This window comes from Nematolebias whitei, chromosome 12 (genome assembly GCF_014905685.2).
Source record: "Nematolebias whitei isolate Nwh7 chromosome 12, NemWhi1, whole genome shotgun sequence".
Classification (NCBI taxonomy): Eukaryota; Metazoa; Chordata; class Actinopteri; order Cyprinodontiformes; family Rivulidae; genus Nematolebias; species Nematolebias whitei.
Window position 1 is genome coordinate 24,665,619 of NC_056509.1, and position 65,931 is coordinate 24,731,549.

At 42.0% G+C, this 65,931-nt stretch overlaps 4 protein-coding genes across 5 annotated transcripts in view; 3 read left to right on the forward strand and 1 right to left on the reverse strand.

Moving 5' to 3' along the window:
- Positions 1–19,836, forward strand: part of LOC119417851 (GDNF-inducible zinc finger protein 1-like) — a 22,548-nt gene extending 2,712 nt beyond the window's left edge. The window contains exons 2-9 of the mRNA XM_037685105.1: positions 3,009–3,866; positions 14,132–14,327; positions 14,425–14,591; positions 18,554–18,648; positions 18,808–18,975; positions 19,061–19,218; positions 19,588–19,661; positions 19,767–19,836. Coding sequence (XP_037541033.1) covers positions 3,013–3,866; positions 14,132–14,327; positions 14,425–14,591; positions 18,554–18,648; positions 18,808–18,975; positions 19,061–19,218; positions 19,588–19,661; positions 19,767–19,836 — 1,782 coding nt within the window. The 5' untranslated portion in view covers positions 3,009–3,012. The remainder of the gene's footprint in view (positions 1–3,008; positions 3,867–14,131; positions 14,328–14,424; positions 14,592–18,553; positions 18,649–18,807; positions 18,976–19,060; positions 19,219–19,587; positions 19,662–19,766) is intronic.
- On the forward strand, positions 6,854–9,826 carry LOC119418468. 2 transcript variants are annotated; one of them, XM_037685757.1, is made up of 6 exons: positions 6,854–7,053; positions 7,919–8,113; positions 8,198–8,277; positions 8,578–8,632; positions 8,845–9,107; positions 9,534–9,826. In XM_037685757.1, the coding sequence occupies exons 1-6, from the start codon at positions 6,955–6,957 to the stop codon at positions 9,748–9,750; spliced, it is 909 nt and encodes a 302-aa protein (XP_037541685.1). In that variant the 5' UTR covers positions 6,854–6,954; the 3' UTR covers positions 9,751–9,826. The 2 variants fall into 2 exon arrangements, with proteins under 2 accessions (XP_037541685.1, XP_037541684.1); XM_037685756.1 differs by having other exon boundaries at positions 8,845–9,826.
- Positions 9,864–12,370, reverse strand: LOC119418467. The gene is made up of 3 exons (XM_037685755.1): positions 11,650–12,370; positions 10,729–10,864; positions 9,864–10,645 (listed from the first exon to the last, which is right to left on the reverse strand). The coding sequence occupies exons 1-3, from the start codon at positions 12,267–12,269 to the stop codon at positions 9,890–9,892; spliced, it is 1,512 nt and encodes a 503-aa protein (XP_037541683.1). The 5' UTR covers positions 12,270–12,370; the 3' UTR covers positions 9,864–9,889.
- Positions 19,837–32,068: 12,232 nt separating the features above from the next.
- Positions 32,069–52,885, forward strand: gzf1 (GDNF-inducible zinc finger protein 1). The gene is made up of 8 exons (XM_037685107.1): positions 32,069–32,149; positions 37,136–37,990; positions 48,125–48,314; positions 48,412–48,578; positions 49,400–49,494; positions 49,655–49,822; positions 49,908–50,065; positions 52,574–52,885. The coding sequence occupies exons 2-8, from the start codon at positions 37,140–37,142 to the stop codon at positions 52,883–52,885; spliced, it is 1,941 nt and encodes a 646-aa protein (XP_037541035.1). The 5' UTR covers positions 32,069–32,149; positions 37,136–37,139.
- Positions 52,886–65,931: the final 13,046 nt, after the last annotated feature.

Consider the following 65,931-nt stretch of genomic DNA (forward strand, 5'->3'; position numbering starts at 1 on the left):
ATTCTGTTATTTCCTTGACAGTGGCATTCCTGTTTGAGGTGCAGTGATGTTTAAGGGCCCAGAGATCACGAGCATCCAGTAGAGTTTTATGGCCTTGACCCTTATGCACAGCGATTGTTCCAGATTCGCTGAATCTTTTGATGATGTTATGCACGGTTGATGATGATAACTTAAAAGTCTTTGCTATTTTACGCTGGGTAACACCATTCTGGTATTGCTGCACTATCTTTCTGCGCAACAATGGTGGAATTGGTGATCCTCTTACCATCTTGGCTTCTGAGAGACACTGACACTCTGAGAAGCTCTTTTTATACCCAATCTGTTGTCAATTGACCTAATTATTGATAATTGGTCTTCCAGCTGTTCGTTATATGCTCAATTTCCTTTTTCCAGCCATTTATTGCTACTTGTCCTAACTTTTTTGGGATTTGTTGACACTGTGAAATTTTGAATCAACATATTTTTCCTTTAAAATGTTACATTTACTCAGATTAAACTTTTGATCTGTCATCTATGTTATATTACGAATTAAATATTGACATTTGCCATCTCCACATCATTGCATTCAGTTTTTATTCACAATTTGTTTATTGTCCCAACTTTTTTGGAATCCGATTTGTATGTACCATTCTTGAGTGACTGCTTTAAAAGTAAATTTGACGACTCCTCCACCGTTGTGCACTCATGGACAGAAAGGGGATGGGGGAAGACTCCACTTCGTGTTCGAATGTGACTTTAAAATGAAACTCCGGTATTTAAGTTATATTTACTGACAAAGAAAGATGTCATACAGAAAGAATTAAAAATTTTTAATTAAAACATGTACCAGACTTGACTGCTTTTACGTCTCCAATGCCCGTCCATCAACATACGTTGATGCAAGGCTTACGGGCAGCAGCTCTGTTTCCTCCTCAACAGCTGATCGCTTTTAACATGAAAGCTGAGTCATAAGAAATTTTTTGTGCGGTTTCCATTATCGCTGAACAAATGAACAGGTCTGTGCATGAAGCACAAAATCCAGTAACAACACGGAGACGATCTGAAGAAATGTCGGGTGATGGCCAAGAGTACCTCATTGGTCATTCAGGTTAGACTTCTTCTGGTCACATGAGACAGAATGGGTGGAGTTATGGTTGAGTATTTCAAACAGTGAGCCAGAATCGTAGTACATCTGATTACCTGAGGACCTTCTCTTAAGCCCCCAGTATACTCCCGCGTACGTCCATACAAGGAGGTACGCACGTACGTACGCAGAGGTACGAGCGTACCCCCCAGGGCATGTCCGTGCAAGGCTCAATTTTTACGACTGCGTACGCATACGCGGTGTTGCAAAATAAACTGCCTGGTGACGGACTGTTTTGTATGCGACACCAATGTATTAAATTCCCCTTCTTCATCCGTGATCGGGCCTTTTCTTTTGCTTTTTTGTCAAGAGGCAAGTGATCTCTTCCTCCTCCATTGATGCCATGACTGAAATGGTGAGAAATTAAGGAATTTGTCATGAGCGAATTACTTTTTTCCAGCTTGGCTGCTGGAGCGTCTGGAGATTTCGTGGTGGGCTGGTCTGGTGTGGGCTGCAGGGTCAGCGCTCCCTGTTTTTTATTTATTTTTTAGATCTTTTTATTAACAACATATAAACCCAGAACACCGCTGTGGCTGCCAGCGCTCGTTTTTTTTTGTTTGTTCTGACCTGTCAATCAATCCAGTAGGCGTGTCAGCAAATGACCAATTGGCGACCTCAATTTGTCCTGAATTTGTCTGTGGAGCTGACTGCAGCCGCTCGGGGTGTACATTTGACTGTGAAGTCTGAACCCTCTGCATACATTACACGCGTACGTATGCGTGAACAGACGTACGCAGGAGTATACTGGGGGCTTTAGTGGCACAAACGCCTGCCCCACGAGGGGCGGGGTGCTGGGAGCCACGAGCTCCCAGCTCTGTCAAAGGAAAATGTTAGTCATTGGCAGGAAACTACAGAGGGATGGCAGGAAGTCCTTCAAAATAAAACATAAAAATATAAATTTTGAAAATTATGAAAAAAATAAGTATAAATATGACTGCATTTAAACCGCGGGGTACAGTGTGTGAGACAAAAGTAGCAGCTTATAGTCAGGAAATTACAGTACACATTAAAAAATAACTACATTTTTAAAAACTCAATTTGAAAAAAAAGTAACATTTTGAAGAAACACAATTACATTAAGTGAAACCGGAAGAGGTGGGACCAATAGAAAACACAAGACATTTCTGATTGGACAACGGGGTGTTTGAACCTCCCACCTTTCCCACCTCTTCCTATTGCACGTAATGTAATTGTGTTTTTTCAAATGTAATTGTATTTTTTTTTTTATAGTTGTTTAAACTTCAGGTCCACCTTACTCTTGTAACTGAGTCCTCGTGACTCAATGAGACTAACCTGTATAAGTAAAAATTGAATGAACATACCACCCTGTGATGCAGGCTCTCCATGATGATGCTGGTGTTGGTACCAAACTTCTTTAATCTTCTTAGGAAGTAGAGTCTTTGTCAGGCTTTCTTGACCACAGTGTTTCAATGTTCACAGATGACGTGAACATTTTCTGTGTTGTTAAATTATTTAAGGCTCTATATCATTTTTATTCCTTCAGGAAGATACTGTTTGTTGGAACCACCTTTCAAGGCTCTTTTCCTGATATGTTTAGCATAGCTGTCATGCTTGGTCAATATACAAAAAATAAACTCTTAGCATATTGTTGTATATCTTGCATTAACTTTCCTCAAGAGTGATTACTAAAATCCTGTTATTTGTAAAAATAAACAAATAAAAATAATAATAATTAACAATGCCTTATTTTTAAAAGAGAAAGTTAAGGGCCGCCTCTGGCTCTTCTTTTTCCCATATGTGCTAAAACTTAACAAAAACTTTGTAAAGATTTCTTTTCTTCTTTTTTAATTGTAATTGTCTGACTATTCAAGCGTTGACAGGATTGTTTAACCAACATGTCCTCTCTGTGTGTTTTTCTCAGCAGTACAATGGGGGTCCAAGTGCACAAGCTCACATCAAATTCACATCATAAAAACATTCTAACTTCTCTGCATCAGCTCAGGATCCAAGGACAGTTGTGTGATGTTACAGTGCAGGTGGACTACCAGGGAGATGTTCAGGAGTTTCAGGCCCACCAGGTGATACTTGCTGCATCCAGCGGCTACTTCAAGAAAATCCTTTTGTCCCAGAATGCAACCAAAGAGAAATTATTACTCTCAAACATGCAGTCCAATGATTTCTCCAAGTTTTTGGAATTTGTGTACTCTGGGAAGATCGAAGTTGCTCAAGATAAGATCGGTGATGTCCAAGCAGTGGCACAGATATTGGATTGTGAGAGTCTGTCGGAGATTTGTGTTGAAGCCTTAAGCACTCTAGTTCCACAAAAACCCAGAGAGAGAATAGCGCGTGCTTCAAAACACAAACCTCAAGATGCTCCAGGTAGCACTAAAAAGAGAAAAGAGACAAAAGGCTGTAAAATGGTCCATAAACCTTGTCATTACTCTTCGAATGAGAATCTTCACAGTGAAAAACAAGTTGAGACAAAAAGCGCTGAGGAGAGTGAGAACGGGACTGAAGACGTCACTCTGCCAAACGAAAAGGAAGAGACCTCACTGCTGAAGCATTTATCTGATGATGAACGGGGATGTGACGAGATGCAGAGTATTGACCCCTTGTTTGTATTGGACGCCGAGGAGGAGGAGGAGGAGGAAGAAGAAGAAGAAGAAGAAGAAGAAGAAGAACAGTTTAAGAGGAAACAAAAAAAACCCTCCAGTACCCAGTTCCTGTGTAACAAGTGTATGAGGACTTTCCACTATGAGAAAAGCTACATGAAACACATCAGGTAATGTTTCTCCTGGGCTTTACTAGGCCTGTCGCGATAAACAGTAAATCACTTAATCGCATGCAGCGCCATAGAGAGAGAGAGTTGTGACACTCTTTGAACTCGCCGATACGCGGTCACGTGGTTCATGCAGCTCTCAGTAGGTCCAAACTGCTCATCGCTGTCAGTCAGTTTGAGCGGCTGCTGGCACAACATAACCCAAAATTCCACTTAGTTTGCCTGGTGTCTTTCAGTAATTATTGAGCAGTAACGAACTGATTATTTAACTGATTACTGATTATTTCACTGACTATGCATTTTATCTAAGCATTATTAGACACGGCAGATACGTTTATCATTACATTTTAGAAAGAAAAGAGACTGCAAACACATTTATTGGAAAAAAAAAGTCTTTGCAAGACAATGATCAATATAGCCATGCCAGCAGTGTTTTATAATAATGTTACATGCGTAAAAAAACAGGGTAACACCCATTATAAAGCCATTTTTGATGTTCTCTGCATGTAGCATGAGAATGCTCCACCTTGTCCTCCATGCAGCAGTTCAGATCTGCTCCAGCTTACCTTAGATCATCTGGATGAATTCATGATTTCTATAGAAGATATTAATTCAACCTTTATTTAAACAGGTTAGTCCCATTGAGCCACGAGAGACTTGTTTACAAGAGAAACCTGAATATAATTGCTCTATTTGTCTTTTTTTTTATGGCAACCAAGTATACCTGGATAACTGAGTTGATTGTGTTTGTAGCCTGACAACTATTGTAAAATTGTAATTCATTGATTAAAATGTTAATGAAACTGTTTTTCGTTAAAATCATAACAGATGACAAAATAAGTGTTAATTGTGCAAAAATAAATTACCAAACAATTTATTATAAAATATGTGAAATGTAAAACAAGCTTTAATAAAGTACTTTTACTACTATTTATACCATTTATTAATTACATCATCTCAAGTCAGCACCATCACCATCATCACAACAACACAAAACTGAGTGCTGGAAGTTTAATTTGCACACAAACATTTTCTATGCAATATTACATGCAGGTTGTAATTCTATTACATGCAATCAGGGAACAGAGATGAAAAACCTGAGGGAACAACTAGAACACAAAAAAATTACATAAGCAGGATAGAAGAAACTCACAGACAAGAAAATTAACTCAGTCCTGTGAAGAAAAATGTTAATGGAAAATAAATTCTGACATATTTTTACAAAAGATCAGATGAAGACAACTGGCATGAAGAATAACTTCCCAGTTCCATCTCAATGTACCTGTGATAGTTTAATAAGTGTTTTTGTTACTGTCCTACAGTTTATTGATGCTGATATATTCTTGGTAATAATTCTTATTTCTTGTTCTGTCTTGAAAGAGTCTCATCTCAACTTGGCCCATGATTACCAAACATTAAACTAATAATATAAAACTAATGTAAATGAACAGTCCTGCAGTAAATACCAACTTTGTGAAGGTTATGGTGTTAAAGTAATTTTATTCAAACATACTGATGAAGCTATTATTGTTTTGGGAAGACAAACTGAGATCTTGTGATACTTTGATTGCAACATTCAGTTCACTCAAGTCATTCTCCTGTGGTTTACCTGGAAAACATTTTTAAAAAATTACTTATCTCCACAATCATGTTTTTCTTTAATGATAATGTCACAATTTATCCTGCAGTCTTTAACAAATGATCTATAACTTGAACTAAATTACATCAATCTGTCAGGAAAAAAAGCCAAATATTTTCTAGTTGAGTTCAGTAACTGGAATTACCATAAAAATAAAGAAAAAAATTATCAACTTTCAAAATTTAAGCTGTATTGGATATTTTAAAATGCTAAATTAGACAGAAATTGACCCATTTAAACCCGTCATGATGGCAGAGCTAGCTGCAGTTAAAACACAACTAGCAAGTTGTATTTTAGTATGTTTCGTTAACTAAAACTGGCAACATGAAGTATTAATGTTGATAAACTGTGGTACAGAACAGTCAGCTAACACTTCACAATGGCAAAAAAGTGTTGTATTTTCATCAACTTACCGGAGAAAATGCAGAGAATGAACTACGTTCAATGCTGGAATCGCTGCTGTTTGGAACTATTTACCGCTGCATGACCCACGTGACTTCCGCATACCATTCTTTCTATGGGAGTCTATGGGAGTGTCGCAACTCTCTCTTTATAGGGCTCTGATTGCATAATAAATGAAAATTTATTGTTTAAAACCTCACTTTCATTTATCGGTTTGATAATTTATTTGTGTCTCTTGCTACTGAAGATATTGGATGACAAAAAGCTTAACTCCGGTGCTCTTCATTGACCCTTCCCTTTCTCTGTTTGCTTTAAAATCCTTTTTAATTGTCCAAAATCGTGTTTTTGGATCGTTAACATCAGCTAAGCTGAGAAGCTAAGCTACAAGCTAAGCTAACAGGCCGACCTCGGGGATAAAACCTCTGTCTTGTCGATCTTCCAAATTCATGATTGAAGCCCGTGCCTTTGTGTAAGAAGTTGTTTTTCTCTGCAAAAAGAAGCTGAGAACTTGTTTTCTAGTTTTTTATTAAAATTTTGTGTGAAAAATGCTAATGCTAAAGAGCTCAAATCACACCTATCGTCCGTCATGTCACCATGTCAGCCCCATGTCACGTCAAGGGGCCTCCCTCCCATTTTTCTTAAAGAGACACGCTGCTCAGCTATCCAGCCTTCAGTTCAAACAGCTTTATACTGCCATCCTGTGGTCAATAAAAGGTACTACACTCCAAACAAATCAACATTTCTTCTAAAATTTGACAATTACTAATTATTGTTAAATTTCAAACAATATTATCATTTATCACAATAATTTCTGAGACAATCACCCAGCAAAATTTGTTATTGTGACAGGCCTTACTGATCATTCTTCTAGTTCCATGTGTGCATGAGGAGTCTTGTACAACACAAGTCAATAGGCTCTGTGCACATGCGTCCTGAATCATTTCCCCTTTGACCGGATGTCGGCATTCCAGTTTCCGGTCTAATCCCCGGTCTCGGTGAAAATGGCGTTTTCTAGATGTTTACAAGAGCTGCCCAAGATAAATATCAGCGATGTTCATCGTATTGTTGATGCCTGGTCCCCTGCTCCGACAAGCAAACGTAACAAGGGATTTAAATTGTATATCTCAAGTTACCTGCACAACTACGAGGGTAAGTAACGTTAGTTTGATCGTTGTGATGTTGCTAACTGTTGCAGCTAACGTTAGGCTATTAGCAACACGACCATTTTTGTGTATACTCACGTTATAGAAACAGGTTTTCCACACTTAAACAAAAGGCTCATATTTTGTGATCATTCTACTAACATTCTGCTCTTCTCAGTTTCTAGCAAAAATCAGGACACAGGTGAAGTCGTTGTCAGGGCTCTGTGTCACAGGTCCATGAAGAAAAATGAAAAACCTCACAGTTTAAGTGTAGGGTGAAGATAGGATTGTTCAGATGACAGTTTTAAGATTGTTGGTTCAGTAACCCGACGTTCCTAATGTTAATGGGGATTTAGCTAAGGTGGTAATTAATTCTTGAATAAAAATAAAATGGAATTGGCTATTTGATGAATATTAACACGTGAGTTTGGCCTTGCTTGTCCCCATTTGGTTATTTGCTGCATGCATTGTTCTTCTTTTATGGTTGTTATGTGTTACTTTTAACCCAGTGTTAATTTGGTAATTCATGCATATTAGTTTTACTTAAATCTAAAGAATACACTCACAGTCTCTGTAACATTATCCAGGTATTTTTACCTAGCGGGTCTCCTCTGGGTTAAAAGTGTTTTGAAATCAAGTTATCTTTATCTCATCCATTCATTTAAGATGTAATCTTGTGATAATTGTATTACACTACTCTTGACCTTCATAGAACATACTCCAAACTAAATATATAATCACATAACATGATACTATGGTTCTATGACATTAGTTATAAAAAAATATTTGGGAAGCAAGATTGCATCATGAAAGAATGGCTGATGAGTGACCAAGCTAAGATAATAAGTTCTTACTATGACATTCTTATGCAGGTGGTCCTGAAAGACTCGTGTCCTGTGGAGCTGATTCACCACAGCTGTACGTGTGTTGCTGGTGCAGCATTATGCAACCACTGTGTGGCTTTGCTGTTCCAGTCAGCACATTATTCTGAGCTGAAACTGTCAGTGGTCCCCCCTGTACTAAGCTGTACAGAAGGAGAACAGCAGTGGCACAAGCCCAGAACTTTAGTAAGTTTTCTCTTCAATAATAGACTCAATTTATTACATTTTCTTGCCGTATAACTTGTAACTGTGTCATGGATAACTGAATAGGGTATAAAACCTGGCCCCGTGGACAAGATGACTGTGCTGTCTGCTAAACCGAAGAGTGGAGCAACAACAGAGGGTGTAAGGTAAAAAAAAATCAATAAAAATTCTGATGTATTACAACAGTGTTTCTCAACCCTGGTCCTCAAGGCACACTGCTCTGCATGCTTTATAGATTTCCCTGCATTAACACAGCTGATACAGTTGTTAATCAGTTACCAACTGAAATGAGCTGTGTTTAAGCAGGGACAAATCTCAAACATGCAGGACAGTGTGCCTTGAGGACCAGGCTTGAAAAACACTATTATTTTATGTTTCATATCTGAACGAAATGCAGGTGGGTATTCTATTTTTGACTCATGTTCTTTTCTTATTTATATACACAGGAGCACACTCTACAAAGGCCTTAGTGGGGATTTGCCGGACCTTTCTGTCCTTAGAGTAAGTAGTTGTATTTAAATTACTGATAAATAAAAATGAAATTAACAGTAGGCTACAATGTACTAACAAAGAGTTGTAGACTTACCGGTGTATTGAATAATTTTATTTTCAAGTGCTGTCTCTTTGTAAAGTGTAGAATTTTTGAGGGCTTAAAATTAGTTGATATACATGTATTTTACATTTTATTGAAATAATTGTTTTCACTTTCCCAGGTTTCCGAGGTGTATGAAGATTTTGCAGCAGCTGATGCACCAATGATCTGCAGCATGGGAATCAGCCATGAATTTCCCCTTGTTGACTCTGCCCTTGGCAAAGTTCAGGCTGGAAGTCCTCTGTCCTACCAACAGCCAGCAACAGCAAAGAGAGACATGTCCTTCCATGCTGCACCACCCCGCCCATCTCTGCCTCTTAAGAACTACCACCTACAGCCATCAAAAAGCATGTTTGTTTGTTCTGAACCACAACAGCTACACCTTAAAAGTATGGAGGTCACCTGGGACATGGTGAATAAATTTGAATGTGCTACCAGAGCACAGAGTACATGTCCTGAATGGCATCAGCTAAGGAGGCATAGGTTGACTGCCTCCCGCTTCAGGGAGATCTGCCAGGTTCGAGATAAATCTGAGGAAGATCTGGCAAATCGTCTGCTGCAAGGGACCTATCAGACTGCAGCTATGAAGAGAGGGCTTGAATTAGAGGCAGATGCTATCTGGGAATATTGTCAAATTAAAAGAGTCAACCACTATCCCTGTGGATTTGTGATTCACCCTGATGCTCCTTGGCTAGGGGCATCTCCAGACGGATTGATCTTTGATCCTTCTGAGCCATGTCAGTTCGGGCTGATTGAGATTAAGTGTCCAAATGTGAAAAGTTATGTTGACTGTCCATATCTCCAAATGAAGTCAGGCAAATTGGAACTAAAAAAAACTCATGTTTACTATTGGCAGGTTCAGGGGCAGATGCTAATAACTGGGATGAACTGGTGTGATTTTGTTGTCTCAGCTGAGGAAGATATTCTTATTCAAAGAATTTATGCAGACACTAATGTGATGGATTCAATCAAACACAAAGTAGACAGATATTTTTTCTATGTTTACCTGCAGAAATGTCTAAATTAGGAGTTTGATCAAATCAAATGTACAAATTTGTTTCAAAATATTTCCATCATGAATATCTATTTACAAATGTAAGACAATGTCAATGTAAATAAATGACAGCATTTTCTGTTTCTTCAAGACTGTGCCATCAGCTTTTCTGTCAAACTTCATATCTCCATTTCCTGACCAAAGGTCCATTTTGGTAATTTGACAGGAGACAGGCAACTGTAAAAATTTGGTTTATGCTTCCTGCAATGGAGAGAGGGATAGTGGAATCAAAGAGTTTATTTTCTTTAACTCTTCTTATTAACCTCTCAACATGCACCCTCAAACGGGCAATGGACTGGGTCTTCAAAACGTCGACCTCTGACATTTGGGCCCTCTTGGAGAGGAAGGCAGGACGATGAACAGTCCCAGGTACGAGATCATCCACCAAGAATCCCTTGTCCACCATGATGGCCATGTCCAGTGTCAAGAGTGATGTAATCCCTGATTGACGGAACACTTCCTTGTCACTCATGGAACCCTCAAACAGTGCTGACACAAATGTCAGGGCTCCGTGAGGAGACATGCCCACCATGGCCTTAAAGGTACAGTGGGATTTGTAGGTGGAGAAGACTTCACTCTGGAGGAGCAGGGATGAAGGTGTTTGACACCGTAGTTCTGTACAGTCCAGGATAACTTGTGTGTCACTGTAGCGGCCATCAAAATCCTGTGGAAGACTGGAACTCACAGCTGCAGGAGACATCCACACACAAATTGAGCCCAATAAGCAGTACAGGAAGTTGGCCCATGTCACAATAATGCGGCTGACTGTTGCTCTGTGGATGTTAAATCGATGGCCCAGTTCCCTCTGGGTACATCCAGTAGACAGGTAGGAGAGGAAAAGAAAAAGCTCATCTATTGGCAGCAGTTTCTGGACAGAAAATTATTTAAATGTTAGTTCAAAACCAGCATTCTCATTGTGTGTGTGTGTGTGTGTGTGTGTGTGTAACTTACAGTTGGTCTGGTAAAAGGGGTTTCAGTTGTTGTACTCATGACGTCGGTTTTCTTTGCTCTGGTGACCCTGACCATTTTGGCTGTTGCTGCCTCGATCAAGTTCCAAAACGCCTTCAGATGCTCATATGAGGGGAACCTAAAACACATAAAAAAAAAAAATATATATATATATATATATATATATATATATATATATATATAAACTGTCACTCTCCACATTTATAACTGTGAAAACAGTTTTCAAATTTTGACACGGTACAACTAAGAACATAAATATCGTTCTTTGAAATTTTATGTTGTAAAGTGGAAAGAAAATTATACATGATTTGAAGGTTTGTAATTTTTTTATAAATTGAAAACTATTTTGAGCACAAATGTTCAGCCCCCTTAAATCAGAGAGTAACTTCTAGTCTTCATAAGTTTCCTGATGATTGCTAATGGCATAATAGTCAGCCTGTGTGTCATCTAATCACAGAAACCAACTATTTTCACCGACCTGAGGCTGTCACTAGCTGCTGTATTTGTATTTGACATTAGTTTACACACGGGTGGACTCCATAGCCATTTGTAATCATTAAAGCTATTTCTGAAGGAATATTGGTTACAGAAAAGGGAGCCGATTACTCTTACACACCACACTTTTCAGTATCATTTGTAAATACAGTACTACTAGTACTAGTACTACTACTACTACTACTACTACTACTACTACTACTAATAATAATAATAATAATAATAATAATAATGTGTTACATTATGTATAATTTCATTTCCACTAGTAAGTGTGTACTTGTGTTGGTCTCTCAAAGAAAATTACAATGAAATTGTTTTTGGTTGTAATGTGACAAAATATACAATGACTCAAAGCGTATTAATTTTTTTCAGAGGCATAACGTAATATTTAGATTTTACAACTCTGACCTGGTGTAAAATCTGATGTCTTCTGGTGACGTAGAAAAACGTTCCAGTCCAAACGGCTTTTGAAGACTACAGGATCGGAGCTGCTCTTTCAGTTGCTCAATTTCTCTCAGCATGCTGTGATATTGCTCCCGGTCAACACACACGGTTCTGCTGGCGCCGTAGTCATGGTCCACGACCATAGGTACCATGACGGGTGGTTCATTGTCCTCAATTGGATCCGCCGAATCAGGTTCTGGATTAGATGGTCGACAACGGCGCTCCCAAACACCTGCTCGTGTCTTCCTGCTGTATTTGTTCCACTCAAATAATGATGGAACCGACCCAGCTGCTAAAATTCGTCTTCCCTTTTCTGTAGTAATTACTTCATTCTCCAGGAAATGTCGGCTACATACCTTGGTGTGAGGAGTTACCGTAAATCCCTCTCTTCTGATTTTTTGCAGCCAGCACAAACGAAGGCTTGTCTCCTTAGGGAAACGGTGAAAGCTCAAACGGCTATTATAGCGACCTGAAGACGAGCAAAGCGGCACACAACAGTGCTCCTTAGACCCAAACACCGTCGGCTGAAATCTAAAGCTGCCACGCACGTTATATTTTTGTTTATTTGACGCAGCAACACTCATTTTAGTTGTTTATCTCTGGGATGACAGGATACAGGAATTAAACCGGAAACTGGAATGCCGACATCCGGTCAAAGCGGAAGTGATTCAGGACGCATGTGCACAGAGCCTATTGGTCAATGAACCAGCTAGTTTCAAGTTAATTTTCAGAATTGAAATTAATTTACTTTGTGCCATTTCCTCCTGTAAAGCTCCTTAGTCATTTGGGATTTTAATAATAATTTAAATTGACAAAATATGGTGATTTTGATGTATAATTTGTATAAGAAACTTTAGGAGAAAGCAATGTTAAAGCTGCTGCCAGTGGCTCATTATGATCACCATGGTAACCTCACACACCCATGTCTTTCACTCCCAGGAATCAGGCAGACAGAAATGCAGAATAGAAAGTAAGTCTCAAACAGCCACTAAATTCCTGAATTGACAGAAGTGTCTAGTTGCCACACATGCACATTTTTATACTTGTTGTATGTAAGAGTGAAGGTAAAATTTAAACTTCACCTCCAGTTTTGAACAGAAAAATTTGTGCTTTGATACAATGGAAGTCCATGAGAGTTTGGATGTGTGCACTCAGGGGATTTGAGAGAAAACAAGTCATAGTGATGGGAGACACACTGACAGGAGATGTCAGGGTTTTTAGATAGAAACTGTATAAAAAGTGTGAAGACTGTGGGGAATAAGAAATGTTTGCTGGCAAAACATTTGAAAAGTTTAGGCTAGAAAGTGACCAAAATAACTTTTTCTTTGGTCATTACCAAGCTTTAGAAATCAGGACAGCCTATGGCCGATGAACCCCCCCCCCCCCTTTTTTTTGTCTTGTAAAATGGGACACTTTTTTAACAGTGTTGTGAAAAAACAATCTTTACAAAACTTGTAATTTATGTTGGTCAAGAAAGACAAATTACCTTAAGCCGATTCTCTGGAATCACTCAATATCAGGAGTATATAGGTATCAGGATGTAGCTTTAAAATCCAGGAATCAGAAAATTTGTTTTTGATTAATGTGATGGGTCACACATGTCTTTCTCATTTAACATTGATTAATTTAACTAAACTAATATTTAACAAGGCAGCATGGTGGAGCAGTTGGTAGAGCTGCTGCCTCTCAGTGAGCTGGTTGCCCCAGTTCAAATCCCAGCCGGGGCTTTCTGGGTGGAGTTTGCATGTTCTCTCCATGCATGCGTGGGTTTTCTCCGGGCACTCCGGTTTCCTCCCATAGACCAAAGACATGCATGTTAGGCTGATTGGTAACTTTAAATTGTCCCTAGGTGTGAGTGAGAGAGTGAATGGTTGTTTGTCTCGTATGTCTTTGTGTCCCTGTGATGGACTTGCAACTTGTCCAGGGTGTCCCTCGCCTCTCGCACAGTGATGGCTGGACATGGGCACCAGTGACCCCCGCGACCCGAAAGGGAAGAAGCGGGTAAAGATAATGGATGGATGGATGGATGGATGGATGGATAATATTTAAAAACCCGTGTGCACCTAACAATAATCTATAATAATCTATTGAACAGTGTTCTTACTTTAAAACACTTGAGTTGTGAGCTACAGGAAGCTGGTTGTTGTAGCAGTTATTGCATCTATAAAATACACACAGGTATGGCAGATTGTCATTTGAAGTATCAATTATCAGATGATTAATTGGTCTATATTTAGAGCTCAAAGGCCAGTCACATAATCACACTCGAGTTGAACATTTAGTCAAATCTCTACAAACTGAGAAGAACGCCTGAGCTATAAGTTCCAAAGGAAGCTAGTTTTTTTTACGTTTGTCTTTTTTACGTTTGTCAATTAGTATCAAGAGAACTCTATATGCTTATTGGCAAACCTAATTAAATAAACTTTTTTTTTCTTCTTTCTGCCAGTACTTGCCATGGAGACAGACAGACAGCAGATGTACCGGTAATCTATTGCTGTGAATTCTGCCAGCAGACGTTTGCTAACTGCAAGAACCTGAAGCTCCACGTAAAATACGTTCACAGCACTGAGAGGCTTTTTGAGTGTGACATTTGTGCAAAGACCTTTAAACGAAAGAATGATGTCGCCCACCATAAGAAGCAGGTGAGGTGTAAATCTTTGCGTACTTCCTTTTTGTTTTCTCAAAGTCAAACATTTGGGTGATTTTCTCAGAGAAATTTAAAGCAGAAATTTGTCCCAGGTGCATGAACAAAAACTGCCATGTGAGTGCCCTGAGTGTGGAAAGACGCTCATCTCCAAAGCTACTTTGTTGTTGCACAAGAGGACGCACACAGGCATCAAACCCTACGAGTGCACCAAGTGTCAGGCCAGATTCACCCAGAAGTCTGCCCTCAATATGCATCAAAGGTAAACTGTTCTTTGTCGCTTGAACTAGCTGCTTTGTCACAAAACAAGTTAAATGTTTCTTCTTCTACCTTTTTCCTAAGACTATAAAACAAGAGGTGGAAGTATTATGAGGGGAAAGCCTAAGGATCCATTCATTCATCCATTTTCTTCCTCTTATCTGGGGTCGGGTCGCGGTGGTAGCAGCTTAAGTAGGGAGGCCCAGACTTCCCTCTCCCCAGCCATTTGTGCCAGCTCCTCCCGGGAAATTCCGAGGCATTCCTAGGCCAGCCGAGAAACATAGTCCCTCCAGCGTGTCCTGGGTTTTCCTCTGGGTCTCCTCCTGGTGGGACATGTCTGGAATACCTCACCAGAGAGGAGTCCAGGAGGCATCCTAACCAGATGCCCAGGCCACCTCAACTGGCTCCTCTCGACGTGGAGAAGCAGCGTCTCTACTCTTGAGTCCCTCCTGGATGATTGAACTTCTCACCCTATCTCTAAGAGAGAGCCCAGACACCCTGCTGAGAAAACTCATTTCAGCCAATTGTATCCGAGGTCTCGAACAGAATTGGTGACAATGGGCAACCTTGGCCAATTCCAGTGCTCACAGGGAATGAGCTCGACTTACTGCCGGCATTGCGGACCAAGCTCTGACACCGGTCATACAGGGACCTAACAGCCCATATCAAAGGGCTTGGTACCCCATACTCCTGGAGTACCTCCCACAAGGTTTCCCGAGGGACGTGGTCGAACGCCTTCTCCAAGTCCACAAAGCACATGTAGACTGGTTGGGCAAACTCCCACACATCCACCAGGATGCTGCTGAGGGTGTAGAGCTGGTCCAGTGTGCCACGACCAGGACGAAAACTGCACTGTTCCTCCTGAATCTGAGGTTTGACTATCTGACGGACCCTCCTCTCCAGAACCCCTGAATAGACCTTACTAGGGAGGCTTAAGAGCGTGATCCCCCTGTAGTTGGAACACACTCCACGGTAGGTCTGGGTACCTTTCTAAAAAATTATTTATCAGTAAATGACCAGTCTTTGCCGTAATGTATTTTGGGGTTTAAAAGCCACTGGGACGTTATGTTTAGAAAATAAACGTCTCAGTTTCTCTGATACTCCCTCAACATATGGAATGACCACTGTTCTGGGTCTGGGTTCCTCCTTTTCACCTGTTGGCTGACTGGAGTCCTGTTTGGGTTTCTTCTCTGCTTTTAGGAAGGCCCAGTTAGGATATCCACATTGCTCTAGAGCCTGTCTTGTGTGGGATTTGACTGGTTCATCCCAAAGATCCAGTCCCCCGGCACAAACATAGTAATGTTGTGTATGCTGTTCAGTGTCAGGAGGGCTGTGATCAGTCTTACATCGGGGAAACAAAACAGCCACTGGCCAAAAGGATGGCCCAGCACAGAAGATCAACATCATCAGGCCAGGACTCTGCGGTTTACACTCATCTCCAGGCCAGCGGTCACTCTTTCAGGGATGAAGATGTTCACATCCTGGATAGAGAGGAACGATGGTTTGAGAGAGGAGTAAAGGAGGCCATCTTTGTGAAAAGAAACCGTCCATCATTAAACAGGGGTGGAGGCCTCCGGGTTCAATTGTCCCCCTCTTACAATGCTGTGATTGCTAGTATCACTCAGCCCTCTGTGAAAGTAAACAGCCATCAGTGTGCTAATGATCCATTGTTAGGCTGATGGTCCTTCTTGAGCATGTGATCAGCTGGTTTTGGTTGTCAGCAGCAAAACTGGTTGATCCACTCTGAGAAGGTGCTATTTAAGAGACTGAGCTGAATACAGCACCTCAGACTGAGGAAGTCTCTCGGATGAGAGACGAAACGTTTCTACATTTTTTTGTTGTTTTGCTTTGTTTTGTTTTTTTGAATGTCCAGAGGACCAGATTTAACTTTTTTAGATACTATTTCTAGTTTGTTTTTAAAGTCTCTGAACAACGAGTCAGCTGCTTCAACAAATGCCTCTTTTACCATCTCTCTGTCTTGAAAAGACTTCTTGTGCTTAACAATTATTAAAATTATTCACCTGGACTGATGCTTCGATGCTGTGGTCAGCTGTAGGAAAAATGATTGCTGTCCAGATAAATGGGATTTTAGTTCCTTCATCGTTTTCTTTCTCAGCTCATTTTTCAGAAGGAAGTCAATGACGTAGTATTTATGATAATCCAAATATGCTGCTCTGGTGAAACGCACTTTGAATATGACATAGTGGAAAGAAAGAAAAAAGTCCTCCCCCCATTCTGTATGGAAATGGTAGATTTTTTTATTTTGCTTTCTTGGTCCAGTTCCCCAACTCATTTTACACACTTTGTTGAGTTTAGATAAAAACTGGAGGCTATTATGAATCCTTGTTTTGTTTTTAGCGTGGTTGAATGAGCATGCATGGTGATCTATGTGTCAGAAAAGATTCGGTCTCTGATTGGCTACCCTGCGTGTCAGTCATGGGTGCCGTAGTTACTTTGCGCATACGTGGTGACCTATTTGTCAGGAAAGGTCACTCTCAGATTGGCTTACCTGTATGTCAGTCAAGTGACGGTTTACATAGTGAAGATGGACTGATCGGCTGACGTCTGTTAAAAAAAAAAGAAATTAAAAAAAGGTCTGACATCTATTTCGCCATGTGATCTACTGATATTACCTTTGCGATCTACCAGTAGATCGCGATCGCCGTATTGGGCACCCCTGGTCCAAGACATGCGGCCGCAGATCAGATGAGACGACAACATAGTCAATCATCAAACTGTGGCTTAGGGTGTCCTGGTGTCAAGAGCACATATGGACACACTTATGCTTGAACATGGTGCTCGTTATGGACAATCCATGACGAGCACAGAAGTCCAACAACAGAACACCACTCGGGTTCAGATCAGGGGGGCTGTTCCTCCCAACCACATCCCTCCAGGTCTCACTGTCATTGCCCACGTGAGCTTTGAAGTCCCCCAGCAGAACAAAGGAGTCCCCAGAAGGTGCACTCCAGTACCCCCTCCAAGAACTCTAAAAAGGGTGGGTAATCTGAACTGCTGTTTGGTGCATAAGCACAAACAACAGTCAGAATCCGTCCCCCCAGATGTAGGCTGAGGGACGCTACCCTCTCCTTCACTGGGGTGAACCCCAACATACAGGCACCAAAATGGGGGTCAACAAGTATGCCTAATCTTGCTTGTCGCCTCTCACCAGGGGCAAGAGTGGAAGAGTGTCCAACCCCACTCAAGGAAACTGGTTCCAGAGCCAGAGCCATGCATCAAGGTAAGTCTGACTATTTCTAGCCGGAACCTCGCAACCTCACACACCAGCTCAGGCTCCTTCCCCTCCAGAGAGGTGACATTCCACGTCCAAATAGCCAGCTTCTGTAGCCAAGGATCAGACTGCCAAGGTCCCCTCCCTCGGCCACCACCCATCCCACATTGCACCCGACCCCTTTGGCCACTCCCACAGGTGGTGAGCCCATGGGAAGGGGGACCAATGTCTCCTTTTTGGGCTGTGCCCAGCCGGGCTCCATGGGTAAAAGTCCGGCCACCAGGGGCTTGCCAGCGTGCCCCACGTCCAGGCCTGGTTCCAGAGTGGGGCCCCGATGACCCACGTCCGGGCGAGGGAACATTGGTTTTGTTAATTTTAATCATCATAGGGGTCTTTGGGCTGCACTTTGTCTGGTCACTCACCTAGGACCTGTCTGCCTTGGGTCACCCTACTAGGGGTATGAAGCCCCTGACAGCATAGCTCTTAGGATCATGGGGACACTCAAACCCCTCCACCATTGTAAGGTGGCAGCCCAGGGAGGGGAAGCCTAAGGATATTATTGGTAATTGTTTTGCCCCTTGGTGATTTTTTATTTTCAGCAAACTACAAAAAAATAAATTTTTATTTAAATTTAAACAGTTGTAGACATTTATTTCACATTGATATAATATGTTAAGTGTATCCTAATGAGTAACATGGATGAAAGCTAAATATTTGTGTTTTATCCTGTATAGGACACACACTGGAGAGAGACCATTTGCATGTGATGAATGTGATGCCCGCTTCACTCGGAAGCAGAAGTTGGCCTATCACAAGAGAACACACTCAGGTTAAAGAGATTTTAGTATTCTTTGATGAAGATGGTAAAAAATTGTATTTGTTACTTTTCTTGTAGCTGTAGCACAATCAAAACAATAAATACTGAAATATAAGAAGGTAGCTATCTACTAAGCATTAAACTTTTTTTATTTTTTGCATTTCCTTTTAGGATTAAAGCCCTATATGTGTGACACCTGTGGGAAAAGTTTTGGGTCTAAAGAATACCTTAAACACCACTTAAACATCCACAGTGGCTCCAAGCCTTTTAAGTGTGACACTTGTGAAAGGAGCTTTGGTCAGAGGAACTCCCTCAGCCAGCATTTAAAAATACATACAGGTAAGACGTTTACTTTTATATGTTTAAATGTACTTTTAAGTTATTGACTTTCTCCTGGTAAAAATAAAACGAACGTGTTCTTTAGGTGAGCGTCCGTACAAATGTACAGTATGTGGTAAACAGTTCACTCAGCTCGGCGCTCTCCAGCGGCACCAACGGATCCACACGGGCGAGAAACCTTTCATGTGTTCTCTCTGTAAACGAACTTTTACTGACCTGTCCACCTTTCGCAGGCACACTTCGGTGAGTTGGTGCTTCTTCCTCTAGTACTGTAACATTGAACGGTATTTTGTACTCTAGGCAGCACGATGGCACAGTTGGTAGAGCTGCTGCCTCTCAGCGAGCAGGTTACACCTCAGTTCAAATCCTGGCCGGGGGCCTTTCTGGGTGTAGTTTGCATGTTCTCTCCGTGCATGCGTGGGTTTTCTCTGGGTTCTCCAGTTTCCTCCCACAGATCAAAAACATGCATGAAGTAGTACCCCTTTAAAAGAAGGGAACAATATTTATGCCATTACTGCTTTGACATAGTGAATACTAGTGCATGTTTATTATAATCTAATTGCACAACAAGCCAACTGTTGTTAAAATGACACCAACTTGTTTAAATTTAAGGTTCATGACATAGACGTTCCATGGAAGACCTACCTGGTGATGCTGAAGGGAAATATTGAGGAAAAGAAGCCAAGGTCTCCCACTGGGGAAAATGCAGAACCAGGGAAGAAAACTAGCAGAAGTCTTAAGTGCTGAGAGCGCTGCTCCTGCTGTTTCTGCTCCTGCTGATTCTGCTCCAGCTGTTTCTACTCCAGCTGTTTCTACTCCTGCTACCAGTTCTGCTCATGGTACTGGTACTACCCAAACTGAAACAACTGTGGTTCCAACTGAGTCGGTCACTCTCCCATCCGACTGGACCAGTCATTGATTCAACAATGGTGTACCACAAAGCTCAGTCTTAGGACCCACCCTCTTTACAATCTACATACATAATGTAGGTAAAAACATCCCTAATGCATCCATACATTTCTATGCTGACGACACAGTTGTTTATTGTCGAGTTAAAACAGTTGCTAAGGCTTTCCAGCTTTTGAAATCTGCATTTAACTACATCCAGACTGATTTGTTTCACCTCAAACTTGTCCTAAATGCCGAAAAAACCAAAGGGATGCTTTTTTCAAATAGGAAGTTGGTCCCAGCAGTTCTTCCTCCGATTTTATCCTCAAATGGTGTCCCCATTGAGTTTGTTGATTCCTATAAATATTTGGGTATCTTGGTCGACTCACATCTCTCTTTTAAGCTCCATGTGGAAAACTTGGTAAAGAAACTGAAAGTTAAACTGGGTTTCTTTTTCAGAAACAAATCCTGTCTAACCCTGAATGCTAGAAAACGCCTTGTATCTGTGACTTTCCTTCCCTCAATTGATTACTGTGACATTATTTACATGAACGCTCCTACAAGCACCCTGCAGATGTTGGATGCTGTCTATCATGGTGCACTAAGATTCATAACTGGCTGTGATTATCGTACCCACCACTGCACCCTGTATTCACTGGTTAACTGGACATCATTAACTTCACGCAGACTCTCTCACTGGTATATTTTCATCTTTAAATCACTTCTTGGTCTGTTGCCTTCATACATCTCCTCCTACATGTCTCTGCGTGAGTGCAGCTACGGAGTGCACTCTCAGGACATCATTACCTGCAGTGTTCCCTCAATGAGGACTGAACTAGGAAAAAGGGCCTTCTCCTACTCTGCTCCTGTTTCCTGGAATATCTTACAAAAAGATTTGAAGCTGTCGACCTTGACCTCTCTAAGTGTCTTTAAGAATCTGTTGGACACCTGGCAGGGACCAATGCAGACATGTTCCTGTTGTTAGTTTTCTACATTTGTCTTGGAATCTAGCTGTTTTTTGTTTTGTTACCTTTTCCTTTTAGCCATCCTATTTGTTAAAAAAAAAAAAAAAAAAAACTGTAGTATGCTTTTTTTATAATTGTTTATTGTTGTTGCTGTTGTCCATTGTTGTCATCTTTCTTTGTTGAAATCAGGTCTCTCTTGTAAATGAGTCCTCGAGGCTCAATGGGATTTACCTGTATAAATAAAGGTTGATTGATTGAGCCATTGCTCTGGTCAACCATGGTGCTCTTGGTGATATCACCGTCATCCACACCTGAAGTTCCAGCAGGGACGCAGTTCCAGCCCACAATAGCCACGAACAACTAGGGCTGAATGATTATGGAAGATATTCTAATTGCAATTTTTTTTAACCTCAGTATTGCGATTACGATTTAATATGCAATTATTTTTCAATGTCTTCTTCTCATGTATTTTTCACCAAACACAATCAATAAATTAATCTGTTTCAGTTGCAAAAAACATCACAGTTTTCTTCGCTGTAACTCTGTTGCTGCATATCTTGTATAGCTCCTGGATAGCTACTTGGCTAAAATGTATGCGCGAGGGCATTATGTACCGCTTATCTATGTTGTTTACCAAAGCCGTATACTCAGGCCTGGTCACTATATTAATGGGCATCATGTCTTTCGCTTTGAACTCTGTTATTGCTCGAGTTATTTCCGCATGCAGTTTTGAATTATGTTCATACGGAGTAAAACATTCGAACAGTTCAGTCAGTGATCCCTGTCCGCTGGTACTTTGCTTACTTGAAGTTGAAGCACTGGTCGTTGACATTCTAGCCATGCAACAATCGTAAATGGCTTTGTGGTGTGTTTTTTTTTAAGTGTTGATAAAGATTTGTGATGTTACCTTGAGAGGCACAATACATGTCGTTGCGCAGCGTTTTCTTTTTTATATCCAAAATAATTCCAAACAACGGACGTGCTGTCCCTCTTTGGTACCAAACTTTCAGATATCAGCTTCTGTCAAGCCTGACGCCATTGTGCAACCAGTTAAAGCGCAGTGTTGACCTCTCCGGCTCCCTGCTCTGCTCCGCTCCGCTCACTCACAAGTCATGTATCCAGATCGTATGACTAGTGAAATTGCAGCCTTTGCGATTAGAAATACTTGTTTTATCATATCGCAATTTGAAGACCCAGGACACGCTGGAGGGACTATGTTTCTCGGCTGGCCTGGGAACGCTTTGGGGTTCCCCCAGAGGAGCTGGCCCAAGTGGCTGGGGAGAGGGAAGTCTAGGCCTCCCTACTTAAGCTGCTATCCCCGCGACGGCTAAACGGAAGAAAATGGATGGATGGATGGATCCTTAGGCTCACAATACTACCACCTCTTGTTCAGCCCTACTAACAACACAGGAATGAGCGTAATATCCTTAGACAGTTCAGCCCTCTGTGAACAGTAAACAGCCATCAGTGTGCTAATGATCCATTGTTAGGCTGATGGTCCTTCTTGAGCATGTGATCAGCTGGTTTTGGTTGTCAGCAGCAAAACTGGTTGATCCACTCTGAGAAGGTGCTATTTAAGAGACTGAGCTGAAAACAGCACCTCAGACTGAAGAAGTCTCTCGGACGAGAGACGAAACGTTTCTACATTTTTTGTTGTTTTGCTTTGTTTTGTTTTTTTTTTGAATGTCCAGAGGACCAGATTTAACTTTTTTAGATTTTTGTACCTGGATTATTGAGCATGCATCAGGAGATCCTTAGACAGTTCAGCCATCATGTGCCCTTATTTCATTTTTTTTTTTTTTTTCCATTTACCCTTTATTTATACAGGTAGTCTCATTGAGCCACGAGAACTTATTTTCAAGAGAGACCTGTTTAGGGAGCAGATGGGGGTTAAGGGCTTTGCTCATGGGTCCAAGGTGGGGCGAATGTGGGTGGGGGCAGGTGTGGGTGCTTCACCTACCCCACCCACATTTTTGATGTTGTCTGTACCGGGTCTTGAACCGGCGATCTTCCGATCACAGGCCCACCTTCTCTAACCTCTGCGCCACCACTCCCTCTTTACCAGTATCAGTGACTCAGCCTGTCTCTCTGTCCTCTGAAGCATGTTCCACATCTCTGTCTCTACCCACTCTCTCAGTTCCTGTCTCTGATACTTTGTTAACATCAGTCTCGGGCATCTCCACTTCATCTGTGCTCGAAGCAGCTGTATCTCAGGCTCATTTGGCTTCACATTTAGAAAACAAATCTAACTCTGCAACTGATCCTTTACTACCAGATATACAGACTGTGGTTGTTGATAACAAGACTACAGGAAAAGAACTGGATGTTGATAAAAGTGATGGACAGCATCAGACAGCAGACGACCCCTTACATGAACAAAAAACAGCACAGCTCAAGTAACAGATTGATGTATTCCTAACTTGTTTTTATTAATGCAATAAAAAGACAAGTATAATTGTCTTAATTATTGTGAGGCAACACGCAGTAAATCTTGTTTTATAATGTAGTGCAGTTTTCTGTCATTTGCAACATCATGTTCAAATCTGAGGAACATCTTCTACCCTGAAGCTGTTAGACTCATGAATCCCTAATCAGGATTATCACTGTGGAAAAAAAAATCACTGTAATGCCACTTGATTGTTGTTACAGTGCCTTGCGAAAGTATTCGGCTCCCTTGAACTTTTCAACTTTTTCCCACATTTCAGGCTTCAAACATAAAGATATAAAAAAAAATTTTTTGTGAAGAATCAACAACAAGTGGGACACAATCGTGAAGTGGAGTGAAATTTATTAGATGTGTCAAACTTTTGTAACAAATAAAAAACTGAAAAGTGGGGTGTGCAATATTATTGGGCCCCTTTACTTTCAGTGCAGCAAACTCACTCCAGAAGTTCAGTGAGGATCTATGAATGATCCAATGTTGTCCCAAATGACTGTTGATGATAAATAGAATCCACCTGTGTGTAATCAAGTCTCCGTATAAATGCACCTGCTCTGTGATAGTCTCAGGGTTCTGTTCAAAGCGCAGAGCGCATCATGAAGACCAAGGAACACACCAGGAAGGTCTGAGATACTGTTGTGGAGAAGTTTAAAGCCGGATTTGGATACAAAAAGATTTCCCAAGCTTTAAACATCCCAAGGAGCACTGTGCAAGCAATCATATTGAAATGGAAGGAGTATCAGACCACTGCAAATCTACCAAGACCCGGCCGTCCCTCTAAACTTTCATCTGGAACAAGGAGAAGACTGATCAGAGATGCAGCCAAGAGGCCCATGATCACTCTGGATGAACTGCAGAGATCTACAGCTGAGGTGGGAGAGTCTGTCCATAGGACAACAATCAGTTGTACACTGCACAAATCTGGCCTTTATGGAAGAGTGGCAAGAAGAAAGCCATTTCTCAAAGATATCCATAAAAAGTGTTGTTTAAAGTTTGACACAAGCACCTGGGAGACACACCAAACATGTGGAAGAAGGTGCTCTGGTCACATGAAACCAAAATCCAACTGTTTGACCACAATGCAAAACGATATGTTTGGCGTAAAAGCAACACAGCTCATCACCCTGAACACACCATCCCCACTGCCAAACATGGTGGTGGCAGCATCATGGTTTGGGCCTGCTTTTCGTCAGCAGGGACAGGGAAGATGGTCAGAATTGATGGGAAGATGGATGGGGCCAAATACAGGACCATTCTGGAAGAAAACCTGTTTGAGTCTGCAAGAGACCTGAGACTGGGACGGAGATTTATCTTCCAACAAGACAATGATCCAAAACATAAAACCAAATCTACAATGGAATGGTTCACAAATAAACATATCCAGGTGTTGGAATGGCCAAGTCAAAGTCCAGACCTGAATCCAATCGAGAATCTGTGGAAAGAGCTGAAGACTGCTGTTCACAAACGCTCTCCATCCAACCTCACTGAGCTCGAGCTGTTTTACAAGAAAGAATGGGCAGAATTTCAGTCTCTCCATGTGCAAAACTGATAGAGACAAACCCCAAGAGACTTGCAGCTGGAACTGCAGCAACAGGCGGCGCTACAAAGTATTAACGCAAGGGGGACGAATAATATTGCATGCCCCACTTTTCAGTTTTTTATTTGTTAAAAAAGTTTGACACATCCAATAAATTTCATTCCACTTCACGATTGTGTCCCACTTGTTGTTGATTCTTCACAAAAATTTTAATTTTATATCTTTATGTTTGAAGCCGGAAATGTGGCAAAAAGTTGAAAAGTTCAAGGGGGGCGAATACTTTCACAAGGCACTGTATGTTCTGCTGACTATCCATGTTGCTGATCTTATGCTGCTGATTATTTGATCTATTATTTCATGCTGCTTTGTTCATTCATCCTCATCTTCTCACACAGACTCATGTTCGTGCTGCTGTTGTTCAGCGTATTGTTTTTGTACTATTAGTGCTTAGTGTATTCTTAGTTTAGCATATTTTACATCTTATTACTGTTTTTCTTTACAATTTATACTTTTGTTGGATGTAACTGGGACCCTGTTTACACAATTTTGTTCCACCACATGTACCACATGTCGTGTGAATGACAAATAAAGAAACTTTGACTTTGATGTCTAGTTACAGATTTCTTATGGCATAAAATGAATAATTTTAGAGCCAAATGTCAATACTGTCATGGTCATGCTTGTTTAGAGCAGCTTCTTGCATGTATATTCCAGATTCTGTTCATGGATGCTGAAGCAAAGATATTCATGATCTGTCAGATATTTAAGATTCACATCTGTCCATCTGATTTTTCTGATGTAACACTCTAATTAAATAATGTACAAAATTCAACTTCTGGCTAATGGCGATGTAGTGTGAGTTGTTTTGATGCGCTCCTGCAGAGTTGGCTCTTTTTTGAATATTATTGGGCACTTTTTCCTCTATTTTGACCTCAAGTGATTTCAAAGTCATTTTTACATAACATACCTTTTTTTCTGGTCACTAAAATGCCACCAAAGTCGATTAAATGAGGAAATTCGATCCAGCCTCACCTGCAGCTGCTTTCTCATGATGAAACCTCCACCTGTGCTGGGTCGTCTCTGTTGCCAGAGGCTGCGGCCCAGACCGACACAATAACCTGTATGCCACAAGTAGTGGTGACGTACTTCTGTTTAAAATTAGGCCACATCGATCACTTCCGGTTGCTTGTTTTTAGTGGTAGATGTAAGAGTTGTACCATGAAGAAGACACAGACGTTAAAATATCTCTGCACTACAAGTACAACAACTGAGTTTTGTTGTGTCCAGTGAATAGCAGCTACAATAAAGTGCTTAGTTTTTTCCATTTTCCTGCTGATGCAGAGTCAAGGTGACAGTGGATCATGGCTGTCCGCAGGGAAGACTTAGCCATTAAAGCTCACACTGGGATTTGTAGGAAAATAATGCTCTCTGGGAGGAAATCCACAGGCTACGTGGACAGGTTGAGAGCCTGACGCTGAGGCAGCGATTCATCGTTTTGCTGCATCTGACAAGGACATTAGATTCTGATTATTATTAGTTTATTTGACAGGGACCCCCAACTCTTGCATTGGAGGACAACTGCTCTAACCACTCGGCCACAGCCGCCCCAGTTCAGAGGTAAGGTGATTGAGAGTATGAAATGTCAGTAGTATTGCACAGTAGAAGTCCAGGGGTTTGGGAAGTTAGATTATTAAATCAGTGTAATGGCTTTTGGGGAAAAAACTGTTCTTGAATCTGTTCTTGTTCTGATACACCTGTAGCGCTTCCCTGAAGGTAACAAGTCAAACAGTTCAAAACCCGGGTGTGAACAGTCCTTGATTATGCTTTCTGTCTCCCTGTCAAGTCCAGAATTGAATTCAAAATCTTACTTCTATCCTACAAAGCTCTCAACAACCTAGCTCCATCTTATATTACAGATCTTACTGTCCCATATTTTCCTACCGGAGCACTTCGCTCTCAGACTGCAGGCTTACTCACGGTTCCTAGAGTTTTCACAAGCAGAATGATAATCTTTCAGTTATCAGGCTCCTCTCTTGTGGAACCAACTTCCAGTTTCTGTCCATGAGGCTGACACATTGTCCAGTTTTAAGACTGGGCTTAAGACTTTCCTTTTTGATAGCACTGCCACTGTGTTCTCCAGAGAGTAGGGAGGGATTCTCTGAACAGGACAACAGTTCATCTTTAGTCACCAGGTGAAATAACAAGAAATGTGACGTAGTTCAGTCATAACAAAATATCAGTAATACTTCTTAAAAAGTCTTCACTTAATCCAAAATGCTGCTGCCAGAGTCTTAACTGAAGTTAGTAGGAGATATCATATCTCTCTAGTTTTAGCTTCTCTCCATCCTGTCAAGTCTAGAACTGAATTCAAAATCTTACTTCTAACCTACAAAGCTCTCAACAACCTAGCTCCATCTTATATTACAGATCTTATAATTCTATAATATATAATCTTATTATAATACTGTATCTACCACCTCAGTCATGGACCCTTCTTCTACATATTGGTCTTCAACCAAATCAGAAGATGCTGATACCTCCCTTGCCTCCCCCTCTGCGTCTCCAGAAGTCAGGTGAGGAAGCAGCTGGAGAGACTGAACCGGAATAAGGCTGCAGGTCCAGATGGTGTCAGTCCCAGAGTCCTGAAGGTCTGTGCAGAGCAGCTCTGTGGGGTTCTGCAGCACTTCTTCAACCTTAGCCTGACCCAGGAGAAGGTTCCAGTGTTGTGTACTCTCACCATTCCTTTTCACTCTGTACACCTCAGATTTCCAGTATAAAACAGACTCCTGTCATCTGCAGAAATATTCTGATGACTCTGCAGTGGTCGGGTGTATCAGAGATGGACAAGAAGCTGAGTACAGGGAACTGATGGACCGCTTTGTGGCATGCTGTGGAAACAATCATCTCATCTTGAACGTGAACAAAACAAAGGAGATGATTGTAGATTTCAGGCTTGAAACACAGCAATGAAGGCTACTTATGGGACAGATCTGGTTGGCAGGCCAGAGACTGACGAAGTCCTCTGGCTGGGGGACGAAACGTTTCTTCACTTAAAGAAACAGGTCCACATGACATGATTTAACTATTTTTGTTGTTATCTACCTGGATTATTGAGCTTACAAAACTATTTTCACAAGAGTTTCATCTATTTTGTCAGAGTCAGAGTTTTATTGTCATCCCACCACATGTGGTACATGTGGTGGGATGACATTATGTACACGGGGTCCCAGTTACATCCCACAATCAAATGTAAAAGAAAAACAGCAAGAAGATCTAAGATATGAACTAAAAAAAACATCAGCTAAAAATACACTAAGCACTAATAGCATAAACAATAATTACGTCGAACAGCAGCATGAACATGAGTCTGTGTGAGTAGATGAGCACAAATGAACACATCAACATGAAACAGATCAGCAGCAACATTGAAACAGATCAGCAGCAACATGAAACGGATCAGCAGCAACATGATGTGATTTTTCACAGTGATTATTCTGGTTAGAGATTCATGAGTCTAACAGCCTCAGGGTAGAAGCTGTTCCTCAGTCTAGTGGTTCTACACTTAATGCTCCTCAACCTCCTTCCTGAGGGAAGTGGGGCAAAAAGAGTGTGTGCTGGGTGAGTGGGGTCCTTTATTAACCTTTATTTAACCAGGCAAATCCCAGTGAGAGCACAGATCTCTTTTGCAAAGGAGGCCTGGGCCTGAAGGCAGCCCAACATGCATGTTTTTGGTCTGTGGGAGGAAACCGGAGTACTCGGAGAAAACCCACACAAGCACGAGAAGAACATGCAAACTCCACACAGAAAGACTCCAGGTCCAACCGAGGATTGAACCCAGGACATTCTTGCTGTGAGGCAACAGTTTGAACCTCTGAACCATCATGCTGCCTTCATGATGCAGGTGGCCCTCTTCCTGCATCTGGAGGTGTAGATGTCTGTGATGGTGGGGAGACCGACTCCAACAGTCTTCTGTGCAGCCTTCACCACTCTCTGCAAAGCTTTTCTTTCTGCAGCTGTGCAGCCTCCATGCCACATGTTGATGCTGGAGCACAGGATGCTGGTCAAAGCAGATGACTATTTGTCCTGAGCCTGGTTCTGCTGGAGGTTTCTTCCTGTTTAAAAGGGAGTTTTTCCTTTCCACTGGTGCGTTTGTGCCTGATCAGGATGGGAGACTGTGACGAAGTGAAGATTCATTGAGTCTGCTGGCTTCCTTCCTTAGATGAACTTTTACTAATTGGCTTTTGTATGTGAATGTTTCTGTACAGTGCCCTGAGACAACATTTTTCATTCATTCATTCAACCTTTATACAGATTAGTCACATTGAGCCTTGAGGATTCATTTAAGTGAGACCTGTTTGAAACAAACAAAACAATGAAAAGAGAAACTTGAGGGGAGGGGAGGTAAAAAAAAAAAATCATATCTTGCACTGTGTCCTTTCCATTTTTTTTATTTTTATTTTTTTTTATAAATGGCACTTTGGGGACACAGAAGTTGACCAACACTATTCTATATTAAGAATAAAGCTATTTTAGGAAGATAGTTTCACATATATTTAAAAAGGTGTCAAACATAAGTTGTCTCTATAAGAAACACAGCCACATTAAACATCCCAAATTCTGAGGTGAATAGAAGTTGAGCTTTAACAAAAGCAGCTGCTTGTAATCCAAAACAACTCCATCATTATTCTGCGCTTCTAACATTGTGCCTAAACTCAATGTTGCCACCTTGTGGGCATTAAGAAGTACTGCATGAATAAGAATACTTTCAATTTTACCATACCACACCATACCAATTAATTTATATAGCACTTTAAACAGTGACAAAGCACACCAAAGTGCTGTACAGGGACAAACAGAACAAGCACATAGCAACAGATTACATAACAGGACACCAAAAACGTAGAAACCAACAAAAACAGTAATGGATAACAACAACAACCGCAACATGACCAACACAGTGTGATGCACACAGACTCAGCACAGATCACACAGAGCAGAAAGCCAGGGAATAAAAGTGTGTTTTTAAGCGAGATTTAAAAACTGTGAGGGAGGGGGCCTGTCTAACGAGCAGAGGTAACTCATTCCAAAGTCTTGGGCCTGCTACAGAGAAGGCCCTGTCACCTCTGCGCTTGAGACGGGTTCCTGGGACTGTTAGGAGCAACTGGTCTGCTGATCTGAGAGAACGTGGTGGGACATACGGCTGGAGCAGATCAGTAAGATAGGAGGGGGCAGAGCTGTTTAATGATTTATAGACATACAAGAGTATTTTGAATTTGATTTGAAGGTGAACCGGAAGCCAGTGTAGGGAGGCCAAAACAGGAGTAATGTGCTCTCTTTTGCTTGTGCTGGTCAAAAACCGGGCTGCTGCATTTTGGACCAGTTGAAGTCTAGCTATGGAGGTCTGACTGATACCAGTTGAAGTCTAGCTATGGAGGTCTGACTGATACCAAAAAGGAGTGAGTTGCAATAGTCAAGCCTGGATGTAATGAATGCATGAATTACTGTCTCCAGGTTATTTTTGGACAATATGGGCTTCAGCTTAGACAGTCGCCTCAGCTGGAAAAAGCAGGATTTAACAATCATATTTACATGATTGTTGAGTTTCAGAGAAGGGTCAAGTATCACTCCTAGATTAGTGACTCTTTGTTTCACTAACGGTGACAGAACGGATAGGTCGATGCAGTGGTTGGTGATTGTGTCATTGGGAGGCAACAGCATAACTTCAGATTTCTTCTCGTTGAAACTCAAGAAATTTGAAGCCATCCAATCTCTGATGTCAGCCAGGCAGTCCAGTAACAGTTGAATAGAGCGAGTACCGTTGAGTCTGAGGGGGAAGTAGATTTGGCAGTCGTCGGCATAGAAATGAAAAGGTATGTTATGTTTCCTGAAAATAGCACCTAGTGGCAGCAGGTATAAAGAAAATAAAAGAGGACCAAGGATGGAACCTTGCGATACCCCCCATTTAAGCGCTGCCGAGGCTGAACTAAAATCTTTGTTATTATTATTATTTTATCCACAAAATGCAACATATCACGCAATAAAAAAAATGCTATGGTGTTGATGATTATACTAAGAAATAGATAACAAATAAATAAATAAATGACTAAATAAATAAAGACTTATTAAAAAAAAAAACATTTTAGATGCGCAAATTCTTCAGTAACATCAAAGTTTTCAATAATCTCAATCCAGGTAATAAATCCAACCAAGTTAAATCACGTCCTCTGGATGGTTTCTTTGGTGTTCTTTGGTTCAAAGCATCTTCAGTAACGTTTTGAGTTATGCCAGCAACTTTTAAAACCACCTCACTTCACCTTTGGGGTTACGTGTAAAACATAACAATAACTTGGTAAATTGTATTTACTAATAAAATGCGGTGCGAATGCTTGTTGCAGAAGAACTTGCAGAAAAACAGCTGAGACGTAGCTGAAATGGAAGAACAAGACTAAATTAGCAAAAGAAAACAGAAAGAACACATATTTGCTAAAAGAAAAAAGTAGAAATGAGCACACAAAAATAAGAAATTAGTTTTTTTTTTTAAGCGGAAATTAGCAGAATTGTTGAAAAGTAGCTGAATAGGCAAAACGCAGCTTAAACCACCAGAAGGAAGTGGAAGGAGCTGAAAAAGAGCTAAAAATGTGGAATTAGCTGAAAGAGCTAAAATTAACATCAAATGAGCTAAATAGTAGCTGAAATAGCAGAAAAAGGCTGAAAGGGACATAACGAGTTGAAATTAACATAAAGAAGCGTATTGTTTTTGTACTATTAGTGCTTAGCATATTTTTTTGTTTAACGTTTTTCTTAGTTCATGTCTTAGATCTTATTACTGTTTTTCTTTTACATTTTATACTTTTCTTGTATGTAGTGTGGGACACTGTACACAATTTCATTCCACCACATGGCTTCATCCAAGGCGGCAAATACCACGGAAAAGCTTGAATTTATCTGAAAACATTTTGAAGGATGTAAAATGAGCAAAATTAATTTTCTGTGAGGGAAAAAAAGTGGCAGAAAAGGCTAAATATTTTAAAAAGCTAAAGTTTTAGTCCTGAAGGAGCCGAATGTTTGATTTATGATTTGTTGAAATAGCACAAAAATCGTGGAACGAGAAAGATGCCGAAAAACGTACGGAAGAAAAATGGATCACAATAAGTGCGAATGTTTCATAAGCATTCACAAAATATAAACAAACTAAATAGTTTGTGCTCTTTAACGAACATCCGCGTCACCGGATGTCGCCTCTGTGTTGAGCGCGAGCGGGAGAGCTCTGTGCGCTGTTCCTACCGGAAGTACCTCCCGCTGATCGGTCCGTTTGTTTACGGCTGTAATTTTAGCGAGTTTACGGTAAGAAAACTTGCTTGGTGTTGTTTAGTTATCTGTCTGTCACACGGTCATCCATCCACTGTGTTGCAGTGCTGGAGTCTGGCTTTCTAACACGGTTCCTGCATTTATTTGTTTATTGTTGACTGTAATTTAGCCTCGATGCTACTACTGTTGTTAGCATTCAGAGCTAGTAGTAGCTAGTTTGATTTAAATGACGTGTTTGTTAAAGCTCCGTGCAAACACTCTGACATTAAAAACTTACTCATATGATTGTGCAAATGTAAAAGTTTTCACACAAAAATAAATAATAAGGGCTTTTCTCGAGTCAGCTGCAAAGGCAGAGTTCATCTGAGCAAAAATACAGTAAAACACCTTATCTGATTCTGAAAGTACATTAACAGCAGGCAGATTTAATTATAATTATTAATATAATCTTTAAAAGTGGTTTCCAGGTTTTTTGATGGTCTTCGCCGTTTTTCTTTATACTGCTTCATCTGGTGGGGCAGAGAGTCAGAGATTTATTTGTCATTCGCATCTCATGTGATGGAACGAAATTATGTACTCAGGGGCCCATTTACATCCAACAATAAATTATAAAAGAAAAACAGTAATGAGATCTAAGATACGAACTAAGAAAAACATCAACTAGGGTAATCCGGGTCGATCCAGGCCGAAATGGCAGCTCTAGTCCAGGGTGTACCCCGTCCCTCGCACAGTGATTGCTGGATATGGGCACTGGTGACCCCCGTGACCCAAAATGGAAGAAGCGGGTAAAGATAATGGATGGATGGTATTTTCCCATTCCAAGCAGTTTTCTTACATAAAAACAAATAATTTCCAGTGCAAAAGAACAGTTTCAAACCAGTGACACGTCAGTATCTAATGCTCACTGCTACACACTGAGGACCTTTTCACTGAACAGTTTTTCTTCAGAAACATCAACATGTCTGCTTTCTCTGGACACAAACAAGCCCACTCCTGGCTGATGGTGTCTCCAGCAGTAGGAAATGTTCACTCTGAGGGTGCGGATGATGATTGTTGCACACACAGATACTGTACCTGGTTGCCAGTTTGACAGCACTGGCATAGTGTCTTTCACATTCCACCAGCAGGTCACTGGATTCACTGAGGTTCGGGTTGATGCAGACTTCTGCACCTCTGTGTCTTTGCCTGAATCTTCTCTGTGGTTCTCTGAGGTTTAGGGCTCTGATCATCTCCCTAATTGACATTAGAACACAAAACATCAACAATAACATGGTTGTGTTCTTATTGCTCAAAAACGTTATCTAGGCTGAGAAATAAAAGCTTAACTGGTCAACATTATCCTTTACAGTTTAACTTACCTCCACCATGCAGCCTCCACTGTAGAAAAATGCAGCAAAACTTTTAACAACAAAGTTTGTGACTGTCCTGTGGCCCTCATCTCACTTTTCTTTTGTCTGTCTCTGTCCTCACATCAGGGTCAGAGGCTCCTGTGAGGAGAACATTAACATAAACAGTGAACATTAGGTGAACTGTTTAAGCAGCTGATCCAATGGATGAGCACATTTTTACAAGCTAAGCTTCATCATCTGATACTGTCAATCTTTAGTTAGCTTTTGATTTTAGCTAGCTACATATATACCCATAAAATAAATTTACACACCAATATCTTACAGTTTGTGTTACATGGATCTTAGTTTTTCTCACCGCGATGCACGTATTAAGTTGCGGTAACGTTAAGAAACGTAAACTTACCAGCTGAAATCCCAGACACGGCGCCGTCCTCAGTGCGAAGCGGAGTCGAGTCGTGGAGATGTTGAATCAGGCCGTTCAGGCTCTAACACCCACAGGCTGACTTAAATGCTGAGGGGAGGACGACTGCGGTCCTTTCTCTTTGCAGTCAAACACGGAGCAACTTCATGCTCTTAAATTGATTCCATGCACGGTCAGGTGCTTCACCAAATTAGTCGTGTTGCTGACACATGCAACTAGTTCACAACACAGATAGTATGACAAGCCATTATCACCATTAATAGCCACAAGTGGCTATTTGTGGCTATTAATGGTTATAATTGCTTGCCATAACTACATGTGACCCCCGTCTGTGGGTGTAACCACATATTTGTTTTTCCTGTTTTTTTTCCTGCACGCTGCAAGTTGCTGCACTGGCATTGGCTGTAACGTTACACGTGGTTTCAGTCACGTGTAACGTTACAGCCAATCACTGAAAATTGACACCGAAAGACAAGGCATATTTTGATACGTATACTAACCGAAGCAGTTCTGTCTATACCATAAAAGAACTGAAGTTCAGTACTTATAATAATAATAATAATATTAATAATATTTGGCCTAAACACAATTACATTAAGCGAAACTGGAAGAGGTGGGACCAGTGGAAAACATGAAATATTGCTGATTGGATGACGGGGTGTTTGAACCTCCCACCTTTCTCACCTCTTCCGGCTTTGCTTAATGTATTTGTGTTGTTTCAAATGTGTTTTTTTTAAATGTAATTGTTTTGTTTGTTTGTTTGTTTTTTTGCATTTGTGCGTTTATTTTGTAGTTGTGGTTTAAACTTCAGGGCCACCGTACTTTTGTAAATGAGTCCTCGTGACTCAATGAGACTAACCTGTATAAAGATTGAATGAACATACAAACAACAGAGCCCTGGAGAACCCGCTTGTTCAGCTGAGACTCATGCTGTGGGGTACGTCATGGATCCGTGGGGAGTTTGGCAGCTGATGTGCTTCTCAGTCCTGTCTCAGGAGAACGCTGAAGATGTTTGTTTGTTTAAACAATTTAAAACATGACAGTGATGTCACTGTTTAAAGGAAACAATTGCTCAATAAATTAGTAAAATGCAACTTGTTGTGTTTGGGTTCTTTCATCTAAGGTAGACATGGTGTGACCCATGGACTGGTTTTGATTTTTTGTTTTTACTGTAACTGACCTTCAAAAGAGCTAGAAACAGGGACTCAGCAGCTGATCCTCCATAGAAAAATTATAGGGACTACAGACCATGTATTATTTGTTTTGTGCCTTTTAGTGAAGGTTTTTGTTTGGATTAAGACAATAAATGTCTCTATTTCACCACAGATGAACAGTTCCTGTTGCCATATCTTTTTAAATAAAACTGCACAACACAAAGTAACTTAATCAGGGATGAGTAGAAGATCATATCAAATTCAAGGTATTTCCTAAAAATTAAATGAAAAACAGGAGCAGGACAGGAGTGGGAGTGATTCTGAACAGGAGCAGGAGTCATGTTACCAGGAGTGGGACAGAACAGGATTATTTTTTTACTCTGGACCAGGATTGGGACAGGACAGGATTTTTTTTTTTGTGGGACCAGGACAGGAGTGAAAATCCACTCCTGTGTCATCCTCTAGTTCTGAGTTGATTAACTGGCAGAAAGCATCAGAGCTTCCTCTTTGATATAGACCCTTTTGGAGATGCAAAGTCTATCTTTCTCAGGAAGGAGAGTTGAGGGGGTTAATTACCATACAGTCTTTGTGTCTCTGAGGCCAGGATCAGGACGCAGACTCATCCTGACGTAAATTAGCAAAGAGGGGGTGTATGAGTTTAGTTACCGTGTCTCTGAGGGCAGGTTATGGACTTCTGAGGGACAGGATGTCCTGAATCATCCTGACTCGCCTTTATGAATCGTAGAACACTACAGATGTAACTAGGACCCTGTGTACACAATTTCGTTCCATCTCGTGTATAACATGCGATGTGAATAGCAATAAAGAACCTTGACCTTGGCATAGATTCCCACACTGTCTTTAATATCAAAGCCTCTGTCACAATGTCCCTGGGTAATAATTAGAAGAGAAGGCCACAGCTTTCTGTCATGCACTTGTCTGATGCACGTCCACCCTATCCCTTGGCAAGAAAAGAAAGGCAAAGGTATTAGACAGAGTTTTATGTAACACATTAAAAAGATGACAAAGATGCTGAACAGGTAGATCAAGTCTAAGATGCATTAGTGTAAGTAGAACCATAATGAAATTGTGAGTTTTTTTATGCTAGCAGAAAAGACAGTGCTAAACAATGATAAGATGACAAAGCTAGGAAGTCCTGTATAATATTTGACTTTTTTTTTTATGTCATCCTTTTAAAAATTATTTGTCCAGCTGTTTTTTTATTCAGCTCTGACCTGAGCTCCCTGTTCTCCTTTAACAGACAATTTATTTCTGCTCTTCTTTGTTCACACAACTGACGTATTTGTCACCTTTTTGCTGCTAGTTTGTGTTCCTCTTCCCCATCTGCAGTCTCACTGAGCTCCTCTCCTGGGGTTTCACCCATTTCATAAGGCGGCTTGTCTTGAAGAGGACATCAGAACACAGATCAGTATTACTACTGTAAAAGTGATCACACTAGAAACTTTAAACAGTTTATTTCACAATAATCCAGAGGTCCACTCTGTCTAAACAAGGACTACGCTACATACAAAATATAAACCCGACCTAAACTAGGTTGACCCACTTCTGTGAACTAAACATGAACTAAACATGAACTAAACATGAACTAAACATGTGTACACCTGGACAAAATTATGGCACAACACCAGAAAGTCAAATTTAGACACTCACCAGAATAGAAATGTCTGGAACAAACTTGCAGGTATCTTGGGATGCTGGAGAAAGTTGTATCAGGACATCTCACCTCTGATATTAAAGCCATTCATCCCCTTTTTGTTTGGTCCCTCGTGTTGTTTCCAGGCAAGAAAACAATGAAACGAAAATCCGTTTTCGATTTTTTTTTCACCATTCCGGTCATGTGACCGGACATTACATCCAATAATGCAACAAGTTTGGACCATGGCTAAATTGTTTTAACCTACTTGGAATTAAAAATTTAATTGAGAAAGCTTTATTTTCGAGGACACTAAAGATGGTGATCCCATCCCATCGGCCACCGCGCCACAGACACAGTGACGTCACGTTCTAAAGCTCTATTCAAGCTATTTTGAAAGGAGTGTTTAACCAACATATCCTCTCTGTGTGTTTTTCTCAGCAGTACAATGGGGGTCCAAGTGCACAAGCTCACATCAAATTCATATCATAAAAACATTCTAACTTCTCTGCATCATCTCAGGATCCAAGGACAGTTGTGTGATGTTACAGTGCAGGTGGACTACCAGGGAGATGTTCAGGAGTTTCATGCCCACCAGGTGATACTTGCTGCATCCAGCGGCTACTTCAAGAAAATCCTTTTGTCCCAGAATGCAACCAAAGAGAAATTATTACTCTCAAACATGCAGTCCAATGATTTCTCCAAGTTTTTGGAATTTGTGTACTCTGGGAAGATCGAAGTTGCTCAAGATAAGATCGGTGATGTCCAAGCAGTGGCACAGATATTGGATTGTGAGAGTCTATCAGAGATTTGCGCTGAAGCCTTAAGCACTCTAGTTCCACAAAAACCCAGAGAGAGAAGAACATGTGCCTCAAAACCCAAACCTCAAGCTGCTTCAGGTAGCACTAAAAAGGGAGAAAAGACAAAAGGCTGTAAAATGGTTCATAAGCCTCGTCATTACTCTTCAAATGAGAATCTTCACAGTGAAAAACAAGTTGAGACAAAAAGCGCTGAGGAGAGTGAGAACGGGACTGAAGACGCCACTCTGCCAAATGAAAAGGAAGAAAAGGAAGAGACCTCACTGCTGGAAAATTTATCTGACGAACGGGGATGTGACGAGATGCAGAGTATTGACCCCTTGTTTGTACTGGACGCTGAGGAAGAGGAGGAGGAGGAAGAAGAAGAAGAAGAAGAAGAACAGTTTAAGAGGAAACAAAAAAAAACATCCAGGGCCAAGTTCCTGTGTAACAAGTGCATGCAGACTTTCCACAATGAGAAAAGCTACATGAAACATATCAGGTAATGTTTCTCCTGGGCTTTACTGATCATCATTGTAGTTCCATGACGTGTAGGACTGTATACCGAATCGTGGTTCTTTTATAGCACTGACCGTACTGCGTCAGTCGGTGTATGGAGTGAAACGTCACTCTTTTTTTCAGAGTCAAATTTCGGTATCGGCTGTAACGTGTCATGTTGTTTCAGCACGCCGGCAGGTAAAATGCAGACATATGACAAACAGACTATGTGTTTACACCCAGAGTTGTATAGAGCTGCCCTACAGCTTGTATGTCCATGGTGCTTGTTACGCTCACAGACGGGGTTCATGTGTGCAGTGCGTGTTTTCGACAACACACGCAACTTTCTGCTTATGAGCAGAAAGTTGCTCCATGTTTTTCTGCAAGGAGAGTGAAGGACAGCAGCCTCCCCTCCTCCTCTCAGCATTAATGTCAGCCTGTGTGTGTTAGAGAGCATGAACGGCCTGAATCAACATTCCACGACCGGATTCCTCTTCATCCAAGAACTCCGAGGACGGAGCTGTGTCTGGGATTTCAGCTGGTAAGTTTACGTTTGTTAATGTTACTGCAGCTTAACACATACATTGCAGTGAATTAAACTACAATCCATGTAATACTAACTTTAAGATATAAGTGTGTAAATTTATTTTACCTACGTAGCTAGCTAAACTCAGAAGCTAACTAAAGATTGACAGTAACAGATGTAGCTTAGCTTGTAAAACTGCTCATTCATTGGATCAGCTGCTTAAACAGTTCAGCTAATGTTCACTGTTTATGTTCTCCTCACAGGAGCCTCTGACCCTGATGTGAGGAGGACAGACAAAAGAAAAGCAAGATGGGGGGGGGAGGGGGGCACATGACAGTCACAAACTTTGTTGTTAAAAGTTGGCTACCTTTTTCTACAGTGGAGGCTGCATGTTGGAGGTAAGTAAACTTTAAAGGATATTGTTGACCAGTTAAACTTTTATTTCTCAGCCTAGATAATGATTTTTGAGCAATAATAACACAACCATGTTATTGTTGATGTTTTGTGTTCTAATGTCAATTAGGGAGATAAGAGCCCTAAACCCCAGAGAAGATTCAGGCAGAGACACAGAGGTGCAGAAGTCTGCCATCAACCCTAACCTCAGTAAATCCAGTGACCTGTTGGTTGGGTGTGAGGGACAATATGTCAGTGCTATCAAACTTGACAGCCAGGTATCTGTGTGTGCCACAAGCATCATCCACACCCTCAGAGTGAATACTTCCTACTGCTGGAGTCACCATCAGCCAGGAGCAGGCTTGTTTATGTCAAGAGAAAGCAGACATGCTGATTTTTCTGAATAAAAACTGTTAAGTGAAAAGGTCCTCATTGTGTAGCAGTGAACATTAGACACTGACATGTCACTTGTTGTTTGCAACTGTTCTTTTGAACTGGAAATTATTTGTTTATTTTTATGTAAGAAAACTGCTTGGAATAGAAATACCAAAGTTAAAAAATAAAACTCACAATTTGTACTGTAATGTGTAACGTAATTTTATTCTTGTTAGTATTAATAGTAATTACAAAATTGGTTCCGAAAAAAGAACCGTCCAGGAACTGACAGCAAAGTGAAGGTACCGACACCGGTACAGATATTGATTTTTTTTTTATAAAGGTACCCAGTCCTAATGACATGTGCATGAGGAGTCCAGTTGGTCAATAAACCAGCTAGTTATAAGCTCATTTTCAGAATTAAAATTAATTTACTTTGTGCCATTTCCTTCTGTAAAGCTCCTTAGTCATTTGTTATTTTAATAATAATTTAAATCGACAAAATTTGGTGATTTTAATGTATAATTTGTATAAACACTTCAGGAGAAAGCAATGTTAAAGCTGCTGCCAGTGGCTCATTATGATCACCATGGTAACCACACACACCTATGTCTTTCACTCCCAGGAATTAGGCAGAAATGCAGAGTAGAAAGTAAGTCTCAAACAGTCACTGAATTCCTGAAATGACAGAAATGTCTTGTTTCCACACATGCACATTTTTATACTTGTTGTATGTAGGAGTTCAGTTAAAATTTAAAATTCACCTCCAGTTTTGAATAGAAAAATTTGTGCTTTGATACAATGGAAGTCCATGAGAGTTTGGATGTGTGCACTCAGGGGATTTGAGAGAAAACAAGTCATCGTGATGGGAGACACACTGACAGAAGATGTCAGGGTTTTGAGATAAACTGTATAAAAAGTGTGAAAACTGTGGGGAATAAGAAATGTTTGCTGGCAAAACATTTGAAAAGTTTAGGTTAGAAAGTGACCAAAATAACTTTTTCTTTGGCCTTTACCAAGCTTTAGAAATCAGGACAGCCTATGGCCGATAAACACCTCCTTTTTTTGTCTTGTAAAATGGAACGCTTTTTAAACAGTGTTGTGGAAAAAACAATCTTTAACTAAATTTTTTTACAAAATTTGTAGTTTATGTTGGTCAAGAAAGACAAATTACCATAGCCCAAATCTCCGGAATCACTTAAGCACTTTGACAACAGTTACTGTTTTAAATGTGCTATTCAGATTCAGATTTGTTTTATTATTGCCATTGTCAATGAACAGGAGTCACAGACTAGCAACTTGCTTCGGCATAAAGGTGCATATAAAATATAAAAGATAAAAGAAAACAAATGTACACCAACCAATACAATACAATACAATACAATACTCAGAAAAAAAGTGCAAATGGAGTAGTGCAGTTAAAATACAGTGATAAAGTGACCAAAGCAGAGTTATACAATAATGGGATTATGAGTGTTCAAGAGTCCGACGACAAAGGGGAAGAAACTGTTCTTATGGCGGGAGGTTCTGGTCCGAATGGACCGAAGCCTCCTGCCCGAGGGGAGTTGTTTAAAGAGTTCATGTGCAGGGTGAGAAAGGTCAGCTATAATCTGACCTGCTCGCCCCACAGTCCTGGAGATGTACAGGTCATGGATAGATGGGAGGCTACAGTCTATTACCTTCTCAGCAGAGAGCACAATGCACTGCAATCGATTTCTGTCCCTGGCAGTGGCTCCGGTGTACCACACTGTGATGGAGGAGCAGAGGATGGACTCAATAATGGCTGTGTAGAATTGCCCCATCAGCTTGGCTGGCAGCTTGGCTTTCCTCAGCTTTCGCAGGAAGTGCATCCTCTGCTGAGCCTTCTTGATGAGGGAGCTGATGTTCAGCTCCCACTTGAGGTCCTGGGTGATGGTGGTGTCGAGAAACCGATAACAGTCCACAGTGATGATGGGGGTATCATTAAGGGTGAGGGGGGGCAGAGGGGCTGTGGCTTTCCTGAAATCCACAATCATCTCCACTGTCTTCTGGGCATTAAGCTCCAGGTTGTTGTCGCTGCACCAGGTCACCAGCCGGTCCACCTCCCTCCTGTAGGCAAACTCATCACCATCTGAGATGAGGCCAATGAGGGTGGTGTCGTCCACAAACTTAATAAGTTTTACGGAGTCATGGTTGGAGGTGCAGCAGTTTGTGTACAGGGAGAAGAGCAGAGGGGAGAGTACACAGCCCTGTGGAGATCCTGTGCTTAAAGTCAGAGTGTCCGAGATAACTTTCCCCAGCCGTACGCACTGACTCCAGTGTGTTAGAAAGTTTGTGATCCACCTGCAGGTGGTGTCAGTTACATGGAGCAGAGAAAGCTTGTCCCAGAGCAGAGTGGGAAGGATGGTGTTAAATGCAGAGCTGAAGTCCACAAACAGGATCCTAGCGTAGGTTCCTGGGGAGTCCAGATGCTGCAGGGTGAAGTGGAGGGCCAGGTTTATGTCATCATCTACAGACCTGTTGGCTTGAGCTACAGGAATCTGTTTGTTGTAGCAATTGTTGCATCTATTAAATACATATAACAGATTATCATATGGCAGATTATCATTTGAAGTATCAATTATCAGATGAATAATTTATCTATTTTTAGAGAGCTCAAAGGTCAGTCACATAATCACACTCAAGTTGAACATTTGGTAGTCAAATTTCTACAAACTAAGAAAGATGTCTGAGCTATAAGTTCCAAAGGGGGCTAGGTTTTCTTACATTAATTTATTCAACCTTTATTTATACAGGTTAATCCCACTGAGCCTCAGGGACTCATTTACGAGAGAACTGATTCTAACAAAGAGTGATGACAACGTTGGTTACGTACTGTAACCCCAGATTCTATGAGTATAGGCGCAGCCCTTTAAGGCTATCGCTAGTGGGTTTATCCCTTCGCGTGCAGCGCAGCACTGAAAACTTTAGTCCGCGCCCACTGGCTGTTTTGGCCCCACCCCCGGTCCATATAAATTACGGTAAGACCGGGCCATCGGCTCCCAAATAGCTTTTTTCTTCAGCCATTTAGGAACCAGTGAGGCCCAGAGCTTAAAGGGCTGCACCTATACTCATAGAATCTGGGGTTACAGTACGTAACCAACGTTCTATTTCGTATAGGCTTCACCCTTTAAGGCTATTGCTAGTGGGTTAAAGGCGAAGCAGGATGTAGTTTATGCCTCAATGGATCCATTTAGACGCAAACATGAAGCACCTGCTTGCACAAAAAAAACCCATTTCATCACTCAACCTTCTGTGTGCGTAATTACGTGCTGCGTAATTACACGCTCCATGCACAGGAGCGCACCGGAGAACAGATTTCTGGTGAGGAAAAAGGCTGAGATAGCAGACCTGCTGCTGTGAATAGGAACAACCGAGGTTACGAATTATAACAGTGTAACAATGAACAGAGCAGGCCAACAGCTCCCCAGGGTGAACCGATTAATAACAATAAAATCAGCAGTCATGAACTTGTGACTGATAATAATATCTCACACTGCGACTGCATGCAGGCAGGTGTGAACTCAAAAGTGAGGCTCCATGAAACAAATAATAATCATACTGTCAGAACCCTGAGAACAGAATGGGTCATGGAGAAAGTAGAAACATCACGTAGATAAAAACGAATAATTGAACACGGCGATGCCCAGGCAGTCGCCATACAAATATCCTCCACAGTCATCCCTCCATGCAAATCTGTGGAGGATGAAAACCCTCTGTAGGAATGCACTGAGATTCTTTGGAGGATCCAGCCCAGATGATCTGTAAGCTTCAGAAGTAGCCTCACACAACCAGTGTGAAAGTCGCTGGGTGGATAGAGGGCGTCTTGAAGAGCTGTCCCTGTAATGCACAAACAGATGCTGAGAGCGGCGCAGTGTGGCCGTATGCACCACGTAACACGAAAGTGCACACATGGGACAGAGGAGGTGAGATATTGCTTCCTCCTCAGAATTATGAGGAGGAGGATAAAACCCATCCAAGGTTATCACTCTTGATCTGATTGAGCTTGTGATGCTTTTCAGAGCAGGGTTAAGACGCAGTATAGCTGAACTGCCGTCCACTTGAATTCTGAGACATGAGGGAGCAATAGAGAGAGCAGATAAATCACTCACTCTCTTTGCCGACGTCAGAGCTAACAGCAGGGCTGTTTTAAATAACAGAAATTTAAGTGAAAACTGATCTAAAGGCTCAAAAGGAACTTTGATCAGAATGCGCAGGACCATCATTAGGTCCCACTGTGGAGCTAGTGGACGTGACAGGTCTGTGTCTCCGTACACCTTTCAGAAAAACGCTTCATCAGCGGGTGGTTAAAAACTGTTCTGTCACCAAAAAAACCTCATGACAGGAAGAAGTAGCTGCAGCATAAGTTTTAATTGTGCTGAATGCTAAATTTTTGTCCATCAGTTTCTGTAGAAATGACAGCACGCCACCTAGTGGACATGAGATGGCTTCCACGCCTTTCTCTATGCACCAGCGCTGAAAAAACTGTCCACTTGATGTGTACAGCGCTGTGGTGGAAGCGACTTGTGCGCCTTGAATCGTATGCACCACATCCTGTGGGAGGCCCATCTTTTCTAAACAGATCCGTTCAGCGGCCAGACCCAAAGGTGCTGACCTATTCTGAGTAACTCCTGATCGCTCTTCCTGCCTGGAGGAGAGCGTCCTCCATCCACAGCAGTTTCCACGGCCGACCCGATATCAGTCGCTGCAGATTTGGGAACCACGGAGTGCTCGGGAGCTACGAGGATGACTGACAGTTCTTCCTCCCGGACCCTGTCCAGGGTCTGTGCTGTCAGCAGGACTGGAGGGAACGCATAAAGGAGCATTTTTGGCCACGGGCTGTGAGCGAAGGCATCCACTCTTAACGGTTGGTCGTCTCGTGAGCTCAGTGAGAACCATAATTGACACTGGGCGTTCTCCCGTGTGGCGGACAGATCCACTGCTGCTCTTCCGAACCTGCTCCAAATCCGAGAGATCAGCTCGGGATAGAGGCTCCAGTCTCTGTGGCGGGGACCGCCCCTCGACATTATGTCCGCTCTCCTGTTCAGGACGCCGGGAATGTACATTGCTCTGATGGAGAGCAGGTTTTTGTGTGCCCAACACAGCAGCTGTCTCGCGATGCATAACAGTTGGGCTGAGCGCACGCCTCCCTGACGGTTTATGTAAGCTGCCGCCTCTTTGTTATCTATGTGGATCAGAACATGCTGATCCCGCAGCTGGGAGGTAAAATGCTCAGTCACGTTTCAGACCATGAAAACATTCTAGCACATTTATGTGAAGCGACATGTGGTCCAGCCACTGTGCTCCCACTGCCTGGGACAGACACATTCCTTCCCAGCCTGACAGGGACGCACGCGTCTGTGAAAACTGAGACGTGTGATGTAGGCCTGCTGATGGGAACTCCCTCTGGCAGAATAAGGGGGTTTCCCCACTGATTCAGATTGGTTCTCATGGAGTGAGCACAGAGATAATCCGGTCTCTTCTGGCGCACAGGATCTATGCGCAGGTGGGCAAACCATCTCTGAAGGCGTCTCATGTGAAGTAGGTCCAGCGGAACCATGACATGAGCCGCTGACTTCATCCCCAGGAGTCACATGACCGAGAGAGCTGTTACTACACTGCAGGATTTGACACGGCAGAGCTGAGCTGACATATCTTTGACTCTCGGCTGTGATAAACGGGCTCTCGTGGTTGAGTTTAGCTCCACTCCCAGATAAACAATCATCTGGGATGGGCGAACTGAACTTTTTTCCAGTTTATACAAAAACCCAGGTTTAACAGGTGTAACACTAGCGTTTGGTCTGCGCAGCTGCTTCTACTTGGACTGATCTAATAAAAGCAGATCGTCCAGATAAAAACGAATTCTCATTCCTTCCATGTGTAACTGTTACAGAGACGTCTCCACACATTTTGAGAATGTGCGTGGGGCGAGGGAATAACCGAACGGTAGCCTGTTGTACTGATACGGAATACCCTGGAGGAGAAATGCCGGAATTTCCTGTGTTTCGGAATGATGGAAATGTAAAAATATGCATCCTTCAGATCTATGGAGGTGAACCAGTCATTCTGGTGAACGTTCTCCAGCAGCTGCTTGATTGTCAGCATGTGAAATTGTCTCTTCATGATTGATTTGTTGAACATGGACAGGTCGAGAATGGGTCTCATCCCTCCGATTTTTTTTCGGAACCAGGAAGTAGTGGGAGGAAAACCCCATGTTTTCCTCTCCGTAGGGAACTCTGGAAATCATGTTTTTTTTAATCAAGAATTTCTGAACTTCTGACAGTAGAGACGATCTCAGTTCTGGAGATGATAGAACCATCTCTATAATCCTTCTGAATGGTGGGGGTTGAGCTGCGAAACTGCAGCGTGTAACCCCTGCTGATCAGATGGCCCGTCCACCTGTCCAGGGAACACACTCGTTGCCACTCTGAGTAATGCTCAGAGAGAGGGCACGCGTTTTGTGTTGTGTCATGTTTCTCATGGACGTCAACCAGACTAAAAAAACCCTTACTGCCGTCACCCGCTCCGGAGATTCTCCAGGGGGAACTCAAGGGGGGCTCTGACAGAAAAGGGCTGTATGTGTGCCTCTGTGCTAAGCCCAGATTGCAGTCTCACGTTAGAGCTGAGGTGAGCCGGCGCACACTGAGAGGAGGTGTGAGCGTTTTCTGAGTGAGACGCCATTTCGGTGGAGGCTGCAGTTGTCGTGGAGAAACACGCTTACTCCCGCTGCGCGGTGAGTGGGCAGAAACAGCAGAAAATAAAAACGGGTTCTGGCTAAGAGCGAGGGATTTTACCGAACTCGGTCTGCTGAAAAAACATAATTTTTAGCTGACGTGGCAGACGATTGTTTTGTGATATTTACCGAACTGCGGTGCATTTTAAAACGCTGTTTAGAGGTTACCGGCTCGTTCTGTGTGGGGAATATGTGAAGAGAGGCAGCTGTGAGATCAGTTGATCTGACAGTCAAGCTGAAATCAGATGAAGCTTTACTTTCAGAGATGTTTCTGTTTTATTTCAAAACATACAACATCAAAAAAACACGCACATTCCTCTCAAGGAGCTGTTCCCTGGTGGAGGGGGCCGGCGGAGGAGTGGCGCGTGAAGTCGCTGCCACAGCTGTGAAGCGCCTCTGCTGCTGTTGCTGGCCGAGGCGGTCCCTCCAGCAGCCGGAGGGGTGGGAGGAGGACTGTGACGTCACCAGATGGTGTACCATCTCTGAGACCTCCTCGGACCTCTGCAATTTCTCAAGGATGGTTCTGAAGTTGGCCCCGAACAGTGCCTCTGGGGTGATGGGGCCCTCCAGCAGGTCTCTCTGCAGCCTCTTGGACAAGGATGGCGAGAGGCGGAGCCAGGTGGTCCTCTGGATCATGGTCATCCAGGCGGCGATGCGGGACAGGCAGACCGCAGAGGTGGCGCACATGTTTAAGATGATATCAGCGGCTTTACAGAGAGGGCTCTTTGTCTCCTCCAACAGGTCTGCTTCCTCCAGCCGGGGCGGAGCCAAACCTTCCCGTTGGAGGGAGGCGAGGGATGGAAAGTCCCTTTGTGTCAGCAGCCTCCTGGATTATGTCGGGCAGCTCCGAGAGGAGGGCGCCGACAGCTGGGAGCTGTGTGGTCGCCGACGTGGGAAGACCCGAGGTGGCCGAGCATTCGCTCGGCCGCTCTTCTTCCGTCGCTATGGTCTCCAGGAGGGGAGGGGAAGCGAGGCTGTTTCCAGCATTGCCTTTCTCGGAGGAATCATTCGATTCACTGTGCGACTCTGCATCAAAGATAGGCGGTGGCGTCGTCCTGTGCGTAGTGTCCCGCCACGGAAAAACACTCAGCAGAGCTGCTGCCCGCATCGCCTTTTTCGAGGGAATCATCTGATTCACCATGCGGAAAACACATTAGAAAAGGCGATGGCGTCGTCCAGTGAGTAGCGGCCCGTTACGGAAAAACACTCCTCGGCACTTACCTTGAACAAGGCTGCTCGTCTCTGCTTCTCCTTGGAGTGGGGGAATAGCCCACAGGGATGGCAGGAAGTCGGCATGGCAGAGATCCAGGCATCTTTCGCAAAAGTTGTGCCAGTCAAAGCTGGACATCTTTTCCTTCTTCGTTCTTCTGACAGTGCTAGCTAGTTGGCTGAAGAAAAAATGGGAGCCAATTGCCCGGTCTATTTATACGGACCGGGGGTGGGGCCTACACAGCCGGTGGGCGCGGACTAAAGTTTTCAGTGCTGCGCTGTGCGTGAAGGGATAAACCCACTAGCGATAGCCTTAAAGGACGAGGCCTATACGAAATAGAACAGTGGAAAACAAAGACAATAATAGACAGTCATAAAGGATGTGTACAAATTGATTTTTTTTTTTTACAAGTGGAAATAAAATGGTATTTAAAAGAAAATGTAACAAAACATAAACAGCTAGGACTGTAAGGCGATGTACAAAACTAAAATTAAGAACATACAGTATCTGCATTGGTTTTTCCCAGGAACTTAACAGATGTTTAAATTCACTTAGAGAGGTCAAGGTCGAGAGCTTCAGATCTTTTTGCAAGATATTCCAAGAAACAGGAGCAGAGTAGGAGAAGGCCCTTTTGCCTAGTTCAGTCTGCACTGAGGGAACACTGCATGTAATAATGTCCTGAGAGCGCACGCTGTACCTGCATTCACGCAGTGACATGGAGGAGATGTAAGAAGGCAACAAACCAAGAAGTGATTTAAAGATGAAACTACATACATACAATACAATACAAAATACTTACATGTTTGTCAATTAATATCAAGAGAACTCTTTATGCTTATTGGCACACCTAATTAAATAAACTTTTTTTTCTTCTTTTTGCCAGTACTTACCATGGAGAGACAGCAGATGTACCGGTAATCTATTGCTGTGAATTCTGCCAGCAAACGTTTGCTAACTGCAAGAACCTGAAGCTCCACGTAAAATACGTTCACAGCACTGAGAGACTTTTTGAGTGTGACATTTGTGCAAAGACCTTTAAACGAAAGAAGGATGTCGCCCACCATAAGAGACAGGTGAAGTGTAAATCTTTGCATGCTTCCTTTTTGTTTTCTCAAAGTCATACGCTTGGGGAATTTTCACAGAGAAATTTAAAGCAGAAATTTGTCCCAGGTGCATGAACAAAAACAACAATACATGTGCCCTGAGTGTGGAAAGACGCTCAGCTCCAAAGCTACATTGTTGGTGCACAAGAGGACGCACACGGGCATCAAACCCTACGAGTGCACCAAGTGTCAGGCCAGATTCACCCAGAAGTCTGCCCTCAATAGGCATCAAAGGTAAACTGTTCTTTGTCACTTGAACCTGCTGCTTTGTCACAACACAAGTTGAACATTTCTTCTTCTGCCTTTTTCTTAAGCCTTAATAAAACAGGTGGTAGTATTGTGAGGTGAAAGCTTAAGGATATTATTGGTAATTGTTTTACCCCTTGGAGATATTTTCAGCAAACTACAAAATAATACCGTTTTATTTATATTTAAACAGTTGTAGATATTTCCTGATGCATGCTCAATAATCCAGGTAGAAAAATCCAAAAAAGTTAAATCTGGTCCTCTGGACATTCAAAAAAAAAAAAGCAAAAAAATTGTTGCTTTGTAGATATTTATTTCACATTAATATAATATAATATATATAAAGTGGGGGCAGCACGGTGGCGCAACTGGTAGAGCTGCTGCCTCCCAGCGAGCAGGTCCCTGGTTCAAAAAACCCCGGTCCAGGGGCCTTTCTGGGTGGAGTTTGCATGTTCTCTCCGTGCATGCGTGGGTTTTCTCCGGGTACTCCGGTTTCCTCCCACAGTCCAAAAACATGCATGTTAGGCTGATTGGTAACTCTAAATTGTCCCTAGGTGTGAGTGAGAGAGTGAATGGTTGTTTGTCTCGTTTGTCTCTGTGTGGCTCTGTGATGGACTTGCGACCCGTCCAGGGTGTACCCCGCCCCTCGCACAGTGATTGCTGGACATGGGCACCAGCGACCCCCGTGACCCCCCGTGACCCAAAATGGAATAAGCGGGTAAAGAAAATGGATGGATGGATGGATATATAAAGTGTATCCTAATGAGTGACATAGTTGAGATCTAAATATCTTGTTTTATCCTGTATAGGACACACACCGGAGAGAGACCATTTGCATGTAATGAATGTGATGCCCGCTTCACTGAGAAGCGCAAGTTGGCCTATCACAAGAGAACACACTCAGGTTAAAGAGATTTTAGTATTCTTTGATGAGAATGTTAAAAAATTGTATTTGTTACATTTCTTCTTGCTGTAGCACAATCAAAACAATAAATACTGAAACATAAGAAGGTAGCTATCTACTAAGCATTAATCTTTTCTTTTTTTTTTTTTTTTTCTTTTAGGATTAAAGCCCTTCACGTGTGACACCTGTGGGAAAAATTTTACGTCTAAAGAATACCTTAAACACCACTTAAACATCCACACTGGCTCCAAGCCTTTTAAGTGTGACACTTGTGAAAGAAGCTTTGGTCAGAGGAACTCCCTCAGAGAGCATTTAAAAATACATACAGGTAAGACATTTACTTTTATATGTTTAAGTGTACTTTTAAGTTATTGACTTCCTCCTGGTAACAATAAAACAAACTTGTTCTGTAGGTGAGCGTCCGTACAAATGTACAGTATGTGATAAACAGTTCACTCAGCTCAGCGCACTCCAGCGGCACCAACGGATCCACACGGGAGAGAAACCTTTCATGTGTGCTCTCTGTAAACGAACTTTTACTGACCTGTCCACCTTTCGCAGGCACACTTTGGTGAGTTGGTGTTTTTTACTCTAGTACTATAACAATGAATGGTATTTTGTACTCTAGGCAGTACAATAGCACAATTGGTAGAGCTGCCACCTCTCAGCGAGCAGGTCACCTCAGTTCAAATCCTGGCCGGGAGCCTTTCTGGGTGGAGTTTGCATGTTCTCTCCGTGCATGCATGGGTTTTTCCCGGATATTACGGTTTTCTCCCACAGACCAAAAACATGCACGTTAGGCTAATTGGTAGGGCTGGGTACCTTTCTAAAAAAAATCTGTACCGGTGTCAGTACCTTCACTTTGCTGTCGGTTCCTGGACGGTTCTTTTTTCGGTACCAATTTTGTAATTAATATTAATTCTAACAAAAAGAAAATTATGTTGCATATTACAGTACAGTACAGTTTTATATTTTAACTTGGGTGTTTTTCTATTCCAAGCAGTTTTCTTACATAAAAATAAACTAATAATTTTCAGGTCAAAAGAACAGTTTCAAACCAGTGACACGTCAGTGTCTAATGCTCACTGCTATACACTGAGGACCTTTTCACTTAACAGTTTTTCTTCAGAAAAATCAACATGTCTGCTTTCTCTGGACACAAACAAGCCCGCTCCTGGCTGATGGTGTCTCCAGCAGTAGAAAATTGTTGCACACACAGATACCTGGTTGCCAAGTCTGATAGCAATGGCATTATGTCCCTCACATTCCACCAGCAGGTCACTGGATTCACTGAGGTTAGGGTTGATACAGACTTCTGTAGCTCTGTGCCTCTTCCTGAATCTTCTCTGTGGTTCTCTGGGGTTTAGGGATCTTACCATTTCCCTAATTGATATGAGAACACAAAACATCAACAATAACATGGTTGTGTTATTATTGCTCAAAAAAACATTATCTAGGCTGAGAAATAAAAGCTTAACTGTCAACATTATCCTTTAAAGTTTACTTACCTCCAACATGGAGCCTCCACTATAGTTAAAAGCAGCAAACTTTTGACAGCAAAGTTTGTAACTGTCCTGTGGCCCCCACCTCACTTTTCTTTTGTCTGTCCTCCTCACATCAAGGTCAGAACCTCCTGTGAGGAGAACATAAACTTACAAGCTAAGCTTTATTTGTTACTGTCAGACTTTAGTTAGCTTCTGATTTTAACTAGCTACATAGATAGCCATAAAATAAATTTACGCACAAATATCTTAAAGTTAGCGTTACATGGATTCTAGTTTAATTCACCGCGATGCACGTATTAAGCTGCAGTAACATTAACAAACGTAAACTTACCAGCTAAAATCCCAGACACAGCTCTGTCCTCTGAGTTCTTTGATGAAGAGGAGTCCGGTCGCGGAGATAATGAATCATGTCGTTCAACACTCACAGGCTGACTTTAATGCTGAGGGGGGGGGGCTGCTGTCCTTATCGCTCCTTGCAGAAAAACACGGAGCAACTTTCTGCTCATAAATTGAAGCCGTTTGACAACACACGCGCTGCACACGTGAACCCCATCTGTGGGCAGTAGGGGTTGAACGAGTATATAAATTTTAAACTCGACATTAACATAATAAAACCCGAGTAGAACTCGAGTATTTGATGATGTCTTAGATCTCAAGATACAAAAATAAATAAATAAATAAAACCGCAAAAAAAGGTAATTATGTACCAAAAAAAAAAGACCAACAAAACATTGGGAGTGTATATTATGCTCCTACCATTTATCATACTGCAAATAAGTCACAGGAAAAACTAAACTATTAGTTATTATTATTATTAAACTGCAAACGTGAAGAAACATGCAGCACGTCAAAAACGAAACTTAAACCGAAACTGGTTCTGGTTCGGTGGATTGGACCCAGTGTTACACCATACTCTGTGACCTGCAACAGTGCAACACCGCCCCCTACGTCATACGGTGGTCACATAATATGATGTCACTACAGATACCCGACCTTACATTTTTCACCTCGATAGATGCCCTAGCAATCGATGTGTAGATTACTCGAGTACTCTGTTAATGCCCTAGTGGGCAGCACCAACTTCACAGTCATACATTATACATAGATTAGGTACGGCAGCTCTATACAGCTCTGGGTGTAAATACGTAGTCTGTTTGTCATATGTCTGGTGTTTTACCTGCCTGCGTGCTGAAACCACGTGACACGTTCCAGCCAATACCAAAACTTGACACCGAAAAAAGAGTGACATTTCAATCCATACACCGACCGGTGCAGTTTGGTCAGTGCTATAAAATAACCTTGGTTCGGTACTCAGCCCTATTTATTGGTAACTTTAAATTGTCTCTAGGTGGGAGTGTGCGTGTGTGTGTGCGCATGTGTGTGTGTGTGTGTGGATGGATGGATGGATAGATGGAGTTTGACTTGGGTAGAAGTAGTACCCCTTTAAAACAAGGGAACTATTTATGCCATTACTGCTTTGACATAGTGAATACTAGTGCATGTTTATTATTAGCTAATTGCACAACAAGCCATCATACTGTTGTTAAAATGGCACCATCTTGTTTAAATTTAAGGTTCATGATGTAGAAGCTCCATGGAAGACCTACCTGGTGACGTTGAAGGGAAATATTGAGGAAAAGAAGCCAAGGTCTCCCACTGATGAAAATGCAGAACAAGCAGAACCATGGAAGAAAACTAGCGAAAGTCCAAGTGCTGAGAGAGCTGCTCCTGCTGTTTCTACTCCTGCTACCAGTTCTGCTTGTGGTGCTGGTACTACCCAAACTGAAACAACTGTGGTTCCAACTGAGTTGGTCACTCTCCCATCTGACTGGACCAGTCATGGAGCCATTGCTCTGGTCAGCCATGGCGTTCTTGGTGATATCTAGAGTTGCACTCGGGTCCAAAAAATCTGACCCGACCGACTCCAGCCTGCAGCCATCATCTCCGAACCCCACCTGATCTGACAAATTAACAGTGATTACAGGTCCAAACCGAACCCCCCCCCCCCCCCCCCCCGACATTTTTAATTAAGCTTTGACTACTTATACCACTGACTATTATTAACGGTTGGCGGACGCGCGTGGCTAAGTAAAGGGGGCAGAAGAACGGAGTTGAGGAGCTATCAAAGCACGTTAAATGCTTCCCCTGCTTATGACTACATTGGACCCTGCTCTGGCATGTCGGATATTTTGTGATCTCACCTGTTAGGGTCGTTGGCCACGTGCGCCCACTGAGTGCAGCGGCTGAATGAAAGTCCATTTGGGCTGATGGCTCGCTGGCAGTAGACCATCTGAAGCTTTTTTTTTCTTTTTTTTTACAAAAACCAAAAACAGGACCTGCCAGCAATTGTGATAGGTTCGAACAAGCTGTTGATCCAACACCTATTAACCATGTTGCTAAAATATGAACTATTTACAGTTAAAAAAAAATCGATACAATCGTTGAGAGACTTCAGATATGGGAGGAAAAGAAAGAGAAAAAGACAAAGAACAGGGCAAGCGTAACAAAAAAGCCAAGGTCTATTAGTTAAAAGTTAGGCGGGCTTGCACTGATCTCGCTGTTGGGGTATGGTCTCGTTGGCGCCGCTTGCGAGGTTAAGCCCAGCTGACAAGGTGACCTATTCCTGCGTGGGAGCTGTCTCCTGGAAAATGGTGACCACTTCTTCAACATCCTTTGTACTCGACCCCAAGTTGGTAACCGCACCCTTTGCCACTGTATTTGCTCTTTGAGCCCCTATTTCCACCCCCAGGCGGAAAAACCTGGATGCAGACATATTGGTAATGGCCCCATACACTGATGGTCGGCTCGAGGGCACTGGCGATTCCCAGGGCAGTTGCATAGAGATTCGGATAGGTGCCGGGACTGTACCCTATGGCATCTGGGGTATTAATAAATTGAAGGAAGGGCACCTCAGCTCCTTTGGCCTTGTAAAGTTCCAGTAAGTGGAGAAAGGTCAGAATCTCTGCGGAAAGAGCATTCAGCCCCAGGACGGGGAGCTAATCAGAACTAAATAATGGGTTATCAGGTAAATTCCGGTCATCCCGGTATTTCGAATAAATTGTGCCCTCTGGTTTATTGCTGATGCAATCTCTCTGCCTGTGGTCCCGACTCTCTCGCACTCCATTATGAGATGCACCATCCCAGAACGGAGGTTGTAGGATGAGTTGATCACTTGGCACATCTCAACTGCGAGCCTTGGTCCCATAAGAATAGAATAGAATAGAATAGAATAGAATAGAATAGAATAGAATAGAATAGAATAGAATAGAATAGAATAGAAACAGCCTTTATTGTCCCACGGATGGGAAATTCCAGTGTATCAGCAGCAACAGATAAAAAGATTAAAAGATTTAAAGATTTCACACAAAAGTTCCTAAATGTTAATAAACAACACAATATATAAGAAATAAGATAAACAGTATCAATAATAATGTTCAATATGTATTGGAACATTGAGAATGGCAGACTATTTACAGTACAGTATTATAGGCAGAGTGTGTGTTTTAGCAGTGGTCAGCATGTATTTAATCCTTATTGGGTTTGTTGGGAGCAGTGATGGTTGTAGAGTCTAACAGCTGCTGGGAGGAAGGACCTGCGGTAACGCTCCTTTGTGCATTTAGGATGCAGTAATCCGTCACTGAACGAGCTCTCCAGTTCAGCAACAGCTTCATGCATGGGGTGGGAGACGTTGTCCAGCAATGATGTTATTTTTGCTAGAGTCCTTCTGTCTCCCACCACCTGTACTGGGTCGAGGGGGCGTCCAAGCACAGAGCTGGCCTTCTTGATGAGCTTATCTAGCTTCTTCTTCTCAGCAGATGATAAGCTGCTGCTCCAACACACAACACCATAGAAGATGGTTGATGCCACTACCGAGTCAAAGAAGGTCTTCAGGAGCACCCCCTGCACTCCAAAAGACCTCAGTCTCCTCAGCAGGTAGAGTCTGCTCTGGCCCTTCCTGTAAAGTGCATCAGTGTTGTGAGACCAGTCCAGTTTATTATTCAGGTGAACACCCAGGTACTTTTAAGAGTCCACAATCTCGATGTTCACACCCTGGATGTTCACCGGGATCAGTGAGCACTGCTGTCGATCGACCCACTGTCAACTAACACGTTGACCTTCCTGGCGCAGTAAGTGACAGCCTTGTTGGGATTGGTCACCACTTTAGCTGCTAGAAAGAGTACTTGGCAATCACTCCCGTAAAACATTTAACGATCATATTATTGGCAGATAAGTCCAGAACATCAAAGTCAGCTGAAGTATAGCCCCGGGCGCTGCTCAGCAATCCCACAGAGTTGGTGTTAGCCTCAAAAATGAGCATCAGTTCCATCTAGAACCAAAATCCCGTCAGCAATAGTGAATGAGACAATCTTGATAGAAAAGTTCAGAGCCTTGGGAATGCGATGGAGAGCAGCTACTTGGTCTTTCTCTGCTGCCAAGAAGAATGATAAAAGAAACCCCGCAGCTGTGTATCCTGGTACATTGTGTGAAAGCACAACAGTATAGGGGAGCGCAATCATTCCAGCCCAGTACTCGCTGTTCTTAGGAGTTGTAATTACAAAACAAGTCATTTGCTCCGCCTCTGAAGTTTTCAATGCTTGGCTGGACGGGCCCGCCTTGGATGACTGGGGGAGCTTCGCATTAGCCAGGAACTGCGCGTTGGCCATCATGTTCTGGAAGGGATTGAATGAAGCCGTTCCTGCTATGATTACAAAAGAGTTACCAACTTAATAATCCTTGATCTTCGACCATCTGAAGCCTAACTGAACTTTTTTCCTCTTTCAACCGGCCAGTCAACGTGCGGTGAAATGGCCGCATGCGGCTGGTGATGGTATGGCAAGCCATATTGACATATAATTGGATCATCGGCTACGTGCATCCCTGACGCAATAAAAAACCTGACCCGGCCTGCACATTAAACACATTATTATGGCCCGGCTTCACATTTAGAAAACAAATCTAACTCTGCGACTGATCCTTTACTATCAGATATACAGACTGTGGTTGTTGGTAACAACACTACAGGAAAAGAACTGGATGTTGATAAAAGTGTACCACATGTGGTGTGAACGACAAATAAAGAAACTTTGACTTTGATGTCTAGTTACAGATTTCTTTTGGCATATAATGAATAATTTTAGAGCCAAATGTCAATACTTTCATGACCATCTTGCTTGTTTAGAGTAGCAGCTTGCATGTGTTTCCTTGTTGCCAGATTCTGTTTATGGATGCTAAAGCAAAGATATGCATGATCTGTCAGATATTTAAGATTCACATCTGTCCATTTGGTTTTTCTGATGTAACGTTGTCTAATTAAAGAATGTACAAAATTCGACTTTTGGCTAATAGCGATGTAGTGTGAGTTGCGTTTTGATGAGCTCCTGCGGAGTTGGCTCTGTTTTGAATATTATTGGGCACATTTTTCTCTATTTCAACCTCAAGTGATATCAGTCGTTTTTTCATAGCATACCTTTTTTCTGGTCACTAAAATGCCACCAAAGTTGACTAAATGAGGAAATTCGATCCAGCCTCACCTGTGGCCGGTTTCTCATGATGAAACCTCCACCTGTGGGTCCTCTCCTCCATTATCAGGGGCTGCGGCCCAGGCCGTCACAATTAGTAAAGTCGACACTCTGGAAACGGAGCTGCTTTCTGCTCTCCGGGTGGACTTTGCTGCTACTCTTAAAATGGAGTTCATGCCGTCCTTGGTGAAAGTCTTTCCTCCATTAAATCTGAGCTGCTCTCCTTCAAAAAAGAAATATCCTCTAGTCTGTCTGCAGACTGGGCTAAAAGTTACTGTTGTTGAGATGTGGGAATCCCTATCCACCTGTACTGATGACATCATCAGCCTCCAGAGAAGAGTGGACTACCAAACTAAAGCTGTGGTGAAGTTGAGGACAAATGTAATGATTTGGAGTCCCAGTCCTGGTGTCAAAACATCTGCATCGTTTGTGTCCCAGAGGATGATCCGTTGTAAGCGTACACGGCTGCAGTCTCCCGGTTGTTAAAGGAGGCCTTCGGCTTCGCAGAGAAGCCGCTGCTGTATCGTGCGCATCATATTCCAACTTCTAAACCTAAGACGTGAGCGGCCTCGGGCCATCGTAGCTAAGCTGCAGTACCACACTGTGTCAAAATCCTGTCGAGGGTGTAGGAGCTTCAGCGGATCAAGGTAAACAACATGACCATCTCCCTTTTTCCTGATTATATCGCCAAGACAGCACGAGTGCGTGCTACCTTCGCGGACTGCCACCGCCAGCTCTGAGGCATGGAAGAGGTCTGGTTTGGCCTGCTCCATCCAGCTGCAGATCCCTCATGATAGGGTGACATGGGACTTCACCTCTCTGGAGGAGACATAATGTCCATAACCAAGTAGAGATATTCAAGAGAATTCACGTTTCTGGTTAATACTTCATGTTGGAAGTTTTTTTTCCCTTCCGTTTTCCCGGATAAATTACTTTTCCTGATTGATTGAATAATAATAATAATAATGTGTGGGTCTGATTTGAACTGGTCTTACAGTATTTTCTCTATTTCTCTGGGTAACATAAATCTTCCTGATTAAAAAAAAAAAAGTGTTTTGAAATAGTTTCTGGTTTAATTCAAACAAAGTATGTTTACCTCAGGTGTTCTTGGTTCCTTAGAATGGTGCCTATTGTATAGTTTCATTTTTACAACTAACTGTCTAGTTCTGCGGAAGTCACCTAGTATTTAGGAGTGCTTTTTTTTTTTCTCGCGCTATTTAGCTGAAAGCATAAGTTTGTCAGCGACTCCTTTTAGAGTCTGCACTGCTCCTTCATTTGGGGAAAATGCAAGCAAGGGATTTGGAAGGATGATCTTGTGCTTTATTTATTTTTTGTCTGCTTTTTCCCCCCTAGTGGTGGGGATGTTTTTTCATTTCTATCATAAACAACTGATGACATGTCTTCTGATCTGCAGTCTTCATCAAGGTCTTCCTCTATTAGATTTCTTAGTTGGAGGTGAAGCGATCTAAAATATTGTCACATCTTAAGCGCCTAAACCCTGATAAAGTATTTCTGCAGTAAACTCACCTGCAGGATGCAAATTATCTCAAGCTCAGGTATTCATGGGTTGAGGTGATCTATTATTCAGCCTTTAAAACTAGAGGAGTGGCTATTTTAATTAGTAAGAGGGTTCATTTTGTAGTATGCCAAATAATACAGGATAAAAACAGCAGATTTTTTTATAATTGCAGGCAGTTTTATTTCACACCCCTGTTTTATTAGTGAACATTTATGCTCCAAATTTTGATAATCCAGATTTTACAAATGAATTAGCACACTTCATTTTCTTGATACTCATTTGCTAATTCTTGCTGGGGACTTGAATTGTGTAATGAGCCCAACATTAGACTGCGCCTCACCTCGGGCCTTTACCCGGTCTTCTGTGTCAAAATCAATTTCTGACTTCATGTCTCAGAATGAGTTTGTAGATTCTTGGAGGACACATAAGCTGCAAACAAGAACTTATTCTTTTTTCTTTCAGGTACATCTGTCCTATATATTTTTTTGTTGATGGTTCTTTATTGCACAGAGTCAAGTCTTCTGAGTACTACCCAATCATTATTTCAGATCGCTGGGAAAGATTCTCAGTCATCCAGGACATGGTAAATTCAAAAAAGTTCAAGACAAAAACAACTGGACCTTATTTGTAACAAATGTTTCGCGTCTCATGCAAGAAGCTTTCTCAATTCAAAGAACGGACTGCGGTGTTTGAGCTATAAGGCTGAGATAAGATGCATACATACATATGCAGTTGACCTATCAGACCTCACAGTAAGGGTTTGTTAAGGTCTTTGTTAATCTAATCCACAAATGGCCCCCGTTACTGCTAGGTGTGAAACTGGCTGGGTATCAGTCCTAAAGCTGCATTATACGTTTTTGAAAGTTGAAATCTGAGACCTTCTCTGTTTAAAGATGTTTTTTCTCTTTTTACATAAATTGCTTCCTTTCAGGGCCAGATTAACACTTCACTGTACCCTGGGCAACAATTTTCCATGGCCCCATCATCACGACCCCAGAATCACCATAATCTGTCAAAATACAGAATAAATTACCATAATATACAGTAAATATACTTCAAATTCTAACTATCAAGTGTATTTTTATGTATAAAACTCCAAATGCTCATTGAAAACAAATCATCAAGACTGAATTAAGTTGAAAGTACTTTGAACACTGTAGTGAACCAGATGACCTCAAATCTACCAGATGGACAGAGACTGTTAGTTTCATTGATCTGAATTAGTCTGGGCCATCTGATGACTTTCTTTCTTGAATTAATCAAGCAGAAAAGACAATCCTCTATAATCATTACTGTTTTACAAATGTTTTAATAATCAATTGTGGTAGTTTCACTCAATGCTTATAGGTTGAAAAGAACTACTCATCTTTATTTTACATAAACAGTAAGTAATGATTTTTATTCCTCATTCCAAGAAGAAATCACCTGAATAAGCATTCCTTGATTTTCTGTCTGAAATGAGTCAAGTCGTAAGTATGTGAAAGGTTGGTTTTCGGTCAACTAAAATGTTTACCGAGAAAAATGTCATGTTTAAACTTTTTCAGAAGATTACCAAGAGTTGACTCCACGAAGTCTGCTGTTGCTGCAATAATCTTTTCTGTATGTGAAAACAAATTTCATTCTCTGACCTCGACTGTTGATAAACACCTTACGTCAAAACCACTCCTCTTTCTGGTCCTTCCACGAATCAGAAAGCTCTAAATTGAACAGGAAGTCGACCCAAATAAAATGTGGCAACTTCCCAGTTCATGTTAGATTGAGATTGAGATTGAGAGTGCAGCCGGTTCTGAAAGTTTCAGAGCAATGAAGAGTCCAAGAGAGCAATGAAGAATCCAGAGGTTTTTGGGATTATAATTCTGTTTTGAGCTAACTACGCACGACTCTCTGAAGGTTTGGTAGTTCTCGACGGAGACGCTGAAACGAGTCAGAAAGGAACTACTCCGACGCTGATTCATCATCAACAGGTAGATGGTTCTACTTTGACCAAGTGTACCGTGAGAAGCTGAGATCGGACGGAGCGTGCAACTTCTGGTTAAACAGATTAAATTTCCCTCACATATTTCCTCTGTAAGATAAATCTCAATTTACTCTTAAACTCACCTCTCTCTCATAAATCAGTGCAGATATTTTTAGAAATATCTGAAGCAAAGTCCTCAAATCACCGCCGAGTGATTTGAAGTTCATTATTTGTGAAACTGTCTGTTATTATTTTCATATTTTGCCAAATTAATGTAAATGTTTGATGTTAAACTTTGATTCTGAAAATAAATGATTCCATTCATTTGATGGGTCAAAGGTAATAACGTCTCTTGTTCGCATTCCTTTAAATTCAATGCACGGCATTACACAGTCAGAAAGATGAAGAACTCGTGAAAAGTATGCATAAATATATATCCATATATTTGTCATACAACAAGTGACACGTACCTCACGTGACTCACTACAAACTGGTGGCCCGTACGGGGAGCTCCAATGACTGTTAATACGTGTAAGATTGATTTTTTAAATGTTGGCATGTTGAAAAGGTAACAGTTTATCAGCTGTGCTGAAACCGTGCGTCTTTACGCAGCGCAATTGGAGCTGCGCGCTTGTATTACGCTGGCAATGTTTTAAAGCTGAAATTGTGTCATTGAGTCTTTATAAAGCTGAATTGTACGTCTGTATGTGTAACATAAGCTGGCTTTGAGCTGTGGAAACGCTTTATTCTGTTTAAACTGTGTTGAATTCGCTGTTCTGGTCCGCTTCGGTTCTTTGGACCGGCTCGGTTCTGAAACGGGTTCGAACGAGTTGTTAAATAGCTAGAAAGACGTTTTGTCACGGAGCGCCGTTCTCTGTGCAGCTCAGGGGGTTTATTCGTTACAAATCTTAACAGAAAAAGTGCATTTTGATGGTTTAAAAGACGAAAAAGTGACGAACTATTTTACGCTAATCTAACTTGCTAGCTGGAGAATACGCTTCCTGATTGGTTGAATTCGCTGTTGTGGAGCGCTTTGATTGGTTGAGAAAGCTGACTGGCGTGGCTACGTCACTTCCTCTCACCCTGCGCTGCTTTGCTATTGGTGATTTCAGTCACGTGACCCGGAAATGAAATTTGTTTTCATAGGGAAATAAAATCTGCTTTTTAAAGCTAAAAAGTGCCTTTTAAAGTGATTCTGAAACGCTGTTAAGTGCTTCGAAGCCTGCTTGCTGAAATTCTGCCACGTTACAGTTTAAAATTCGTCAAAAAAATGATGTTTTTAAACAACGCTAGCGATGCTAATTTTAAGCTAAACAGCTAACGACCGGAGCTTAAACTACGCTTAAAATCACTAAATGAAGCTACCATCAGTCCCAAAAACTCATGTTTGAAGCTATAAAGTCTGATTGCAAAACTTTTGCCACTTTTGTGTAAAAAATCCGTTCAGAAATGTTGATTTTAACCGAGTTTAGCCGAAGCTAACTTCAAGCTAAGCAGCTAACAACAGGATGTCAACCGAACGCCACAGGAAGTTATAGCACCCCTAGTGGACAACACAAAAAGTGACGGAGTTATAATTGTTGAGGTAATACTGACATCTCCTGGCGAGACGTGAGATCACAGATTTCACTTCGTTTTTAGGTAAAGAGTGAAATTAAACGTTTTCTTTATTTTTCTGTAAGACAATTTCGAGTTAACAAACTTCCTCAGAGCTGAATAAAACACTGTTATCTTACATTTTAAAAAGTAATAGGTATTTATGCAAAGAAGCATTTACCAAAAAATTTTATTCACTGATAAATCCTTAAAACAGGTTCATAATAAAATTAGAAACTTTTTAAAAAAAAACAGATACAGTTACAAATATTCACAGAGTTGAACAGTTTACTCATTTTGCTTGAAGGATAATACACGTTTAATTGCAAAATCACTAAATAAGAGTAAATTTATCAGGAAAAAGAGATTTTCTGTCTAATTTGCCACCTACATAAAATATCTCTCTATTTAATTTTAAATAGAAGCTATACAGGAGCAAATACAGTTTTTCTGAAGAAAGACCGATTATTCCTCATCATCAAATTCTTTTCTCTTTTCACCCACCTGGGTTGATGAGTAACTGTTTAAAATAGCAAATTTCTGCAACAGAACGGTTTAAAAAAACGTTTTAAACTAATATTGCTGTGAGACTAAAGGAAAATTTGCAGGTTTATAAAAATTCAGTGTTTTAGAGTAAAATACACTAAAAACAGCTTGGTACTCTAGTATCTGTGGAAAATAAGCACAAAAAGTAACACTGCCGCAGAGCATTTACTTAAATATTCATGAATTGGGGTAAAACCTGAGAAAGGTACCCACATTTGAATAAGTTGACTTATAACAGTACTTCTGTGTAAACCCAAAGCTAAAATAAGTGTGAAAACTCATTGACTTGAATACAAATATTTACCTGTAAAATATCTAAAGCTTGCAACTGTTCAAACAGATAAATTGCTACACAGTGAAAACATGACAGGTGTGTTAGAAAAAGATTTTGACCCAAAAGGAATCACGGACTGCTTGGAGAATGCGTTCGCGCTTCTCGGAGCGTCCGTACATCCATATATAATCCAGACAGAGCGCATGAACCCAAAAGAGTTAGTGGACAATCTGAAGGAGGTTGCAGAAAGTGTGACCTCTGCAGAAATCACAAAGTCCAGTTATGAAAAGCTGGCTAAAATTGCAATCTTGCTGAAAGAGTCATTCTATAAGGCCATTGAGAAAACTGATTACCTCAAACAAAGGTTAGACAGTGAAATAGATTTGGCTCAAAAAACGGAAGAATACGTCCGTCAATTTAGAAGCGAACACGAGGTCCTCATGACGAAACATTATGAACAGATGTTTCAGTTACAGCAAGATACAAGTGCAGAAATTGCTTTGCTGAACAGCAAACTACAAGTACTTGAAGCATCACTATCGGAAGCAGAGGATAGAGAACAAGCGTACCAAGCCTCGCGTTTAGATAACGACGTGCTAAAAGCACAGTTACAGATCGCATTGAAGGAGCTGGACGCTTGCAAGGCAGACAAGACGGAATCACTCCAACGATGGCTGATTTTAATAAAAAAATATCAGACATCACAGGAGGACCTGAAAGCTTGTGAGGAGAAATTAGCTACAGCTACAAACCAGATTTCTGATATGGGGCGGCCTGGTCTAAGACTCAAAGACGAACAGTATCAGGGTCAGAGACGGCCACGAACTCTCCAGTCAGATGCTGTTGCACCTCTTCCTCCTGACAACACGCCGTTACCCCCACCCCCACCATGGGCGGTAGGGACAGAACTGCACCAATATGTACCTCTTCCTCCTGACACCATACCCCCACCCCCACCACCATCATGGGCGGTAGGGACAGAACTGCACCGATATGTACCTCTTCCTCCTTACCAGCCACCCCCACCCCCACCATGGGCGGTAGGGGCAGGACTTGACCAATCTGCACCAATCACGCATGTGAGACCGTTAATACAGTCTCCTTCAATGGATGATTTGCAGAAAGTCTCAAAATATGTACAACGTTTCGTTCCCGGCCCTATGGGGTCAGCAGGAACAAAAGCGTACCTCAGAGATCTGGATTTCAGATTGAGAGCTTATCCTAATGCTACGGCAGAAGATAAAATCAGTCTGATACGACTCACTTCGGACAGAGAGGTGTTCACCTTCATCGAGCGTCTACCAGATGCAACGAGAAAGGATTACAAACTTCTGTGTGAAGCTCTGATCAAAGAGTATGACTCTTGCACGGGACCTGCTGGTTTTCCAGCCGCTGACAAGGTCACGCAGGGCAAGAATGAACATCCAAAAGTTTATTACAAAAGAATCTTCCAAGCTTATTTTGGTAACAGAAATGAGACCGGAATGGAAGAAGATGATGGTTTTAAGTTTGTTTTCACCAAAAACCTCCACTCTGATTTTAAAAAATCAGTACAAATGATGGCAAATTTCAGAGAAAAATCCATCAGTGAGATTAAACAGTGTGCTGTGAATGTGTTTGAAGCATGTTCTCATGATAAGACGCCCATTGAAGTGTTTCCTAGTGTAAAGGTTAAACCCCACTCTCTTGAACTAGAAGGACGACGTGCTTCGCCACCTCCTCCTAAGAAAGAGAGAAAACAGTCTGTTCAAAATAACAAACCACGTAATGAAGGTGCACGTTGGGACAAAAATGCTCCTCTTTCAGAGGATGAACGTGATTATCGTAAATGGGGTGAGCGTAGGACGCAACGATATGGGAAACCATATCATCAGGGGCAGTACGTAAAGGAACCCCCGAAAGACGTACCTGACCGTCCCCCACCTCGGACGAAACGAACCGAGGCGAAAAAATCACAAAAGTTCCAGAAACAAGGCCCTACACCTCTAAACTCGGAAGAGACAGAGAAAATACGCAGGTTGTTAGAAACTTTGAAACACACTGACACGGGAACCCAACCAGGAGCACTTTGCAGTGATGTAATTCCCATTACATCTAATGGCGCGAATGACAACATAACAGATGTCGGTGAAACACACCAAGACATAACTGTTGTTCACTCAAACAACCCCTCATCAGAAGAAGGGGGGGTAAACACACACACAAACGATGACGAGTCATCGCAAGCTGAACACTCAGAAACAGCTTCTGCTGTGCTGACGGTTCAGACACATCAAGATTACACAGATAAATCTGAACGCGTGAAAAAGCGTCAGAAAAAAACCAAAAGGTTTCTGTGTAACTTTATCAGAAAGGGGGCCGCCAAAAAGGCGTACCTGTCAGTAACACTCGAAGGTGTCCTCACACACGAAGCACTCTTGGACGGTGGGGCAGACATAACAATTATGTCAGCTAAACTGTTCGAGGAGCTGAGGACGGCCGCTGCCAGTGTTAACAGGATAATACCTCTCTCTGAATGTGCTATAGAAATGCAGGGTCTCTCAGAAATGAAAACAACCCTGACAGCTATAGCAATGGTTCACATGCAGATTGGCAATATGACACTGTACCATCCGGTACACGTGACCCATGTTGACTCATTCCCATTTTTGGTTGGCCAGGATTTTATAAATCGCTTTAACGCGATTATAGATTATGGTGATCAAACAATGTGGACAAAAGTGAGCAAACCACTGCCAATAGATACGCCTCCGGAGTGTGACACAGACTGCCCAACAGCAGGTACCGCGGAAGGCACAAAGGACTCCTCAGCCGAGGACACGAGCCCGGTGAGTACTCCTCTGACACCATGTGAAACCAAAGAAACCCAAGTGATCCAAACTCTGACTCAACAAGACAGCCTCCTCTGTGAGCTGGAACAGTCAGAGTCCACCAAACACTACCTACCACTGGTAGTTAAGGGTGTAGAGATCCAAGGGTCCCACACCAACGATGCTGTACTGTCTCTGTGGACAGATAAATCAGCAATTAACCGAGCTTTCTACGAAACCTTGGTTCACAAACACGTTGGTCTAGAACTAATTAAAAAAGCTTTCCGCTTTCCATTAGTTCCCAATAGTTCACAGGTAATGACCGCAGAAGGAGTCATTAACCTAAAACTGAACTGGAATCAACGAGAACTGGTTCACCCATTTCTCGTTATCCAAAACTTACCACATGCATCCTACATAGGCTCTGACATTTTGGTAAGGTTGGGTGTCCATGTGGACACCATCAACAAGGTGCTGTGGTCCCTCAAACCAGCCACAAAGGATACTCCTGTGCTAGACACAGCGAGCCTTAAGGCTGGGCAGACCATTCCAGAGGCCTGCCAAGTTGCTAGCAACCAAGACACCACAGTACCACCTCAGGTGCTTAACCTAATGGTGCGAATCCACATAATAGCTGGACAAGCTATTAGCCATAAACAGGCATATTTTCAACCCTCTCCTGCATTTTTCAACTTGGGACTGTCCGTGGAA

Excerpts from the sequence above, each read along its gene's own strand:
- LOC119418467 (XM_037685755.1), bottom strand. The coding sequence starts at position 12,269 with ATGAGTGTTGCTGCGTCAAATAAACAAAAATATAACGTGCGTGGCAGC. Across the intron at positions 10,865-11,649 it reads GACATCAGATTTTACACCAG|GTTCCCCTCATATGAGCATC; the intron begins GTCAGAGTTGTA and ends TATGTGTTTTAG. Across the intron at positions 10,646-10,728 it reads CCCCTTTTACCAGACCAACT|AAACTGCTGCCAATAGATGA; the intron begins GTAAGTTACACA and ends TTTTCTGTCCAG.
- LOC119418468 (XM_037685756.1), top strand. The coding sequence starts at position 6,955 with ATGTTCATCGTATTGTTGATGCCTGGTCCCCTGCTCCGACAAGCAAAC. Across the intron at positions 8,114-8,197 it reads GGCACAAGCCCAGAACTTTA|GGTATAAAACCTGGCCCCGT; the intron begins GTAAGTTTTCTC and ends ATAACTGAATAG. Across the intron at positions 8,633-8,844 it reads CGGACCTTTCTGTCCTTAGA|GTTTCCGAGGTGTATGAAGA; the intron begins GTAAGTAGTTGT and ends TCACTTTCCCAG.
- gzf1 (XM_037685107.1), top strand. The coding sequence starts at position 37,140 with ATGGGGGTCCAAGTGCACAAGCTCACATCAAATTCATATCATAAAAAC. Across the intron at positions 48,315-48,411 it reads TCGCCCACCATAAGAGACAG|GTGCATGAACAAAAACAACA; the intron begins GTGAAGTGTAAA and ends AATTTGTCCCAG. Across the intron at positions 49,823-49,907 it reads GCATTTAAAAATACATACAG|GTGAGCGTCCGTACAAATGT; the intron begins GTAAGACATTTA and ends CTTGTTCTGTAG.